The sequence below is a fragment of the Salmo salar genome, chromosome 14 (genome assembly GCF_965601325.2).
Source record: "Salmo salar chromosome 14, fSalSal1, whole genome shotgun sequence".
Classification (NCBI taxonomy): domain Eukaryota; kingdom Metazoa; phylum Chordata; class Actinopteri; order Salmoniformes; family Salmonidae; genus Salmo; species Salmo salar.
In genome coordinates, this window is record NC_138304.1 from 41,560,878 (window position 1) to 41,630,545 (window position 69,668).

General features: G+C 45.6%; 6 protein-coding genes across 7 annotated transcripts; 1 reads left to right on the top strand and 5 right to left on the bottom strand.

Moving 5' to 3' along the window:
* Positions 1–3,462: 3,462 nt before the first annotated feature.
* Positions 3,463–28,585, bottom strand: LOC106569547 (uncharacterized). The gene is made up of 10 exons (XM_014141007.3): positions 28,450–28,585; positions 18,593–18,664; positions 13,287–13,432; positions 12,911–12,972; positions 12,646–12,808; positions 12,254–12,437; positions 11,727–11,870; positions 11,277–11,499; positions 8,491–8,707; positions 3,463–8,163 (listed from the first exon to the last, which is right to left on the bottom strand). Exons 2-10 carry the CDS (start codon positions 18,638–18,640, stop codon positions 5,835–5,837), a joined length of 3,516 nt encoding a protein of 1,171 aa, XP_013996482.3. The 5' UTR covers positions 18,641–18,664; positions 28,450–28,585; the 3' UTR covers positions 3,463–5,834.
* A 7,328-nt stretch (positions 28,586–35,913) lies between these two features.
* LOC106569548 (midnolin-B) lies at positions 35,914–44,268 on the top strand. 2 transcript variants are annotated; one of them, XM_014141009.3, is made up of 6 exons: positions 35,914–36,488; positions 36,901–36,991; positions 37,390–37,452; positions 38,316–38,699; positions 39,181–39,607; positions 43,220–44,268. In XM_014141009.3, the coding sequence occupies exons 1-6, from the start codon at positions 36,265–36,267 to the stop codon at positions 43,498–43,500; spliced, it is 1,470 nt and encodes a 489-aa protein (XP_013996484.2). In that variant the 5' UTR covers positions 35,914–36,264; the 3' UTR covers positions 43,501–44,268. The 2 variants fall into 2 exon arrangements, with proteins under 2 accessions (XP_013996484.2, XP_013996483.2); XM_014141008.3 differs by having other exon boundaries at positions 35,916–36,488; positions 43,217–44,268.
* Positions 44,269–45,024: 756 nt separating this feature from the next.
* On the bottom strand, positions 45,025–49,431 carry LOC106569549 (uncharacterized). Its single transcript, XM_082961394.1, has 8 exons — positions 49,412–49,431; positions 46,502–49,370; positions 46,307–46,425; positions 46,121–46,224; positions 45,874–46,051; positions 45,586–45,789; positions 45,416–45,507; positions 45,025–45,332 (listed from the first exon to the last, which is right to left on the bottom strand). Exons 1-8 carry the CDS (start codon positions 49,429–49,431, stop codon positions 45,280–45,282), a joined length of 3,639 nt encoding a protein of 1,212 aa, XP_082817520.1. The 3' UTR covers positions 45,025–45,279.
* On the bottom strand, positions 49,420–50,997 carry LOC106569562 (uncharacterized). Its single transcript, XM_045693670.2, has 3 exons — positions 50,404–50,997; positions 50,202–50,320; positions 49,420–50,125 (listed from the first exon to the last, which is right to left on the bottom strand). The coding sequence occupies exons 1-3, from the start codon at positions 50,977–50,979 to the stop codon at positions 49,510–49,512; spliced, it is 1,311 nt and encodes a 436-aa protein (XP_045549626.2). The 5' UTR covers positions 50,980–50,997; the 3' UTR covers positions 49,420–49,509.
* A 10,596-nt stretch (positions 50,998–61,593) lies between these two features.
* LOC145860351 (zona pellucida sperm-binding protein 3) lies at positions 61,594–64,252 on the bottom strand. Its single transcript, XM_082960981.1, has 7 exons — positions 63,192–64,252; positions 62,997–63,115; positions 62,811–62,914; positions 62,564–62,741; positions 62,276–62,479; positions 62,106–62,197; positions 61,594–62,022 (listed from the first exon to the last, which is right to left on the bottom strand). The coding sequence occupies exons 1-7, from the start codon at positions 63,531–63,533 to the stop codon at positions 61,970–61,972; spliced, it is 1,092 nt and encodes a 363-aa protein (XP_082817107.1). The 5' UTR covers positions 63,534–64,252; the 3' UTR covers positions 61,594–61,969.
* Positions 63,565–67,190, bottom strand: LOC145860415 (uncharacterized). The gene is made up of 4 exons (XM_082961395.1): positions 66,445–67,190; positions 66,253–66,371; positions 63,617–66,174; positions 63,565–63,572 (listed from the first exon to the last, which is right to left on the bottom strand). Exons 1-4 carry the CDS (start codon positions 67,021–67,023, stop codon positions 63,565–63,567), a joined length of 3,264 nt encoding a protein of 1,087 aa, XP_082817521.1. The 5' UTR covers positions 67,024–67,190.
* Between the last annotated feature and the right edge of the window lie 2,478 nt (positions 67,191–69,668).

Here is a 69,668-nt window from a genome sequence, read left to right on the forward strand (position 1 = left end):
TTAGGGTCATGAAATAGCCCTTCCAGTGGGGTTAGGGGTTATTGGGTGCTGAGAAGTCAGTCACTCAGCGTATGCAGGGTCAAACCAATGTACTGGAAGCATTTAACATTTAGCCTTTTGATCAGTCAGTCAATGATCCTAATTGCAACTCCGATTTCATAGTCATATGGGAGCTACATCCCCCAGGTCTCCCCCTCCCAGTCCCCTGCTCTCTCTCCTCTTTCCCTGTCCTCGTTCTCTCCCCCAGCCTTCTGTCGCTCTGTCTGTCCTCTTTGTCTCGCCTCACCTTCTATCGCTCTGTCTGTCCTCTTTCTCTCCTCTCACCCTCTATCACTCTGTCTGTCCTCTTTCTCTCCCCTCGCCCTCTGTCGCTCTGTCTGTCCTCTTTCTCTCCTCTCGCCCTGTGTCGCTCTGTCTGTCCTCTTTCTCTCCTCTCGCCCTGTGTCGCTCTGTCTGTCCTCTTTCTCTCCTCTCACCCTGTGTCGCTCTGTCTGTCCTCTTTCTCTCCTCTCGCCCTGTGTCGCTCTGTCTGTCCTCTTTCTCTCCTCTCACCCTCTATCACTCTGTCTGTCCTCTTTCTCTCCTCTCACCCTCTGTCGCTCTGTCTGTCCTCTTTCTCTCCTCTCACCCTCTGTCGCTCTGTCTGTCCTCTTTCTCTCCTCTCACCCTGTGTCGCTCTGTCTGTCCTCTTTCTCTCCTCTCACCCTCTGTCGCTCTGTCTGTCCTCTTTCTCTCCTCTCACCCTCTATCACTCTGTCTGTCCTCTTTCTCTCCCCTCGCCCTCTGTCGCTCTGTCTGTCCTCTTTCTCTCCTCTCACCCTGTGTCGCTCTGTCTGTCCTCTTTCTCTCCTCTCACCCTGTGTCGCTCTGTCTGTCCTCTTTCTCTCCTCTCACCCTGTGTCGCTCTGTCTGTCCTCTTTCTCTCCCCTCGCCCTGTGTCGCTCTGTCTGTCCTCTTTCTCTCCTCTCACCCTCGATCGCTCTGTCTGTTCTCTCTACACCATGAGTGTGAAGGTTTATCTGACAGACAGAATATCATGTGTAAGTCAGGCTGGTGATAACTGTCTGTTGGATGAAGGAGACTTACCATCAGCCTGACTGACACCATACACTAAGGCTACATTTACACAGGCAGATCAATTCTGATATTTTTGACCAATCACATCAGACCTTTTCACATGAGATCTTTTTCAGAGCTGATTTGATTGGTAAAAAAAATATATTATTGAAAAAAAGATCAGAATTGGGCTGCCTGTGTAAACGTAGCCTTAGAGTATTGTGTCAATCAGGCTTATGGTAAGTGCCCTTCATCCAGCAGACAGCTGCATGCGACACGTCCCTGTTCCCTCAGCTCAGGCCTCCAGGGGGAAATGGATTTCCCTTCTATAATCAATATACAGACACAACATGAGAGGATGGAAGGTTGAAGTCATGGAATTGGAATGAGTTGTAGTTATAATTTCTGGTTTCTAGTGCTGATATGGGGTCTGGGAAATTGGAGAGGGAGGACAAAAGAGGAAGAGCATAGACAACCATTTGTTTTCTAGAAATAGCAGAACTTTACACAAAATATGCCCATTTTCTAGGGGTTGTTTCATGAACTGTTTTTTTAAAGTTTAATATGATGCCATTGAAGATGCAATACAGGAGAGCACATAAAATGAGCAAATTTGAATAAATAGATAAATAACAATGATATATAAAAAAAATTGAGAATCAATATGAATATCAAACCAAACCTGAATCATATCTTGTCATCATGTGTTACTCAAGTAATCTGGGTGCTAATTTGTTTTGATTGCATAAATGGAGCAAACTACCAGACTAGAATCCAGTCAACTCTATGGACAGACACCCATTACCCATACTCAATGATAATCATGGTGACATTACCCATACTCAATGATAATCATGGTGACATTACCCATACTCAATGATAATCATGGTGACATTACCCATACTCAATGATAATCATGGTGACATTACCCATACTCAATGATAATCATGGTGACATTACCCATACTCAATGATAATCATTATGAGAAGGACATTTGAAGACGAGACGTTTTGGAATGAGGAAAATGACAAACATACCATATTATCTTCCCATCAAAGTGCATTTCCTAATATGAAAAACTGTACAGTATTCATTTTCACATTGTTTACACACATATCATGCTGTAAATTACACTATTATGGCAGAAAAAAGGATGTGAGCATGGAAGTCAAATCAAATTTTGTTGGTCACATACAGTGAGGGAAAAAAGTATTTGATCCCCTGCTGATTTTGTACATTTGCCCACTGACAAAGAAATGATCAGTCTATAATTATAATGGCAGGTTTATTTGAACAGTGAGAGACAGAATAACAACAACAAAAATCCAGAAAAACGCATGTCAAAAATGTTATAAAATGATTTGCATTTTAATGAGGGAAATAAGTATTTGACCCCTCTGCAAAACATGACTTAGTACTTGGTGGCAAAACCCTTGTTGGCAATCACAGAGGTCAGACGTTTCTTGTAGTTGGCCACCAGGTTTGCACACATCTCAGGAGGGATTTTGTCCCACTCCTCTTTGCAGATCTTCTCCAAGTCATTAAGGTTTCGAGGCTGACGTTTGGCAACTTGAACCTTCAGCTCCCTCCACAGATTTTCTATGGGATTAAGGTCTGGAGACTGGCTAGGCCACTCCAGGACCTTAATGTGCTTCTTCTTGAGCCACTCCTTTGTTGGCTTGGCCGTGTGTTTTGGGTCATTGTCATGCTGGAATACCTATCCACGACCCATTTTCAATGCCCTGGCTGAGGGAAGGAGGTTCTCACCCAAGATTTGACGGTACATGGCCCCGTCCATTGTCCCTTTGGTGCGGTGAAGTTGTCCTGTCCCCTTAGCAGAAAAACACACCCAAAGCATAAATGTTTCCACCTCCATGTTTGATGGTGGGGATGGTGTTCTTGGGGTCATAGGCAGCATTCCTCCTCCTCCAAACACGGCGATTTGAGTTGATGCCAAAGAGCTCTATTTTGGTCTCATCTGACCACAACACTTTCACCCAGTTGTCCTCTGAATCATTCAGATGTTCATTGGCAAACTTCAGAAGGGCATGTATATGTGCTTTCTTGAGCAGGGGGACCTTGCGGGCGCTGCAAGATTTCAGTCCTTCACGGCGTAGTGTGTTACCAATTGTTTTCTTGGTGACTATGGTCCCAGCTGCCTTGAGATCATTGACAAGATCCTCCCGTGTAGTTCTGGGCTGATTCCTCACCGTTCTCATGATCATTGCAACTCCACGAGGTGAGATCTTGCATGGAGCCCCAGGCCGAGGGAGATTGACAGTTCTTTTGTGTTTCTTCCATTTGTGAATAATCGCACCAAATGTTGTCACCTTCTCACCAAGCTGCTTGGCGATGGTCTTGTAGCCCATTCCAGCCTTGTGTAGGTCTACAATCTTGTCCCTGACATCCTTGGAGAGCTCTTTGGTCTTGGCCATGGTGGAGAGTTTGGAATCTGATTGATTGATTGCTTCTGTAGACAGGTGTCTTTTATACAGGTAACAAACTGAGATTAGGAGCACTCCCTTTAAGAGTGTGCTCCTAATCTCAGCTCGTTACCTGTATAAAAGACACCCGGGAGCCAGAAATCTTTCTGATTGAGAGGGGGTCAAATACTTATTTCCCTCATTAAAATGCAAATCAATTTATAACATTTGACATGTGTTTTCTGGATTTTTTTGTTGTTATTCTGTCTCTCACTGTTCAAATAAACCTACCATTAAAGTTATAGACTGATCATTTCTTTGTCAGGGGGTAAACGTACAAAATCAGCAGGGGATCAAATACTTTTTTCCCTCACTGTACACATATTTAGCAGATGTTATTGCAGGTGTAGTGAAATGCTTGTGTTCCTAGCTCCAACAGTGCAGTAGTATCTAACAATTCACAACAATACACACAAATCTAAAAGTAAAAGAATGAAATTAAGAAATATATAAATATTAGCTCGAGCAATGTTGGAGTGGCATTGACTAAAATACAGTAGAATAGAATACAGTATATACATATGAGATGAGTAAAGCAATATGTAAACGTTATTTAAACATTATTAAAGTGACTAGTGTTCCATTATTAAAGTGGCCAGTGATTTCAAGTCTATGTACATAGGGCAGCAGCCTCTAAGGTGCAGGGTTGCTTAACCGGGTGGAAGCCGGCTAGTGATGGTCATTTAACAGTCTGATGGCCTTGAGATAGAAGCTGTTTTTCAGTCTCTCGGTCCCTGCTTTGATGCACCTGTACTGACCTCGCCTTCTGGATGACAGCGAGGTGAACAGGCAGTGGCTCGGGTGGTTGATGTCCTTGATGATCTTTTTGGCCTTCCTGTGACATCGGGTGCTGTAGGTGTCCTGGAGGGCAGGTAGTTTCCCCTGGTGATGTGTTGGGCAGACCGCACCACCCTCTGGAGAGCCCTGTGGTTGTGGGCGGTGCAGTTGCTGTACCAGGCAGTGATACAGCCCGACAGGATGTCCTCAATTGTGCATCTGTAAAAGTTTGTGAGGATTTTAGGGGCCAAGCCAAATTTCTTCAGCCTCCTGAGGTTGAAGAGGCGCTGTTGCGCCTTCTTCACCACACTGTCTGTGTGGGTGGACCATTTCAGATTGTCAGTGATGTGTATACCGAGGAACTTGAAGCTTTCCACCTTCTCCACTGCCGTCCCGTCAATATGGATAGGGGCGTGTTTAAATACTAGCAACAATCTAGCTAGGAATTGGATATCTAATCTCCTAACAAGGATAGCTATCTAATCTCTCGTAAAACCGTATAATCTGTCACGAAGGGAAGGGCTGCATGGGACAAAGTTCTGGTCTTTGGGTTTTCATCACTGGTTATTTGGAGCGTCAGGATTGGGGTGAAGGCAGTGCTTAAAGGAAAATACCACCCAAAAATGATATTTTGGTATTTGTTTCATTCCATTGTTGATAAAGTCCAAACATGTTTTGCATGTCAGTAATCAAGTTTTCAAGATATATGTTTCAAAATGCATCATACCAGCTGTATATCTATATTTTGAAAGTTATATATCTTGAAAACTTGATTACTGACATGCAAAACAAGTTTGGACTTTATCAACAATGACATTACTGACATAGATATCCATTCGTGACAACTACTGTTGACCAATTTACGCAAGGTTTTAGTTCTGGGTTAACCGAGATCAATATCTATCTAAAGCAAGAATATACAGGTAACTATGGAAATCTAAGGTCGTAGATTTCTATCTTTCATAGTCTACCAGAAAAGATGCCACAGCACCTAGTTTCATGGTAAGTAGGGAATCACACTGGAAGAGAATAGAGAGTGCAGCCAATAGCCATATTGTCATATCATATGAGCTGGGTAAAGTATCAGTCAAGAAACTTGTATCAGAGCCTATAAGTCTAAACGGTATCCTTGGGACGTGCCAACTCTGACATCACCCAATTGAAGTTGAAATTTAAAACGGTTAAGGTTAAGTAAGGGTTAGGGTTATGGTTAGGGTAGGGGTTAAGGTCAATCAATCAAATGTATTTATAAAGCCCTTTTTATATCAGCCGATGTCACAAAGTGCTGTACAGAAACCCAGCCTAAAACCCCAAACAGCAAGCAATGCAGATGCCTATACAGGAAGGGATGTCAGTCATGAGGAAGTGTTCAAAGCCAGAGAAAAGGGTGGGTCACTTACATGTGGGAAGGTATTTTGTTTATTTAATGCTATATAGTAGAAATAGAACAAAGTCATCCATTGAATGAACTGAAGTGAGATGACATGAACATGACTGGAGGAGTGAAAAGTCAGCCGGCTACACAGGGCTGGAGGGCTCAGGGGAAGAGGAGAGGGAGATGGCTCCAACCACATACTCTGGTCCTCCCTGACCCTGCCCTGTCCTCCACAGCCCAGTGTAGAGCCTGTCCTCCAGGGTCACAGAAAGCTTATCAGACAGGCAAGGGGATGGAGCCTGAGCCTGGGGCTGAGGATGGGGATTTAAACCTGGGGATTCAGGGTCTTCAATGTGGAGAATAGGGGGATCTATGTGGGAGTCTTTCAGGGACTTAGGGAGAGCCACAGGAGGGTTCTGTGTGGGGACAGAGGAGTAACTCTCTGATAGAGTCAAAGCTTGGCTACTGTTGTTGTTGTAATTGTCTACCCTCGGGTCCATCCCACTGACCTCAGCCCTCAGTGTGTCAGATGACAGACTAGCTGCGTCCTGATTGGCTACAGTCTCATTCCCTGTGCCCTGATTGGTTGAATCCTTAACATCTGTGCTCTCATCCACCGCACCCTCACAGGCCGCACCCTCATTGGTTGCTCCCTCACTAGCCGCCCCCTCACTGGTCTCCTCGTCGGCTGCGCTGGCGATACGAGACAGCGTGCTGTGATAGCGTGTGTCTAGAGGGTATCCCGCACTGTCGCCCCTCCGTAAGGGTCTGAAACTCTGCCTCTCCAGAGAGGGAGAGTAGCGCACCCCAGCACCAGACCCCGGGTCGCTGTACTGCTTGTGGCGCTGCCACTGCTTGCGAAGGTGGATGCGCGAGCGGTGCCGGGAGCGCAGTGGCGACTCCTGCTGGTCGAAGCGGGGATCGTGACGCAGGAACTCGTTGAACAGTGCGTCCGTCTTCTCGTCTATGCTGTAGTCACGCCGACGGAGGCGTACGGGCCGTGGCGAGGGAATGGGTTGGGGTTGGGGCGACTGTAGCGGCGGTTGTTGCAGTTGTAGCGATTTTAGTGGTGATACCGATTGTGGTGGTTCTTTGAGAATAAGCGTCTTTCCTCCATTAGTGGACCTTGGGGACCTCTTTAAAGGTTTCTCTTCCCCCTCAGTACTCTTTCCCATCTCATCCTCCAGCTCCTCCTGGAACACCTTGGCCTCGAAGCTCTCACACACGGTGCCCTTCCTCCCAGAGCTGGTGAAGAACAGCCTTCTCTCCGACGCCGTCTTCCCTCGAGGGCCTACAGGGGCGCCGAACAGCCTCAGCTCCTCAGGGGCCCGCATCGGAGCCTCAATGGACGTGTACCCACTGTCCATCTGCAGGAGCTTCCGGCTGCCCGCCTCCCCTTCACCTCCTCCTCCTACCCCGGTTCCCCCTTCTCCTCCTCCTCCCCCCTCACTATCTCTCCTCTGGACCCCCCTGTGCCCAATCTTTCTTCCAGTGTCCCTGTATTCTGCCTCCCCCTCTGTCTCCCTCTGTCCTCTGTCTCCCCCCTCCCTTCCCGTGTCCCCATACTCCCATTCTTCCTCCAGTTCGTCGCCAAGGTCCTGGGAGAGGCAGGCAGCAAAGCCGGACCGGGCTGCAGCGCCTCCTAGTGAACACACGCTGTCGGCGTCGCTGCGTATGGACTCCCTGTCTGTGCTGCTCTGGTCAGAGGAGGCATACTGCTCCAGAGAGGCTCGCAGGCTCCAGATGTCTCTGTACAGAGAGGGCTGGGTCTCAGAGCTCTCCTGTCGACTGATACACACCCCAGACCCAAACCTTGATCGAGGCCCTGGATCTTCCCATAACCCTGGCCCTGCTCCAGCACTTAGCACCCCTTCTAACCCTGATCCAGAATCTGCCTTTATCCTCACCCCTGATGCCCCTAGCCCTGCCTCAACTTCTAATTCTGCCCCTGTTATTGCCCCCACCTCTAACGTTGACTCAAACCTGTCTCCTATCTCGACCTCTCTTTCTGTTCCCAGAACAGCCCCTACCCCTGTCTTGGCTCTTACCCCCATCCCTGCTTCTGTATTTGGAGTGGCCCCCAACCCATCCTTAGTCCTTGCCCTTATCCTTGCCTCAGCTCCTAGCTCTGCCTGGAAACTTTCTCCTCCCTCTTGGGCTTCGTCTGCACACAGACCTTCCATTATCTCTGATCCCATACCCACCCTTTGTTCTGTCCCTAAAATATCTGTCTCTTCCTCTTCATCTTCATCTGACTCTTCTCCTGGCCCAACCCATTCATTGACCTCCTCTCTTGCTTCTGTTCTTGTCACTGCCCCATCTTCTCTCCATAACCCTGTCCCTGTTCCCGTCGCTTCCTCCCCAGGCTCTTGCCCTCTCTCTTTGGTCTCAGGGGGCTCTGGTGGAGGGTGAGTTGCGTTTCTCTCTGTCCTGCTGCTGCTGGCAGTCTCTACCACCGCCTCCACCTCTAACCTGCAGAGAGACAGAGACAGAGAGAGAGACAGAGACAGAGACAGAGAGAGAGAGAGACAGAGCGAGAGACAGAGAGAGAGACAGAGAGAGACAGAGACAGAGACACAGACAGAGAAACAGAGACACATCAGGTAGATTCACCATCAAACAACACCCACATGTTTTATTTATCACCTGCCTGTCTCTTATCTTTCTTAACACACTGCACTTATCAAAAGTAGTTCAGTTACAGAATTGATCCTATGATGTATTCAGATTCAATGGGTACCCCTATAACCGATATGAGTATAATACTGTTTGTTAGAAGTAAGCGTCTGTGAATGGTACCTGCTGAGACAGGGTGAGGGTGGGCAGGTGGGGGACGATAGCGACCCTGCAGAGAGACGCTGGAGGCCGCTGCTCTGGCTGTGTGCGGGGGGGAGGGGCTGGATGATGTCACGGCGGAGAGGGGGAGAAGGGTGAGGAGGGGGTGAGTCCTCTTCAGTTGGGTCTGTGTTATCACTGGCTGCTCTCTGTCTCTGGAATGGACGTCTCTTAGGAGAGCCTGGGGGAAACACACACACACACACACACACACACACACACACACACACACACACACACACACACACACACACACACACACACACACACACACACACACACACACACACACACACACACACACACACACACACACACACACACACACACACACACACACACACACACACACACACAACTGATTCCAAAGCAGTTTAGAACTCAATTCAATCAGTAGCGCAGAAAATCAGCGTTATGGTGCCACTGACATTGTTTCCGCATTCGCGGAGACTGCATTCACGGTAAACGCTGCACACAGTGCATTCGGAAAGTATTCAGAACCCTTGACTTTTTCCACATTTTGTTACGTTACAACCTTATTCTAAAATGTATTAAATAAAACATTTTCCTCATCAATCTACACACAATACCCCATAGTGACAAAGCAAAAACAGGTTTTAAGAAATTCTTTATTTACATAAGTATTCAAACCCTTTGCAATGAGACTCAAAATTGATCTCATGTGCATCCTATTTCCATTGATCATCCTTGAGATATTTCTACAACTTGATTGTAGACAGAGTCCACCTGTGGTAAATTCAATTGATTGGACATGATTTGGAAAGGCACACACCTGTCTATATAAGGTCCCACAGTTGACAGTGCATGTCTGAGCAAAAACCAAGCCATGAGGTCGAAGGAATTGACCGTTGAGCTCCGAGACAGGATTGTGTCGAGGCACGAATCTGAGGAAGGGTACAAAAACATTTTTGCAGCATTGAAGGTCCCCAAGAACACAGTGGGCTCCATCATTTGTAAATGGAAGAAGTTTGGAACCACCAAGATTCTTCCTAGAGCTGTCCACCCGGCCAAACTGAGCAATAGGGGGAGAAGGGCCTTGGTCAGGGAGGTGACCAAGAACCTGATGGTCACTCTGACAGAGCTCCAGAGTTCCTCTGTGGAGATGGGAGAACCTTCCAGAAGGAGAACCATCTCTGCAGCACTCCACCAATCAGGCCTTTATGGTAAACTATTTAATACATTTTAGAATAAGGCTGTAACGTTACAAAATGTGGAAAAAGGCAAGGGGTCTGAATACTTTTTGAATGCACCGTATGTCGGCTCAATTGGAAATTACCTTTACATTTCACATTAGTCCAAAAAGTTTAACTTTTTAGGGACAGATGTTCCGCTAGCGGAACGCCTCACCAATATCCAATGGTAGAGCGTGGCGCCAAATACAAATACCTAAAAAATGCTATAACTTCAATTTCTCAAACATATGACTATTTTACACCATTTTAAAGACAAGACTCTCGTTAATCTAACCACATTGTCCGATTTCAAAAAGGCTTTACAGCGAAAGCAAAACATTAGATTATGTCAGGAGAGTACCCTGCCAAAAATAATCACAGCCATTTTCAAAGCAAGCATATATGTCACAAAAACCAGAACCACAGCTAAATGCAGCACTAACCTTTGATGATCTTCATCAGATGACACTCCTGGGACATTATGTTATACAATACATGCATGTTTTGTTCAATCAAGTTCATATTTATATCAAAAACCAGCTTTTTACATTAGCATGTGATGTTCAGAACTAGCATACCCACCGCAAACTTCCGGTGAATTTACTAAATTACTCATGATAAACGTTCACAAAAAACATAACAATTATTTTAAGAATTATAGATACAGACCTCCTTTATGCAATCGCGGTGTCAGATTTTAAAATAGCTTTTCGGCGAAAGCACATTTTGCAGTATTCTGAGTAGATAGCTCGGCCATCACAGGCTAGCTAATTTGACACCCACCAAGTTTGGTGCTCACTAAACTCAGAATTACTATTAGAAAAATTGGATTACCTTTGCTGTTCTTCATCAGAATGCACTCCCAGGACTTCTACTTCAACAACAAATGTTGTTTTGGTTCCAAATAATCCATAGTTATAGTCAAATAGCTCCGTTTTGTTCGTGCGTTCAGGTCACTATCCGAAGTTACCGTACTTCGAAGCATGTCAAACGCTGTTTAAAATCAATGTTTATGCTATTTTTCTCGTAAAATAGCGATACTATTCCAACCGGGCGACATTGTATTCATTCAAAGGCTGAAAGAAAAAGAAAAGAATTCACATGAACGCGCATCTCCAGTGTCACTGTTCACTGCCTGACCACTCAGGCAGTGAACAGGAGAGACGTCATTCAACTTTCTGGCGCCTTCTGAGAGCCAATGGACGCCTTAGAAAATGTCACGTTACAGCAGAGATGTTGTATTTTCGATAGAGATGCTACAGAAGGACAACAAATTGTCAGACAGGGCACTTCCTGTATGGAATCTTCTCAGGTTTTGGCCTGCCATATGAGTTCTGTTATACTCACAGACACCATTCAAACAGTTTTAGAAACTTTAGAGTGTTTTCTATCCAAATCTACTAATTATATGCATATTCTAGTTTCTGGGCAGGAGTAGTAACCAGATTAAATCGGGTATGTTTTTTATCCGGCCGTGAAAATACTGCCCCCTATCCCAAATAGGTTAACTTAATAAAACCAGACGCATGCCTCTAGCCTAGCTACATGACCTCTCACCTTTCGCGTCTAGACTGGCGGCACGATGGCTGCTGTCAAACTTCCACTTCCTGAAGTAAGGCCCGGCCCCCTCCAAGCTGGCATGCCGTCTCAGTTTGCAGAAGAAGTGCAGAACGGAACCCCGGTGGACGGGGGCCGGAGACGTTCCCCTCACTCCTCTCGTCCCTGTAATCTCCCTCTCTCCTTCTGTCCTAACCCATGGTCCATCCCCTACGGCCTCCGTCTGTCAAAGCAGAGTATAAGTAGAGATCGGTAGATAACGTAAATATAGAGATAATGGTCATATAGAGATAATGTACATATAGAGAGGGTCAAGGAAAGGGTTTTAAGGACAACCAAGTGGGGGCTCGAACCCCTGTCACCAAGGGGCATGCGGGGTTCCGAAATAGAGTGATAGCTCTTCATCAGAGTCTGTAGTGGTGTGTGTATAAAGTCATGTATAATACTCACGGTTCTGGAGCGGGGGGTTGGGGGGCACAGGATTGGTGGACTGTGGTTGAGTCTGGAGTCCAGTAGGATGTAGTGGTGGATGTCTCCAGGGAGGGCACTACCAGAGCTCTGGCCCAACCAGGCGGGCCCAGCCCTCTCAGAAGACTACACAACACACGAGGTTCAGTTAGGATGATCAGGGAAAAGCAATCGCAAGGTTGTATAGTAGGTTGAGTACAGAGGATCCTGGTGGGAGGAGCTATCGGAGGATGGGCTCATTGTCATGGTTGGAATGGAATCAATGGAACAGAGTCAAACACATTAAACATATGGACTCCGTTCTATCGATTCCCTTCTAGCCATTACAATGAGTCTTCCTATAGATCCTCCAACCATCCTACCAACCACCTCTGGTTGAGTAGTTGAGTCAGCTAGATATTTATCTATCTTCCCAGACACCTGAAGTTCTAATGCCCCTAACCAATAAATGCTATGTTTTTTTTGCCATGGAAAAGTAATCATGCTAAATGTAAAATGTGGATGTTTACCTGGTAGAGGGGGTACAGTGGGAGTTTGGGAGTGGGTGGTTCGTTGACGTTGAGGCTGCTGCTCTCTGTAGACTCACACTCCATGATGGTGAGGATCTTCAGGGTAGAGGGAGGGGGGGCCAGGGGGAGGTGGGTCAGACGGGCCTTCTTCAGGTGATGGAAGTCCCCTTCTGTGAGGGTGTATCTGAGTAGGAAGGAAATGGTATCTACATTTAATTCAGTCCCAAGTTTCCATTGAGATAAAGAGATTGTTTTTCAAGGAAGACCTTGCTTCAAAAGACTTAACATTGTATGGAGACGACTCTCCACTTCCACCACCAATCTGTACTTGTGTTGCAACATCAACCTGAGTGATAGACGGCAGCCATTTTGTAAATAACATTGTCCTGTACCTGCGTCCTTTGTCCTGAGTCTTGCTCTCCTTTTCGTAAAGAGCTGACTCATTGAAGGAGACACGGCGGCCAGTAGAGCAGGTGGACATGAACCTGTCTGTATCTTCATCATGGCAGCTAGACGGTGAGAGAGCATCTGACTCATCTAGCCTTATAGTGATGTCTGGAGAGAGGAGAGGAGAACATTTAAGGAGAAGGTGTCAGTTTCTATGGTTTTAATAAAAACATTGTGTCTAAACGGAAGTAGAATGTACATCCTCCTTACCTTGTGTGGGCTGTGAATCCTCCACATAGGTGGTATTAGTCTTCTCTGGATCATCACTGGCCCTGCATACAGAGGACAGAAAGAGGGAGAAAAGAGGGAGAAAGGGAGTGTTATTGGTACTGTCTCTTTGCCCTTTGCGGTCAAAAATAGAACTGTCTCCAGGCATCAAAGATTTAATGCTCATTTTGATTTCACTCTGAGCAGTAATCCATTTCTATCCTAATCACTTGAACACTGTGTCTCCTAATCTCTTTGTGCAGACGTGCCACAGTTTTGTTAATACATAATACGCTTTGGGTTAATCAGAGTTAGAGCCAGTGACATGACCTATAATGCTGTAGGTGTGGTTACTGTAGAGGTGAGAAGTGTGTGGTACCTGGAGTAGCGGCGGCTGCCCACAGAGCAACGGTGACAGAACAGCAACAGCACGGAGAGAAGGATCAGTGAACCTCCAGCGAACACACACAGCAGGACCAGCAGGATCACATAGTCCTCCACCCGTCCTGCCGACACTGGCACCTCCTGTATAGAGGGAAGGACCATAAGGGTCAGAGGCCTAGTACCATTTCCACTCTTCGTACCTTACCCTAGACACTACCCCTTTCAACCAATGGGAGTCGGTAAAAGTTTCCCAAATAGATCTTTGGTTAAGGGAACTTCTATCTGGAGAAACTGGGTGTGACTCTTCAGGTTTAATTTAGCCTAGCAGCTTACCCCCGTGGCTAACACTTTCAGTGTACACAGATCTGAAATGACTGGATAGGTGACAAAAATATGATAGAAAATCTATTGTATTTCAAACTTTGTATCCCATTAAAGGGTTTTGCCTTGCATTACTGTTGTGCGTCATAATGTATTGTATTGTCAATCAATGATTGAATAGATAGCCTGCAGTACAGTAATCTTTTGAAATGCATTATGTTTTCACACCATGTTTGTGTGAATGCGTGTGAATCTACTGTGCCAAGCCAACATCTCAGCTACATGACTAGTGCTGCTGGGAAAAATATCATTTTCCTTTTGAAGTCAAAGAAATATTTTTGTCCCATTACTGTGTCAGCTCTGCAGTGTAATGTTTAGTAAGGAGTTGCGTTGATACAGAAAGATGTAAGCCACACATGCACACATACAGTAATGTTGCGCAACTGCTCTTCTCTGTACTTTGTGATTAACGTGCTCTGTCTTCCCTAAGTGATCCTCAGGATTAGAATCGAAACGTCAATGAGACCTTTAATTCAATTTCCCTGCTCATCTGACTGAGGGGAAAATGAGGACTCTGCACGCTAAAAATGGAAATGGGTGGCGAAAAGGAGGGAAGATGTAGAGGAGAGGGGGAGAGAGGGGGAAAGGAGGAGAGGAGGAGAGAGGGGAGAGACGGGGGAGAGGAGGAGAGAGGGGAGAGACGGGGGAGAGGAGGAGAGAGGAGAGAGGGTGAGACAAGGAGAGGAGGAGAGAGAGAGAGAAGAGGAGAGAGGAGGGGCGACAGGGCGGCATCATCAGGAGGAGACAGTCAGACCGTGGTAAGCAGTGAGAAGCAGACTTTCTGCTGATGTTCTATTATGGACTGATTCTGATAATGGAGGGCCATTAAAAGCCAATGACGAAGCAGTTCTATATTGAATTTCATTTAACACACCCCTCTACTCTAATTACGCTATGATTAAAACAGAGAGGACAGTAAGGGATTGGCTGTGATATCAAATGTGCTCTGTCATGCTAAGATTGGTGATTGAGTGAAAGACAGAACACTCCATACTATGGATGGGGAAGCCCTCTAGATCACAAGAGTCTACAGTGATTCATAACCTTGACTGAGGGAACAACAAGGTCAACCTAGAAATTCCACACAGTATTACTGTTCCACACAGTATTACTGTATACTGAGTTAATAACTAATGCACCCCTGAGAGGGAGGGGGTGGGATAGAGAGAGAGCGAGATGGAGAGAGTGAGACGGAAGAGTGAGAGACAGACAGAGACGAAAGAATGTAGAGATAGGGGAAGGATCTGTGTCTGCAACTCTACATTTCCCTCAGAGGAGTTTGGAACCCTCAGAATGAGCTTCTGGGGAAAGTTCCAGAACACCACCCATCAATCAAACATTGTCAACCTGTTAACTCCAATCACACACACAATCCAGCAACTGAGCGGATATTTTCTACGAGGAATGACTGGGAGGGAGAGGGAGCCATGGTTTCCAATTGAATGCCCTTCTGAGAATGAAAACAGCTGGCGTCACATTAGCTGCTAGCATAACCAGGCCTCGGATCAAAGCATCGCTAGATTCGCTAATGAAACAAAAATAATTGTGTGCCTATTGTTTGACCTTGGAAAGTGTATTAGTGAATAACCTATCACACAGGGTTCATCCATTAGTATATAGGTTCAGCAGGAGGGGGACTCATGTAAAGACTGTGTGTAGGTCTAGACAGTGAGGTGGGGATGGAGTACAGTGTGTTACGGCGTAGTAACAGGGAAAGGGGAGTACCTAGTCAGTTGTACAACTGAAATGTGTCTTCTGCATTTGACCCAACCACTCCGAATCAAAGAGGTGCGTGGGGCTACCTTAAATCGACATCATCACACACACCTTCTCCACTGCCAGAGTGACTAGTGTAATAATGCAATCTGCTGTTTTTACAAACTCAGCTCAACAGTAAGAACAACACAATCAATCAGTGGGAGCAGCTAAATCCCTGGCCGGCTACCTGCAGACCATATTACTAACCCACTGAATCCCTGGCCGGCTACCTGCAGACCATATTACTAACCCACTGAAACCCTGTCCGGCTACCTGCAGACCATATTACTAACCCACTGAATCCCTGGCCGGCTACCTGCAGACCATATTACAAACCCACTGAAACCTTGGCTGGCTACCTGCAGACCATATTACTAGCCCACTGAAACCCTGGCCGGCTACCTGCAGACCATATTACTAACCCACTGAATCCCTGGCCGGCTACCTGCAGACCATATTACTAACCCACTGAAACCTTGGCCGGCTACCTGCAGACCATATTACTAGCCCACTGAAACCCTGGCCGGCTACCTGCTGTCATGACGTTGCCCTCTGGGTTTTCTATGCACCATCCCCCGACCTCTATACTTCTGACACAAGGCTGTGTGAAGGCGGTCGTAAAATTTCAAAGGAGAATGTCCTGCCTCATGGCCCCAGTATAAAGAGACAGAGTGTTTTCATGGAGAGAACAAAGGATTCTTCCACCTCACAGAATTGGAGAACCGAATGACATTTATGTTCTGGAGAAGGTATAAAAGATCGGTGAAGAATCCAGCTACGAACTGGTCCGCTTGGTACAATTTTGTGAGGCTCATTAGAGACAATATGGCCATATTACCATACTAAGGTTTATATACTAGCCTCAGCGATGAGACTTACATCTAATGGTTGTATAAAATGATTTAATAAGATTAAAGCTATTTGGAATATGTTGAGATGCTACAGTATGTACTGATGTTAATGTGAGAGAATTGTATTTCTGTACAAATCTTAACTCAGTCATCGGCACGCCCCCAGGGACACAGACAGGACAAGGCGTCATGTGACAGATTTTCTATGTTCAGTATAAAACCCCCACCCAGAATGTCTTTCTTCAGACCAGCTTACCTCAGAAGAGAGAGCCAAGGTTTGACCATGCATCCCTCTACTGAACTTTAACCATACCACGTGGTTAAACTTTTGGACTATCGATACCGACAGAATAATAACAAGTCTTTGATATTAGTTACTAGTCTGCAACTAGAAATTCGGTATCATTGAATACGAAGACCGACGAAACATCCATTCTATAACGACATTAATGAATGTCGCTTTGAAAGAACCATTCTAACCAAGAGAGAGAGAGAGAGGGAACTCTCCAACAGAACGACCTATCCAACAAGGATCCCGATGACACACTGAGCGTAAATATATATTGATTGCAATTGTTCCCGAATGAGTGAGCGTTCATGTGCAAAGGATTAGCATATCAATTGTTAATATTTATCAACTCTGTTGTGCCTTCTCCGCTGCCCCCAACCCCCTTGTTTGTTTAACAAGCCGCCATGCCGGTTTAGCCCACTAGGGCACATTACTCTACCATTTCTTTGTAACAATAACTACTGTTTGTATGCTTTCTGTGAATTACTTAGTTTAGTAAATAAATTATTTTAAGACAATTGATGTATGGATGACTTAGTGAAGACTGGGTTTGTGCAGATAACAACAATTTACAACATTTGGAATGAGACTGACGAGGTAAAGAATACACCATTTAAACCAGAAGATAAATCGGTCACATACTATAATATAATATAATATAATATATAATGTTATAATATAGGAAAGTTATATTAGGAAAAGTATAACCTAGTTAATTACAGTTACACGATTAATCAGTTAATCGCGTAATAATAATTACAGAGAGATATTTGATAAAAATAAGTCTTCGGTTTTAATGGTGCCCCAAAGACACGACACTGCAGACCATATTACTAACCCACTGAAACCCTGGCCGGCTACCTGCAGACCATATTACTAACCCACTGAAACCCTGGCCGGCTACCTGCAGACCATATTACTAACCCACTGAAACCCTGGCCGGCTACCTGCAGACCATATTACTAACCCACTGAAACCCTGGCCGGCTACCTGCAGACCATATTACTAACCCACTGAAACCCTGGCCGGCTACCTGCAGACCATATTACTAACCCACTGAAACCCTGGCCGGCTACCTGCAGACCATATTACTAACAAACTGAAACCCTGGCCGGTTACCTGCAGACCATATTACTAACCGAATGAACCCTGGCCGGCTACCTGCAGACCATATTACTAACCCACTGAAACCCTGGCCGGCTACCTGCAGACCATATTACTAACCCACTGAAACCCTGGCCGGCTACCTGCAGACCATATTACTAACCCACTGAAACCCTGGCCGGCTACCTGCAGACCATATTACTAACCCACTGAAACCCTGGCCGGCTACCTGCAGACCATATTACTAACCCACTGAAACCCTGGCCGGCTACCTGCAGACCATATTACTAACCCACTGAAACCCTGGCCGGCTACCTGCAGACCATATTACTAACAAACTGAAACCCTGGCCGGTTACCTGCAGACCATATTACTAACCCAATGAACCCTGGCCGGCTACCTGCAGACCATATTACTAACCCACTGAAACCCTGGCCGGCTACCTGCAGACCATATTACTAACACACTGAAACCCTGGCCGGTTACCTGCAGACCATATTACTAACCCACTGAAACCCTGGCCGGTTACCTGCAGACCATATTACTAACCCAATGAACCCTGGCCGGCTACCTGCAGACCATATTACTAACCCACTGAAACCCACTGGGCTAATCTGACATGACAGGCTGCAGCCAGCCACTGAACCCAATGTCTGCTTCTGGGTTACGGGCACAAAGACTGGGGGCTCAATGGAGAGAAAAAACAGGATGGATGGAGAGAGAGGATGGAGGGAAGAGACTGAATGGAGATTGTGGGGAGATAAAGAGAGAGGGAGAAGTGTGAGAAAAGAGGTAGGAGAAAGGATGAAGATAGCATGGAGAGAGATGGATGAAGAGAAGTTGGAGAGATGATAGATAAAGTAGGAGAGCACAAGATGGATGGAGAGAGGATAGGAGGTAGAGACGTGCAGTACTTACGGTGGAGTTCTCCGTCAGGCTTGTCAGTACAGGCGAGTCATTGCTCATGGTCCAGGTCAGAGAGAGTGAACCCTGAGGACGACAGACAGAAAAGGGGAGAGGAGAAGAGAGGGTAGGGGAGAGGAGAAGAGAGGGTAGGGGAGAGGAGAAGAGAACTTAGATACTCATAAACTATCCAGTCTAGTTCTTTCTTGCGTGCAGGCTGCACTGATACTGTCTGGAGCCTGATTTAACATGTGCTCCACTTATCTAAAGGACTTACAGTAAGTGCATTCATCTTAACATAGCTAGGTGAGAAAACCACATAGTTGTAGTAAGCACATCTTTCCTCAGTACAGAAGTTATCAGCAAAGTCAGGGCTAATAGGAATAGACAAGTGCAAGTATTTTTTTTATGGGGTGGGAGTAAGAATGAGATGTCTTATTTAAGATACTCTTTGAAGAGGTAGGGTTTCAGATGTTTTCAGAAGATGGGCATGGACTCCTCTGTCCTAGCTTCAGGGGGAAGCTCATTCCACCATTGGAGTGCCAGGACAGATATAAGCTTTGTCTGGGCTGAGTGTGAGCTGAACCTCCATAGGGGTGGGATGGCCAAGAGACCAGAGGTGGCAGAATGGAGTGCTCGGGTTGGGGTGTGGGATTTGAGCACAGTCTGAAGGTAGGCAGGGGCAGTTCCCCTTGCTGCTCTGTAGGTCTTACATGTTCACGATAATCTCCTAGAACAACAAAGTAAAGGGAAATACCTAGTCAGTTGTACAACTGAATGCCTTCAACTGAAATGTGTCTTCCACATTTAACCCAACTCCTCTGAATCAGAGAGTTCCAGGGGCTGCCTTAAATCGACATCCACAGCACCCAGGGAATTGCCTTGCTCAGGGGCAGAACAACAGGTTTGTACCCTGTCAGCTCGGGGATTCGATCCAGCAACCTTTCCGGTTACTGGCCCAATGCTCTAACCGCTAGGCTACCTGCCCCCCAAAGTACTAGTGTGTATTACATTTAAGTGGAATGCATTAGCAGTGAGACAGCACTGACCTCATATACAGTATACATTGTGTACCGTGTGTGCATGCGGGTGTGTGGGTGCGTGCGATGGCTAATCCCACGAATCTCATGTTCTTCTGATTGTATTACAATACAATAATCTGCTCTATACGCTACTCTCATCAGAGACTACCACATAATCTCTTTGGCATGAATGTGTGTGTGCAAAACTCTGATTCATGCTCAGAAAAACTTTGTCACATCCCCACACCATATGGGCACCTCATTTTACGCAAAACCTCATCCAACCTGCTCAGTCCTTTGGTAGAGCGAGGATCTTTCTACAACCACCAGCCCAGTTCAAATGTTTCAAACAGCAAAGTCATAAACCCAATTACTTGTAAATTGACGGGACATACAGTACCAGTCAAAAGTTTAGACACCTATTTATTCAAGGGTTTTTCTTTATTTGTACTATTTTCTACATTGTAGAATAATAGTGAAGACATCAAAACTATGAAATAACACATATGGAATCATGTAGTAACCAAAAGAGTGTTAAACAAATCAAAATAGATTCTTCAAAGTAGCCACCCTGCCTTGATGTATTCTGTCAACCAGCTTCACCTGGAATGCTTTTCCAAAAGTCTTGGATTTTTATTCTACAATGTATAAAATAGGAAAAATAAAGAAAAACCCTTAAATGAGTAGGTGTGTCCAAACTTTTGACTGGTACTGTACCAGCTCATGTTACCCTTAGAAACACATAAAACCCTCATTAGCCACATATGTAATGAGTTCCTGTGATGTCTTACACACATTTACCTTTCTTTAACCAAGCAAGTCAGTTAAGAACACTTTCTTATTTACAATGACAGGTGCAGATTTTTACCTTGTCAGCTCAGGGATAACCTTCCGGTTACTGGTCCAACGCTCTAAGCACTAGGCTACCTGCCACCCCATGCTGTCATGCTGTATTCATGGACACAGAATTGTGTGTGTGTGTGTGTGTGTGTGTGTGTGTGTGTGTGTGTGTGTGTGTGTGTGTGTGTGTGTGTGTGTGTGTGTGTGTGTGTGTGTGTGTGTGTGTGTGTGTGTGTGTTAGGGGGTTGTCTCTGCTGACTACTCCTGACCTGGAGGAACTGTGGAGTAGTGCTGAGAAGGTCATCATGAAAGTAAGATGCGCTCCATTGATTCAAACATACATACATACATACATACATACATACATACATACATACATACATACATACATACATACATACATATTATGAAATATAAATAATCTTGATGATATTATCATGGATTGAAAAGTGAATGGCATTTCTATGTTGACCTCAGGGCAGTGTTAATTTTGTCAACAAAAATAGTGACAAAAATATTAGTCAGACACCTATTTTTCAGTGGCAATTCGCGGCCCATTTATTCATTTAGATTGGTCCTTTGATCAATACTGAACATGAATAAAAGATCTGAAAAAATATCTCTGCCAAAATCGGACATTCAGTGCTGAAATGACAAGCACTATGATGGTTGTCTATTGTGTGGTTTCTGGTGTTTTTTGGTGGTTTCTAGCGCGCATGTGGCATGTTGATTATTTTGGCTCTAGCGTTTGAACGGCTTAAGCTACAAAATATTATGACCCCATTCCTGAAAGCTACGACTCTCAGGAACACATACATGCCTTCTGTTTCCCTCTCTGATGCTCACGAGGACTCGTTAGAAGGGAGGGTGACAAAAAAATTCACCTGATGACTGAGGGAAATGATTTCAAAGCATACTTCCTTCAGACTGGAATTTGGCATTACCTGATTTGACTTAAAAAAAATATATATATATTTCACCTTTATTTAACCAGGTAGGCAAGTTGAGAACAAGTTCTCATTTACAACTGCGGCCTGGCAAAGATAAAGCAAAGCAGTGTGACACAGATAACAACACAGAGTTACACATGGAGTAAACAAACAAGCCAATAACACAATAAACAAGTCAATGATACAGTAGAAAAAAAGAAAGTCTATATACAGTGTGTGCAAAAGGCATGAGGAGGTGGGCAATAAATAGGCCATAGGAGCAAGTAATTACAATTTAGCAGATTAACACTGGAGTTATAAATCAGCATGTGAAGATGTGCATGTAGAGATACTGGTGTGTAAAAAGAGCAGAAAAGTAAATAAAATAAAAACAGTAAGGGGATGAGGTAGGTAGATAGGGTGGGCAATGTACAGATGGACTATGTACAGCTGCAGGGATCGGTTAGCTGCTCAGATAGCTGATGTTTAAAGTTGGTGAGGGAAATAAAAGTCTCTAACTTCAGCGATTTTTGCTATTCATTCCAGTCACTGGCAGCAGAGAACTGGAATGAAAGGCGGCCAAATGAGGTGTTGGCTTTGGGGATGATCAGTGAGATATACCTGCTGGAACGTGTGCTACAGGTGAGTGTTGTTATCGTGACCAGTGAACTGAGATAAGGTGGAGCTTTACCAAGCATAGTCTTATAGATGACCTGGAGCCAGTGGGTCTGGCGACGAATATGTAGCGAGGGCTAGCCGACTAGAGCATACAGGTCGCAGTGGTGGGTGGTATAAGGTGATTTGGTAACAAAACGGATGGTACTGTGATAGACTGCATCCAGTTTGCTGAGTAGAGTATTGGAAGCTATTTTGTAGATGACATCGCCGAAGTCGAGGATCGGTAGGATAGTCAGTTTTACTAGAGTAAGTTTGGCGGTGTGAGTGAAGGAGGCTTTGTTGCGAAATAGAAAGCCGATTCTAGATTTGATTTTGGATTGGAGATGTTTAATATGAGTCTGGAAGAAGAGTTTACAGTCTAGCCAGACACCTAGGTATTTGTAGTGGTCCACATATTCTAGGTCGGAACCGTCCAGGGTGGTGATGCTAATCGGGCGGGCGGGTGCGGGCAGCGAACGGTTGAATAGCATGCATTTGGTTTTACTAGTGTTTAAGAGCAGTTGGAGGCCACGGAAGGAGTGTTGTATGGCATTGAAGCTCGTTTGGAGGTTAGTTGTCCAAGGAAGGGCCAGAAGTATACAGAATGGTGTCGTCTGCGTAGAGGTGGATCAGGGAATCCCCCGCAGCAAGAGCGACATCATTGATATATACAGAGAAAAGAGTCGGCCTGAGAATTGAACCCTGTGGTACCCCCATAGAGACTGCCAGAGGTCCGGACAACATGCCCTCCGATTTGACACACTGAACTCTGTCTGCAAAGTAGTTGGTGAACCAGGCGAGGCAGTCGTTAGAAAAACCAAGGCTATTGAGTCTGCCGATAAGAATACGGTGATTGACAGAGTCGAAAGCCTTGGCCAGGTCGATGAAGACGGCTGCACAGTACTGTCTTTTATCGATGGCGGTTATGATATCATTAGTACCTTGAGCGTGGCTGAGGTGCACCCGTGACCGGCTCGGAAACCGCATTGCACAGCGGAGAAGGTACGGTGGGATTCGAAATGGTCAGTGATCCGTTTATTAACTTGGCTTTCGAAGACTTTGGATAGGCAGGGCAGGATGGAAATAGGTCTGTAACAGTTTGGGTCTAGGGTGTCACCCCCTTTGAAGAGGGTGATGACCGCGGCAGCTTTCCAATCTTTAGGGATCTCGGACGATACGAAAGAGAGGTTGAACAGACTGGTAATAGGGGTTGCAACAATGGCGGCGGATAGTTTTAGAAAGAGAGGGTCCAGATTGTCTTACCCAGCTGATTTGTACGGATCCAGGTTTTGCAGCTCTTTCAGAACATCTGCTATCTGGATTTGGGTGAAGGAGAAGCTGGGGAGGCTTGGGCGAGTAGCTGCAGGGGGGGCGGAGCTGTTGGCCGGGGTTGGAGAAGCCAGGAGGAAGGCATGGCCATCCGTTGAGAAATGCTTATTGAAATTTCGATTATCATGGATTTATCGGTGGTGACCGTGTTACCTAGCCTGGTCTAAATAAGGTCTAAAAATTACAAATAATAGCGGTTCTGTATCACATTGGGTGAGGCAGGTTACCGGAAGGTATAATTGAGTTAAAATGGAAAGAGATTGAAAATCAAAATCAAAATATATATACAAAAAAGGACGAAAAATACAAAAGTACACGAGAGGACGAACAAAACACGTCTGCACTGCTACGCCATCTTGGGAATGATACAGTGAGCTCCAAAAGTTTTGGGACAGTGATTATTTTTGTTGTTGTTTTGGCTCTGTACTCCAGCACTTTAGATTTGAAATTATATAATGATTATGAGGTTAAATTGGCAGACTGTCAGCTTTAATTTGAGGGTATTTTCATCCATATTGGGTGAACCATTCCGAAATTACAACACTTTTTGTACCCGCAAAACACCAGTCTCAACATCGAAGAGGCGACTCCGGGATGCTGGCCTTCAGAGTTGCAAAGAAAAAGCCACATCTCAGATTGGCCAATAAAAAGAAAAGATTAAGATGGGAAAAAGAACACAGACACTGGACAGAGGAACTCTGCCTAGAAGGCCAGCATCCCGGAGTCGCCTCTTCACTGTTGACGTTGAGACTGGTGTTTTGTGGGCACTATTTAATGAAGCTGCCAGTTGAGGACTTGTGAGGCATCTGTTTCTCAAACTAGAAACTCTAATGTACTTGTCCTCTTGCTCAGTTGTGTACCTGGGCCTCCCACTCTTCTTTTTATTCTGGTTAGAGCTAGTTTGCGCTGTTCTGTGAAGGGAGTAGTACACAGTGTTGTACCAGATCTTCAGTTTCTTGGCAATTTCTCACATGGAATATCCTTCATTTCTCAGAACAAGAATAGACTGAAGAGTTTCAGAAGAAAGGTCTTTGTTTCTGGCTCTTTTGAGCCTGTAATTGAACCCACAAATGCTGATGCTCCAGATACTCAACTAGTCTAAAGAAGGACAGTTTTATTGCTTCTTTAAATCAGAACAACCGTTTTCAGCTGTGCTAACATAATTGAAAAAGGGTTTTCTAATGATCAATTAGCCTTTTAAAATGATAAACTTGGATTAGCTAACACAACGTGCCATTGGAACACAGGAGTGACGGTTGCTGATAATGGGCCTCTGTACGCCTATGTAGATATTGGATTAAAAATCAGACGTTTCCAGCTACAATAGACATTTACAACATTAACAATGTCGACACTGTATTTCTGATCAATTTTATGTTATTTTAATGGACAACAAATGTGCTTTTCTTTCAAAAACAAGGGCATTTCTAAGTGACCCCAAACGGTTGAACGGTAGTGTGTATATATATATATATATATATATATATATATATATATATATAGTTTAACCCAGAGAGAGATATATGCTGTTGGCATGCTACGACACCAACATGCATTTCTTTATGTCAGATGGCTACTGCGTCTACAGATACAGACGTACAGAAGGAGTGTAATTTGTACTTTTTCTACTTCAATATTTGGTATAAAGATAAGCAATATATTGTTAGATTATATGTGTAAATCTAGTGGGCCTAAAACAATCTTCTTCCAACTGTCGGAGTCAGTTGGAGCACCAGGGCACTTTCCCTTCAAATGATAGGCCTGCAGTAGCTGTAGCTTAATAATAGCCACACCATACCAAACCTTCACCAACGTTTCTAAACTTAATTAGGGTAATATCAAAAAGAAGTCAAGACATTGTTTTTGACTACCCTCCCCTGTGCCCCCTCAAAAAACCCACAACCCTCCCCATAGCAAAAAGAGAACTTTGACAACCCTCCACTATTTAGAACCACCCCTCCCCAGTACATTTTGACCTGTCCCTAAAATCTGACTAGTAAATGGACTGGACAAGAGTTTTTGGAGGGTTTGGCAGCAACACAACCTTGATGCAAATAAGGCACACACCATAATCTTCTGTTGGTAGAAGCTCCCGGTAGAAAAATAGGCAACGTTTGGAGCCACTTTACTTATCTTTCGATGGGGCCTGCTACTGTGATGAGCGAGCCACTTCCTCTCCCTCTCCCTCAATGTGCGCTCCGGGAGAGAGAAAAAAGGCTTCTGATTTTATAACATTTCAAAATCCAATCGCTAGAAACACAAACCTTAGAAGCAACTACATTTGTTCTCAGCTTTCTGTGGGTATATGTTTTATTTGTCATCTCTTAATATTGAGCTCATATAGCAACTATGCCTTTAAGATACAAAGCGCGAAATGAAGAATTGCGTATCTGCCGTTGTGAGTGATTTTGTTGTTGTTGTTGATTTTATTAGGATCTCCATTAGCCGACGCCAATAGTGACAGCTAGTCTTACTGGGGACAGACACAACGAAAAAGACATTACCAGACAAAATACTTTACAATTTACACAAATTAAAAACATTAACATGTAGTGTGTGTGTGTGTGTGTGTGTCTATCAGTTACATATACATGTCAGTACATACACACAACAAGTAGGTCACATGTCAGTACATACAACAAGTAGGTCACATGGGGGAGAGGCATTGTGCAGTGAGGTGTTGTTTTGTTCGTTTTTTGAAACAAGGTTTACTGTTCACTTGCACTATATAAGATTGAAGGGAGTTCCATGCAATCATGGCTCTGTATAATACTGTAAGTTTCCTTGAATTTGTTCTGGAATGGGGACTGTGAAAAGGCGGCATGTCTGGTGTGGTAAGTGTGTGTGTCAGTGCTGTGTGCAAGTTGACTATGCAAACAATTTGGAATTTCCAACACATGAATGTTTGTACTAAAAACAAGAAGTGATGCAGTCAGAGCGCATAGGGTAGCAGGCTACAACTGCAACACTTTTTAGGACATTCAATTGACTGTTTACGTGACTACTAGCAGTGAGTATTATGTTGAGTCTTACCGTTCTAGCTAATGTGTTTTGAGTTTTCACTTCCTCATGTGGTGAATTAGACCCAAAATAAATTAGCTTATGACAGTAATGCACATAAAGATGCAGGTAAATTCATCCCTACTGAACAACAAAATTCAGACAATATACAAATATAAAAACAATATCCTATAGTCAAGCCACAATTCATGACTATAACTGGATTAAGTTGCACTTGCACATAAAAATATATTGCATAAGAGCTTGGACATGCTAGATGAAACACTGGACATGATTTCTTGAATAGCCTACCTTCTCAGTAGCCTGTTACATTTTTTTACATTTTAGTCATTTTAGCAGACGCCCTTATCCAGAGCGACTTACAGTAGTGAATGCATACATTTCATTTCATACATTATTTTTCTGTGCTGGCCCCCCGTGGGAATCGAACCCACAACCCTGGTGTTGCAAACACCATGCTCTACCAACTGAGCTACAGGGAAGGCTACACAGTCTACAGCACTGTGAAGTATTTTAGAAGGTCATTACACATGTTTTCTATTGCATGATAGCGAGGGGAAAACAAATGGTGCGACCAAATCATGGGCTGGTGCCACCAACTGAAAAAGTTAGTGGCACTAGTGCCAACAGGAGGAAATGTTCGTCTGGAGACCCGTCAAGGGGTGTGATTTTTAATCTGCTGCTGAGTAATGTGCCCTTCTGCCCATTTGGCTGTTGGGAAGAGAATCATGAGATAGGATGTTATGCTATGTTTGTGCACATGGAAGTCAGTGATTTATGTTTACTATAGGTTAATGAGGCAATACAAATATGATGTAACTCAAATGTGACTAAAATGAAAGGGCATTTAGTTGACTAAAATGGCCCACTGTTTTCGTCATTTTGACAATAACTAAACTAAATTATTATTCAAATGACAAAAATGTGACTAAGACATAATTATATTTTAATAAAAATGACTAAGACTAGACTAAATCTAAAAAAATGGTGCCAAGATGAACACTTCCTCAGGGCAAAGTGATCTAGTGAGTGCAGCTTTCTCCTCCCTTATCCCCCTCTGGGGGAATCATACCATTGTATGACTATAGATTGTCCCTGAAATAATCAGGGATGTGCCTGTACTTGAGGAAACAGCAGAAGTCTAGTACACTTGCTGTGAGTGAAGCCTGCCACATCAGAGATGAGGGCTGATGTGTCACAGCAGGTGAAAGTTAAATGATGTGATCCAGATCCTTGGACTAAGCCTAATTAAAGGCTTTGTCTAACTTTTTAATTATGACCGAAATAACGTAATGTTCCTCACTATAATATCCATATAATATCATGCTTTCTGGGCATCAGAAATATGGGCACGGAAACAAAAAGAAAGTCAGTGGATATTCTAGCACATTCTTTTCAACATATGAAACATTTGAAATAACGTCACATCATGTCTCGTCATGCATTGAAGTAACCCCCCAGTTTCTTTCCCCTTTGATGATAACCGAAGCGCGCTCTATCCTCGGGTTGGTGCTGAGACAGTGCTCATCTCAGCATCCTTTCTTCGGAGAAACCGCTGATCAAGGAAGTCGTTGCACATTTATGCACCATCTTATTTTTGACACACATCTTACAGTAAACAGCCAAGCGGTGTGAATTATTACCAAAATATAATATCGAATATATTTGACCATCATCGGCAATTATTGTTGCCTTTTATGTAAATAAAGTGCTTATTGTACTGCATAGGCTATGGCAAACTTCACAATCAGACGTGTGCTCTCCTCACATCGCTGTATCATTTTCATCGCAATGGTGTGGCGAGATTTATCAGCAATATGTGTGGTAAATTGTATTCTACAGTATGGATCGCTATTCCTATCCACATCACATCCCCTACTACCCCAACTAGCCTACTAGATATATAGGGCAGTGCTGGAATGACTACATGTAAACTGTATCAGAGTAGGTTACAATCTGTAGTGTGCACTATCCCTCCATTCTACTAGAATATATAATTACATCATAAATCAAAGGCAACAGATGGATTGGCTGTATGGATTAAAGCGAAAGCCCACTATGGAGACACACTCACCTTATTCTGGGTTACTTCATGTGGTCCATTTGACGCTGTCCATCACACGCAAATAGCGTCAGCCTTCTCCGCATAGTTTAATTTGGGCGTTAAATGCCGATCTTAGTTATGAATGAAACCGGACGCGATAAGACACACCCACAGCTCGATCCTGAAAACACCACGTGACGAAGACGGCGAAGATGTGAGATGGAATAGACACTGGTGGTCCGTGCAAGTTTACGCTAGGCGCGTGGGAATAATTTCTTCCATTAATATTTTGCATAATTCATAATAGCCCTCGCACAAAGATGTGAAACAAAGATTTTGATATTATTGTTTTATTGATATCATTGCTCTCACAGATCAGCAAGCACAGTCAGTGAGCTTTGCAGGTGAAATATTTTTGATAGTTACTTTCATTACCTGTCTTGATGACTCATGACACACATATAACGGAGGTAATTAACGCCCATGATAATATCATATCCATAATAGAAAGTTCATGAACCAATTGAAATGCAAATATTCACCTCTTGCAGTTTCGTATTATACCCACATGGTGGTATTGTTGCACCATAGCACAATTGTGGACCGGCCAACAACACTCGAATTGAGGTCCAGTTTACTTGCTATAAAAAAAATAAGATGGGTTATTTGCTTACACAGGACATTGCTATGTCTTGACCTCACAACAATTTCAGTATGAATGTGAACTGTAATTAACAAAAAATGAACATTTTCAGATGAATTTGAGATACTTCAACATCTGTGTTGACTAGTCAAGGGCCAGACTGGTTCCTGATAGGGTTGGTGCTATCTGGCACCCTTGGGACGTCCACACCCCGTTGAAATGTAAATGTAAATGCTTACTGTAATGGTTAAGGTTAGAATTTACGGTAGGGAGCTTCAGATGAATGTTTTGTCATGGATTGACAATTTTACTTAGGCTAAATGGAAATTATGTTTCCAAGAGACTAGGCCAAGGTTTATTCAGATTGCTCAGTGCTGACAGCATTTTCTTTAATACATTTTTCTTGTTTTATCTATTTTCTTTTTGTATTTCATTTCACTCTTTTGTTCACCCCTTTTTCATGGTATCCAATTGGTAGTTACAGTCTTGTCTCCCGTGCTCCCATACGGACTCGAGAGAGGTGAAGGTCGAGAGCCATGCGTCCTCTGATAAACACAACCCAACCAAGCCGCTTCTTGACACATTTCATTTACACAATGCCCACTTAACCCAGAAGCCAGCCACACCAATGTGTCGGGGGAAACACCATACACCTGGCGACTGTGTCAGTGTGCACTGCGCCCGGCCCGCCACAGGAGACGCTAATGCGCAACGGGACAAGGACATCCCTGCCTGCCAAAACCTCCCCTAACCCGGACGACGCTGGGCCAATTGTCCGCCGCCCCATGGGTCTCCCGGTCGTGGCCGGCTGCGACAGAGCCTGGACTCGAACCCAGAATCTCTAGTGGCACAGCTAGCACTGTGATGCAGTGTCTTAGACCACTGAGACAGAGCCTGGACTCCAACCCAGAATCTCTAGTGGCACAGCTAGCACTGTAATGCAGTGCCTTAGACCACTGAGACAGAGCCTGGACTCCAACCCAGGATCTCTAGTGGCACAGCTAGCACTGTGATGCAGTGTCTTAGACCACTGAGACAGAGCCTGGACTCCAACCCAGAATCTCTAGTGGCACAGCTAGCACTGTGATGCAGTGTCTTAGACCACTGAGACAGAGCCTGGACTCCAACCCAGAATCTCTAGTGGCACAGCTAGCACTGTGATGCAGTGTCTTAGACCACTGAGACAGAGCCTGGACTCCAACCCAGAATCTCTAGTGGCACAGCTAGCACTGTGATGCAGTGTCTTAGACCACTGAGACAGAGTCTGGACTCCAACCCAGAATCTCTAGTGGCACAGCTAGCACTTCGATGCAGTGCCTTAGAAGTGCTAGCTGTGGTCTAAGCTGTGGTCTAAGTGCCTTAGACCACTGCGCCACTCGGGAGGCCCAAAGACACCACTTTCTTAAGAAAGCCAAAGGATGTGTCTCTCCAAAACCTTTACCTGAACAACGGTAACATATACTGAACAAAAATATAAACGCAACATGTAAAGTGTTGGTCCCATGTTTCATTGGCTGAAATAAAAGATCCCAGAAATTTTCCATAAGCACAAAAACCTACATTTTTTAAAAATGTTGTACACACATTTGTTTACATCACTGTTAGTGAGCATTTCTACTTCGCAAAGATAATCCATGCACTTAACAGGTCTGGCATATCAAGAAGCTGATTAGAGAGCATGATCATTGTACAGGTGCACCTAGTGCTGGGGACAATAAAAACAACTCTAAAATGTGCAGTTTTGTCACACAACACAATGCCACAGATGACTCAAGTTTTGAGGGAGCGTGCAATTGGCATGCTGACTGCAGGAATGTCCACCAGAGCTATTGCCAGATAATTGAACTTTCATTTCTCTACCAAAAGCCGCCTCCAGTGTAACCACGCCAGCCCAGGACCTCCACATCCGGCTTCTTCACCTGCGGGATCATCTGAGACCAGCCAGCCAGACAGCTGATGAAACTGAGGAGTATTTCTGTATGTAATAAAGCCCTTTTGTGGAAGAAAACGCATTCTGATTGGCTGTGCCTGGCTCCCCAGTGGGTGGACCTGGGTCCCAAGTGTGTAGGCCTATGCCCTCCCAGGCCCACCCATGTCTGCGCCCCCATCCAGTCATGTGAACTCCATAGACTAGGGCCTAATTAATTAATTTTAAGTGACTGATTTCCTTATATGAACTGTAACTCAGTAAATTTGTTGAAATTGTTGCATGTTGCATTTATATTTTTGTTCAGGATTAAACACTGGAAGAATAAAAACATTCAATTTAGACTTTTTATGGAAATACATTTAAATATAGCAACAACTGTGAATCTCGATTCTGCAAATAGCAGATGTCTTCCAATAATAACCGTGGAATATTCACATGCCGCTCTGTCTCACTATAAATAGCTCATACTTTGTATTCAATCAAAGCTTCCTACGCTTCACACAGGCTGGATGAAAACACCCACAGTAGAACGGGTTTGCCTACACACTGGGTTTAAAGGGATAGTTCATCCACAAATCAATGATCATGAGAGTTTTTAGACCACTTCTGAGGCATAAAAATGTCTGAGGGATTGTTTGTAACTAGCTTTTGATGTCATGCAAAGACATTCTAAAACGACATCTAAATTACACATATTACACATGAACTGTTTCATGAGTGACTAAAACCAGGGCATTATGTGGAAATATGAAGCAGGAGAGATAAAGAAAGGGTAGAGGACTGTTTAGTAAGAGTATTGGGAAAGAACTTCCTCCCTCTGTCAGAATGGTGTCTTTGGGCACACGCAGTCACATCTCACTTCCTGTTGTTGATCAATCAGTAATGCATTCTGGGGAATTGGCGTCTGCCAGTCAGCAGAGTTTCCTGTGGATGTTTGACTGTCAAGTCATCATCAGTCAGAAGTCACACATTCAGATACTGTGCAATAATCACGTTTTGTGTGTGTATGTATGTGCGTGTGTGCGTGCGTGCGTGTGAGTGTGTGTGTGTGAGAGAGATCGCCTGTCTGGGTTGTATTTTTGGGCATGCCGTCTGTTTCACCAGTAGATCATGTGACTCAGAACAGATGGTTGACCCAAAAGCAATGTATAAAAATATACCCCCCCCCCGCCCCCAAAAAAACTAAGAAGAAAAAAAGGACTTTCATTCCAAAATAACTGGAACATCAATGTTATAACTCAACAAAGTACTGCCAAGCTTTTGAAACATTTGATATTTCGTTTTCAGATCTTGCATAGAAAGTATGCCTTCCTTCACTCATATACTTTTCTCAACATGGCTTAAGAATTGGAATTTCAGGAGTTTGCAGTGCATTCGGAAAGTATTCAGACCCCTTGACTGTTTCCACATTTTGTTATGTTACAGCCTTATTCTAAAATTGATTTTTTTTTTTTAAATATCCTCATCGATCTACATGCAATACCACTTAATGACAAAGTGAAAACAGGTTTTTAGACATTTTATGTATTAAATGTATTAAAATTGAAAAAACAGAATGACATTATTTACATAAGTATTCAGACCCTTTGCTATGAGACTCGAAAATTGAGCTCAGATGCATCTTCTTTCCATCTTGTTTCCTTCTTCCATCGGGGGAGAAGGGCATTGGTCAAGAAGGTGATCAAGAAACCGATGGTCACTCTGACAGAGCTTCAGTTCCTCTGTGGAGAATCTTCCAAAAGGACAACCATCTTTGCAGCACTCCACCAATCAGGCCATTATAGTAGAGTGGCCTGACGGAAGCCACTCCTCAATAAAAGGCACATGACAGCCCGGTTAGAGTTTTCCAAAAGGCACCGGAAGGACGCAGACCATGAGAAACAAGATTCTCTGGCCTACATGCCAAGCATCACACCTGGAGGAAACCCGACACCATCACTATGGTGAAGCATGGTGGTGGCAGCATCATGCTGTGGGGATGTTTCTCAGCAGCAGGGACTCATATATTAGTCAGGATCGAGAGAAAGCTGAACGAAGCAAAGTACAGACAGATCCTTGATGAAAACCTGCTCCAGAGCACTCAGGACCTCAGACTGGGGTGAAGGTTCACCTTCCAACAAGACAACGACCCTAAGCGCACAGCCAAGACAACGCAGGAGTGGCTTCGGGACAAGTCTCTGAATGTCCTTGAGTGGCCCAGCCAAAGCCCGGACTTGAACCTGATCGAACATCTCTGGAGAGACCTGAAAATAGCTTTGAAGTCTCGAGGCTGTAGTCGCTGCCAAAGGTGCTTCAACAAAGTACTGAGTAAAGGGTCTGAATACTTAGATAAATGTGATATTTCATTGTAAAAATTTTCATTAATTTGCAAACATTTCTAAAAACCTGTTTTTGCTTCGTCATTATTGGGTATTGTGTGTAGATTGATGAGGGAGGGGAAACAATGTAATCCATTTTAGAATAAGGCTGTAACGTAACAAAATGTGGAAAAAAGTCAAGGGGTCTGAATACTTTCCGAATGCACTGTATAAATGTTTAATGACTTACAGGACAGGATGAGTAGACAGAGACTTCTGGCTATAGACAAACAATACTATTGAATGGCAGGTTACTACTTCTCTTTCTAGGAATTGCAGAATATACTAAAGAAAACAATCATTTAGCCTACATAAATGTCTATGTTAGAAATACTGTCTGTCTGACCACCCACATATTACAAACAAAATTCCTTGAAAAGTCAGCTCAGCATTCTGGAATTCCGAGGAGAGAGGTGTAACATTCCAGACTGGTGAGACGTTGGGAAAACTGTGCCGGGAGAGGCCACGAAGAGGGTAAGCCAGGAAAGGCCACGGAGGAGGGAGGAGGAATGTGAGGACGTAGGGTAAATTTGGAGAGGAGGAATTTGTAGTGCGTTCCATGTCTTCTGACGTCAACACAGCATCCCTGCTGACATGCTCCAGGGAACAGGACATCCTGCGGGTCAGGGTTCATCCCAACAGTCTAAACTGGCTTCCTCTCCTCGTCTCCTCGTCTTCTTTACTTCATCTGCACTGATCTGGAAACATTGGGTAGATGAAAGCAATACAGTGTAAGGGGGGAAATGTGTTGTTGGGGTCTACTTTCATTTATCCTGGGTTGTTAGATCAGTACAGATGCAGGGAATGAGAGGAGGAGAGGAAGCCACTTTGGAGTATTGGGATTGTTCTTGTTGGTGTCTTGCTGGAATCATGCTGGATTCCATGGAGGACATGGATTCCTGCACGAGGCTGGACATAGAACCTCCAAAAATGGAACCTATTATCAGCTACTTATCTGGCTCAGGTTTTATCTCAACAGGGCTTTTTATTCAACCTTCAATGAAGAATACCCCAAACCACTGAAATGTATGTCAGTTATGCATCTATGAATTGTATTTTCTGTATTGTGTATTGCGTTGTGAAGCTTTAGGTAAGTTTTCCAATTTATTACAAATGTTCATAAAAACTTGAACTTGAACTGCAAATGCGTCATGCTTTTCCCTTGTTGATGTCTCTCTTACACCTCTCTGCGGTATGAGGTCCAAAGCTCAAGAGAACTATTGGTCAGGTTCTATACAGAAAGAGGTGTAGCAATGGCCGTTACAGGACAATAAAATCCTGAATAAGATCCAAGTTACACACAGGGAGGGAGGTTGCGATTCATGCTGAGATCGAGACTGTGGTGAGTGGGGTTATTCTCTCTGCAACAACATCCAACAATAACACCCTCTCGCTTCTGCTCTCTCTCAAACACTGGGATTTCCATTTCAGCATTTCAGAGATTGAGAGAGAGGTGGGGGAAAAAGGGAGAGAGAATAAAAGAGAGAGACAAAGAGAGAACAAAAGAGAGAGAGAGCGAGAGAGAGAGAGAGAGAGGGAGAGAAAGAGAACAAGAGAGCGAGAGAGAGAGAGAGGGGGGGAGGGAAACAAAAAAAGACAAAGACAAAAAAAGAGAGACTCAGACAGAGAGCGTCGTCCCTATCCCCAAATATCGCTCTTGTTATTAGGAAGAGGGCAGAAGAAAGAGGATGACAGATGCTGAAAAGGAAGGGATAGAATGAGTGGGCGGAGGAAGGATAGTTGCACTTGCAGAGAACAGAGGATGGAGTGAGCGAGTGCATGAGTGGGTGGATGGAGGCAGGCAGGTGGGCCGGGAAAGGTCTGACGCAGCCTGGATGAAGCGGGGGCGGAGGGAGGCGGTGCTATATTTAGCACCCGATGGGAGAGGTTCTGGCTGCTTTTCTCTGCCTGTCTACGTCACAGATTCTACGCTGGCCCTCTGGGCGTTATGTGACAGGTGACGGCACGCTGTTCTTTATCAATGAGGAGACTGGACTAGAATACTAAGCAGAGGGGCAGATAAAGACCTGATGCTGTGGACTGTACAGGATACAATAACTTACAATAACGATTTGAATATACTGTCAAATGAAATAGAACAGAAAATAATAGAATAGAATAGGGTCACTGATTATTGAATCATTTACTTATTCAATTCCTGATATGTGAAATGTTTGGAAATGCACATTCTATTATAGTCATAATGTGAATAGACAAAGCAGAAAGGAAATATCCTACACTCACATTCACAGCATTCTAAATGATCCCATTCTCAAATCAAATCAGTGTGCCAGCACTGAGCTTATAACTTCTTTTGTCAATATAAATGATAGTTTGTATCTGTCAAAACATATATATTTTTTTAAAGGCAACATTGTTGCTTTTCTGATTACATCACCACCTTTATGAATGGCACAGTGCTTGGCGGTAGGCTACAAGAACGAGGGCGGGTCCTGTCTACACGTGGGTAGCAAGTAGAGCTGATAGGACCATGCGGTCCAACACTAGGCACTCACAATTGATTGGCTAGTGAGGACAGTGGGAGGATTTAACAGTCATCAAATAGAGACGCTTTTACGCATTGTACAGTTCAATGTCTCGGTTTGAGTCTGAGGAAGACAGGGTAGCCAAGAAGAGGCACTATAGGGCAGTCTATTGTGATTATCTATCTTCAGTTATCACTCAGTTACATATTTGGAACACACAGTTAAACTCATAGGCTACTGTACTTGGCTCCATTGATCAATAAAGACAAAGAACATCTAATTATTTATATTTCGGCTTCTGGAAAACGGCAGAAGAGTATCGGAGTTGTGTGGGTCAGTTCCAAATAGCCTACATTTAGACAAGAGGACACTAGCTACTCTTTGATACTCCGACCCAAATAAAGTGCCAAATAAAGCGCAGCCCAGCGAATGGACCATCATCAACCCGACACACGTAGCTTCATTCCCCGTGCGGCTCCAGTCTGCGCGTCGGTACCTACTGAACCATTCATGCGCTTGTCCATCAGCTCGACCACAGGCAGCCGCTTCGAGCTCTCTGTCCATCGGGGAGAGACGGTGGAGGTGCTGAGGAGACGACTTTCCCAAAAGCTCAGAGTACCGAAAGAAAGATTCGTCTTGCTGCATAAGGAAACGTGAGTAGCCTAACCCCACTGTGCACATATGTCAATTCAACGTCTATTCCACGTTGGTTCAACGTAATTTAATTGAAAGGACGTGGAAACGACGTTGATTCAGTACATTGGGTATGATTTCAAGGGGACCAAATAACAATTCTGATGTAGACTTTTGTATTACATATTGGATTCAATATCATGTAATGGATTTTATTTCTGGTTCTGCATGAGCCTTCTGCATGAGCCTTCTGCATGAGCCTATTGTCAAACAGGCCTAACTCATAAATGAAATGCATTTATGTGCAGGTGTTCTTGGTAAAATATCCTTTTAATCTCTCATGTGTGAATAAAAGGCCAAGAATGATTTAATACAAACTCTTAAATGTTTCTATATACGTAGTAATGATCATGTCTTCTTATCTACCCACAGAAGGTTGAGTACAGGGAAACTCCATGACCTGGGCATAGTTGATGGGAGTAAGCTGACACTGGTCCCAACTATTGAATCAGGCTTGTTATCAGTAAGTCATATATTGTACAGTCCACAAATGGTTAACGAAGTTAACACCCGGTATTGAGTAAAGGAAACATGTCTGTAATGTTAAGTATAGTGTATAAAGCTTCAGCCAAGAGGTCTGGACCTTTATAGCACAGGTGATATTACTACGGGTGCTCTGGCAGTTCTCCCTGAACCACTTTTACAACAGAACCATGTGTCCAAAAACCACCAGATTTGCTGGGGATGTACTTACCAGCTTCTGTGTGGCCCTATTTATAGGTCCTTCTGTCGGCATTGATCTATCATATGTGGTCTTAATCAATACAGTTATTCCATGTTGTTAGCAGTTAGAATATCTCTCTCTCTCTCTGTGTGTATATATACATAATATGCCTATTTTTGTTTTCTTTGCTTCCTTAGTCCCAACCATCCAGAAGAGAGCAGACCATCATGCAGGCTTTGGAGAGTTTAACTGAAACTCAGGTTGGTCTCTGATCTTTCGCTGGACTTCTGTATCATAAGATGGATGTAACACTGTTGTCTCAGTGTGCTAGGATTGAAGGCCTATGTAAAGAAATTAGCAGTTTTCTTTCTGTCTTCGTTCATACCAGCTCAGTACAGCTGGGTTGTTTCATGAAACAGCAAGGTTGTGCATTTGTGGTTGTGTGTCTGCATATGTATGTGTGTGTGGTTGAGATGGGAAGGAGTGACTCAACTTGACAAAGAACAGTTTTCTAAGAAATGGCTAGGTAGTTCTCATTATGGTCTGACTGCCCCCGCCCCTGACTGCACCTCACACACACATGTACACACACACACACACGCACACGCACACACACACACACGTGCGCACGCAGTGACCTAGCCTCCACCACAAGATGAAAATATCACCACTATATAGATTATATTGGTTATATTTACACCAAATATCAGAAGCCATTTTGTACCCGAATGCAAACCCTCACATCAGATATTACAATGGAGAGGTGAGCAGTTCAACGAGACTGTCTGTTGTGTCGTGACTGCCGTCTTTAGGCCTGATAGCCTCTTTGTTACTGAAGTGTTCTGCTTCGTGACTGGGCTGGGCTAAATAGAGACACCAGACTGATAATAACAAAACAAATCTAAATTGTAATGCCTCTGTGTCCACAGAAAGCAGTTAGCTCTCAGTAAATAGCTCTGAATGTCTGGGGCCATGATACTAGTGAGAGAGTACCAATATGACTTGTCTGTTTAAGCTTATTACATCTTGGATCATTAAGGACCCTTGTAATGGAGAGAGGCAGCAAACGAATAAGTGCTGTAAATATATTAATCAAGTTATTGCTCCTTTTCTGTATCTGCAGGTCAGTGACTTCCTGTCTGGCCGTTCACCCCTGACCCTTGCCCTCAGGGTCGGTGATCACATGATGTTTGTCCAGCTGCAACTGGCCCCCCAGAGTGCCGCTGGGCAGCAGCAGAGTCACCTCATCACCCAGCGAGCAGGCAGAGCTGGGGTTGAACAGGTGCATGCTGCGAAGTGTGGGTCCACTAGGTTCCCTTACCCCAGCCCAGCCCACCTCTCCTCCAACACCCCAGCCTCCCCTGCCCCTCTCTCCCCTCATACCCCCTCCTCAACCTCTCACATCACCTACCTCTCTCCATCACCTAGTGCCCCCCTCCGCTCCACCAACCCCACCTGCTCCAGCCCTGGACCCCAGAGCCCAACCCCTGCCACCACCTACCCAGAGGTGGGACTAACAGATTATTCATATTATTATAATGTGACTATTATGTGTGTATTATCACATGCTAATGTTAGTTAAATACTTCAAAGCCTGATCCTGATAGTAAGGCAAGGAATAACTTTTCAATCTAATGTAGTTGCAGATTTATTGTAATATTATTATATGACAGGTAGGCTACTGCTATTATCATTATACATGCTCTATTTTGACTAGAGAGGGAGTATCTTATATACAATATATATATTATTATATAATTTTGGGGCGGCAGGTAGCCTAGTGGTTAGAGCGTGGGCTAGTAACCGAAAGGTTGATAGATCGAATCCTCGAGCCGACAAGGTAAAAATCTGTCTTTCTGCCCCTGAACAAGGCAGTTAACCCACTGTTCCTAGGCCGTCATTGTAAATAAGAATTTGTTCTTAACTGACTTGCCTAGTTAAATAAAGGTTAAATAAAAAATACAACGCTTTCGCTCTCTTTATCACAGGGTGACTGCAGTGTGGCTGGTACTCCCACCTCTAATAAAACAGCTGCCGGGGAACCAGGTGCTGTCATAGAGAGCTTTGTGAGCCATGCACCAGGAGTCTTCTCAGGGACCTTTTCAGGCACTCTGCCCCCAGCTGGGCAGGACAGCACCAGTACCGGTGTCAGGTCATCCAGACGAGGCATCAACACCATCGTCCAGATCCTCAACGACCTTCTCAGTGCCACTCGCCACTACCAGGGGGCTCCACTGTCCCTCTCCCAGCTCCTCTGCCGCCCTCCCAGCACCCCAACCAGCAGCACTCCGAGTACCCCAACCTCGCCCTTCCTGCCGCCCTCACCTCTCACCCCTGACCTTGTCAGCACTGCTACCTCAGGACCACTTACAGACCACATCAGCCAGGAACAAAGTCACTCATGTAAACCTACTGGTGAGTTGAGGCCCCACAGAATAACCAAAACGTGTCAATGCTGTGTGTAGCTGATTATAGGCAAAACAAAGTACAACATTATGCTGAGACAAAGGATGTTTAGGTTTTGTTATACCATGCTGTCTTTATTCAACTCCTTTTCTTCATAACTCAACTAAAGAACCAAATGAATGAGATAGAGATTCTCTTTATTGAAAACGTATGTGCATTAAATTAATGTTTAGCATTCAAGTATTCCTCGTCAGTGGTCTGTCACCTAGTTCTCGCTCCTGCATTCCGGAACCCTAGCGTCATGTTTGGAAACCAGTCCAGCCTTCTCAAGCTAGTCCCACAATAGTTGAGTTCTGGTTCTGCTTAGTGTCCAAGTTTAGAAAGTAGCAGCTGTACAGCAGAGAACACTGGTTGTGAGGGTATTGTTGGAAAGGAGGAAGTGGTTTCTGCGCCCCCTATTAATGAACTAGGGTTGTTTATATCCGTTCCCTGACGGCCTACGCATTCATTTGTTCCCCAGTCTGCAATGAATAAGAAAAGTGTGTGTGTGTGTGTGGTTAAGTGTTTTTTGGGGGCAGAGCGAGCATGTAGCTACATGGCCCACAGTGGTCAGTTAGTAACAGGAATGCCCTCACCGTCACACACACATAGTAACAGGACCTTAACCTTTTAACCTGAGGGTGTGAACTATTGTATCTTACTAGCACCTTTTCGCCCTAGCGCCGGAAACATACTAATGAACACATAATCATTGGCGACAGTGGCAGCTCTGGGTCACGTTGTCAGGGAAACGGCACTGCTCCATTCTTGGAATTAGAATTCATTACATTTTGTTCATGGTCCCAAAAACAATGCTAGGCTGATTATATGATTATGGTGCAATGTACTGTACACTATATATACAAAAGTATGTGGACACCCCTTCAAATTAGTGGATTTGGCTATTTCAGCTACACCGTTGCTGACAGGTGTGTAAAAGCGAGCACACAGCCATGCAATCTCCATAGACAAACATTGGCAGTAGAATGACCTTACTGAAGAGCTCAGTGACTTTCAACGTGGCACTGTCATAGGATGCCAACTTTCCAACAAGTCAGTTTGTCACATTTTTGCGCTGCTAGAGCTGCCCAGGTCAACTGTAAGTGATGTTATTGTGAAGTGGAAATGTCTAGGAGCAACAACGGCTCAGATGCGAAATGGTAGGCCACGCAGCTCACAGAACAGGACCGCCGAGTGCTAAGGCACATGGTGCGTAAAAATGATCTGTCCTCGGTTGCAACACTCACTAACCATTTCCAAACTGGCTCTGGAAGCAACGTCGGCACAAGAACTGTTATTCGAGAGCTTCATGAAATGGGTTTCCATGGCCAAGCAGCCACACACAGCCAAAGATCACCATGCGCAATGCCAAGCGTCGGATAGAGTGGTATAAAGCTCTCTGGAGTGATGAATCACGCTTCACCATCTGGCAGTCCGACGGACAAATCTGGGTTTAGCGGATGCCAGTAGAAACGCTACCTGCCCGAATGCATAGTGCCAACTGTAACATTTGGTGGAGGAGTAATAGTGGTCTGGGGCTGTTTTTCATGGTTCAGTCTAGGCCACATAGTTCCAGTGAAGGGAAACCTACAGCATACGACATTCTAGACGATTCTGTGCTTCCTTCTTTGTTGCATCAGTTTGGGGAAGGCCCTTTCCTGTTTCAGCATGACAATGCCCCCGTGCACAAAGTGAGGTCAATACAGAAATGATTTGTCGAGACCGGTGTGGAAGAACTTGACTGACCTGCACAGAGCCCTGACCTCAACCCCATCGAATACCTTTGGGATGAATTGGAACGCCGACTGCGAGCCAGACCTAATCACCCAACATCAGTCCCTGACCTTACTAATGCTCTTGTGGCTGAATGGAAGCAAGTCCCCGTAGCAATTTTCAAACATCTAGTGGAAAGGCTTCCCAGAGGAGTGGGGGCTATTATATCAGCAAAAGGGGGACCAACTCCATATTAATCCCCATGATTTTGGAATGAGATGTTCGACCAGCAGGTGTCCACATACATTTGGTCATGTGGTGTATATGTAAACTCAGCAAAAAAAGAAACGTCCCTTTTCAGGACCCTGTCTTCCAAAGATAATTCGTAAAAATCTAAATGACTTCACAGATCTTCATTGTAAAGGGTCTAAACACTGTTTCCCATGCGTGTTCAATGAACCATAAACAATTAATGAACATGCACCTGTGGAATGGTCGTTAAGACACCAACAGCTTACAGACGGTAGGCAATTAAGATCACAGTTATGAAAACTTAGGACACTAAAGAGGCCTTTCTACTGACTCTGAAAAACACCAAAGAAAGATGCCCAGGGTCCCTGCTCATCTGCGTGAACATGCCTTAGGCATGCTGCAAGGAGGCATGAGGACTGCAGATATGGCCAAGGCAATAAATTGCAATGTCCGTACAGTGAGATGCCTAAGACAGCCCTACAGGGAGACAGGATGGACAGCTGATTGTCCTCGCAGTTGCAGATCATGTGTAACAACACCTGCACAGGATCGGTACATCCGAACATCACACTTGCGGGACAGGTACAGGATGGCAACAACAACTGCCCGAGTTACACCAGGAACACACAATCCCTCCATCAGTGATCAGACTGTCCACAATAGGCTGAGAGAGGCTGGACTGAGGGCTTGCAGGCCTGTTGTAAGGCAGGTCCTCACCAGACATCACTGGCAACAATGTCGCATATGGGCACAAATCCACCATCGCTGGACCAGACAGGACTGGCAAAAAATGCTCTTCACTGTCGAGTCGCGGTTTTCTCTCACCGGGGGTGATGGTCAGATTCACGTTTATCGTCGAAGGAATGAGCGTTACACCGAGGCCTGTACTCTGGAACGGGATCGAATTGGAGGTGGAGGGTCCGTCATGGTCTGGGGCGGTGTGTCACAGCATCATCGAACTGAGCTTGTTGTCATTGCAGGCAATCTCAACGCTGTGCGTTACAGGGAAGACATCCTCCTCCCTCATGTGGTACCCTTCCTGCAGGCTCATCCTGACATGACCCTGGCATGACAATGCCACCAGCCATACTGCTCATTCTGTGCGTGATTTCCTGCAAGACAGGAATGTCAGTGTTCTGCCATGGCCAGTGAAGAGCCCAGATCTCAATCCCATTGAGCACATCTGGGACCTGTTGGATCGGAGAGTGAGGGCTAGGGCCATTCCCCCCCAGAAATGTCTGGGAACTTGCAGGTGCCTTGGTGGAAGAGTGGGGTAACATCTCACAGCAAGAACTGGCAAATCTGGTGCAGTCCATGAGGAGGAGATGCACTGTACTTAATGCAGCTGGTGGCCACACCAGATGCTGACTGTTACTTTTGATTTTGTCCCCCCCCTTTGTTCAGGGACACATTATTCAATTTCTGTTAGTCACATTTTACTGGGTGACTTTAAATTTTACTTGAGTCATTTTTCTATTAAGGTATCTTTACTTTTACTTCAGTATGACATTTGGGTACTTTTTCCTCCACTGCTCATGACTCTTCCCGTCTTCTTCCTTCCACCTCCTGTTTTCTCTTCCCTCTCATTCTCCCTCCCTCCTCTTCCTCTCTCAGCAGACCTGTGTTCCAGTCAATCTGAGGAAGAGAACCAGTCGTTGCGTTGTAAACTGGAGCGCCTTCAGATGTTGATGCACCAGAGACGCCTGCGCAGGCGGGCTCGCAGGGGCACACGCACCTCACACCCCTACCCTCCTCACCACCGTCAACCCTGGTCGCCCGGCCGAGACAACGCCAGCCGCCATAGCAACGGCAGCCTGTCCAGCAGCGAGGGCTCTTCCCTGGACGACCTGGAGTTGCAATGGAAACCGGAGCTACCCTCCGATCTTGTGATGGCATAAAGAGAGAGCATTAGATTAAAATAAGTTTGGACCTGTCATTGGCTGTCCTTTGAATGGCTGAGTAGGAGAAATAAGTTGCCCATTTTGGGACTCACTTGGTCACACTGCACAAGGACTCTTCAAAAAGACAACTGTCCTTTCTTGAAACTGGACATTCAAACAGAACTTAAATAGTATATTGTATATAATTTAGGTAAATAGTTTACCTAGTTTATACTCCCTTGACTGAGCTTTCTGCAGATCATATGACACTTCAGTCATGTGTCTTTTTCCAGAGTCTGTCGGAACCAGACTGTTTTCAGAGGGTCTTAGCTTTGTCTACTAATAATCATCACTGTACCTACCATTTTAAACTTGACTCATCTTCAGTTGCTGTCGTCCGTATTGTCAGAACAATGTAGCATTATGGAGGTTGTCAAATAGATATGTTTCTGCACATTTGTTTTGACAGCTTTTTTGCAAGGTTTTGCGGAATTATACTTTCGTCTTTGTATACAGTATGTTCTGATGCATTAAGCAGCATGCAGGTAAAGGATAAAAAGTTCTGATTTGGCCTTCGTAGATAAGTAGACTGTTTCAAAGCTTGAAGCAATACTTGTTTCCTGCTATGCAGACTTTTCTAGGAAATATTTCTTAAGTCAGTAATATGCCTCTTTTTCCCCCGTTACTTACACTCCTAACATCCATTTGACAATACTCCAACCCTAGACCTCAATGCCTGTATTTAGTGCTGGGTGGGTTCAGTTCAATTAAACATTTGCTACGTTGCGTGACAGTTATTACTGCAGGACACTACTCTATAACTTGAACAGACAGGTGTTTGCTCCATTTCATGGGTGTGACTGGAGCGTTCTGCAACCTCTCCCAGTTTAGTTGTTCAGAACACTAATTGAATGTTGCAGTACATTTGTTTTGTACTGAATGCACGCCCTGGGGTGTTGAAATGGAAAAACGGTTTCTATTGACAAATTCAGGTAAGTCCCACACCGTTTGCTTCCTAGTGAAGAGCTAGGATCAGGTCCCCCCTGGGCATGTCTTCAGATCCAAGACAACTTATCCTAAAAGTTAGTGACAAATTGAGGGTGTGAGTCTAAACAGTTGCCAAACATTCTGCAACAAGTCCCTCCCATTTAACGGTGTGTAAGGTGTTGCTTGGTCACTACCAGCACAACTGACATGTGCTGCAATACTTGCAATTTCTTAGACAAGTGTCAATTCTGCCATTTTAAATTAAAGCAATAACAGAAGACTTGTAGAACCATCTTACAAATACAGGAAGTCAGAAAAGTATGGGCTCCGGCAGTTCGTGTTCCTACAGTCGGTGCTGGTGACATGAGTTCGACACTAAGCTGCCCTCTTCCAGCCCCAAATCAGCCATCATGTCTCTTGTTTACGCCAAGCTTCAGTTATAGCTGCGAGGACTGTTTAGACATTAATGCCTCCTGCCTAAACGGACATATTGGACTTGCCCTCACAAACGCCACGCAAGTCAAGCGCACATGAATCCAAACACTAAAATGTTTATTTTCAAATAAATCAAGTAGTCAGTTGACAGGGCCCAGGGGAACAATTCAGTACAGTAGCAATGTTAGGAACCTGAGAAATGTAGCTCATTACAAAGTTCTGTGAATAAAGAGTGATAAGCTACACACATTTACCCATTTGATAAAATTACTGAATTTTACATTCCAAATAAATCCAGTCAGATGTGAACATTGTAATGTAATAGGTTTATACTCCCCCAAAAACTGTTTTAAAAAAGGCAACATTCTTGTAATATTACTCTTGGACCATGATAGGGCCCATGGTAGCTTCACCTTCCTTCTGCACATCTGAGGAGAGTAGAGAACAGTGATAGGATTAAACAAGATATATTTTTTAAACTGATAAAGCTCTGGCTTTGATGAACACTTACCTGAATCACTGTCCAGATCTCTAGCCTTGCTTACAGCACAGCTGGAGTCACAGCAGCCACAAACCTGGTCATCCCCACCTGCAGCCTTCCAGCTACAGATAAATATGAAGGTTAGTTTATATAGCAGCATGTCATAAACATAATATACCCACAACTCAGCTTATACATACCCATCTGTGAAAGAGCAGGCCTTGTTCTCAGCATCAATGGGGGAAGAGGCTGCAGTTGCTTTCAGATGACATGTTATGTAGAGCTGTTGGGAATCATTCTGTGGTTGGAACCTGAAGGACTCCAGCTGAAACTGGATCTTGTCATCCTGGGATCTGGACAGGAACTGGGAGCTGGAGCCGGTCAACTTGGCATCAACCAGACACCTGAGGAGACCAAGGGTCAACGTTAGGCTTCAGGGGTTACATTTAAGGTAATATAAGAGGACTCAAACTGACAACTAAACTCACCCATGGTCCTCAATGAAAGAATATCTAGGGACAGTGTGGACATCAGGCGCCAAGGTGGCGACACAGCGGTCCACAAAGACACGGAGGGGAACGTGATGGTACGGCATGACCGAGGCTTCCATGTTGATGCTGTCACCAAGATAGTAATGGTTGGAGGGCCTCTCAAACTGCCAGTCAGCTGGAAAGACGAGTGGCATGTCAGTGGGGGTTTACACAAAGGAAGAGGCTTCCAGTTAGGTTTACCTACCAGTCATTAACCTCAGGGAGAAGAAGAGGAGTTCCTCTGCCACCATGTTGGAAGTGTAGGGGATCCAGGTCGGCTTCAGGGCATTGCTGCTGACATCGTGATTCCTAGAAACAAACATGGAATACGGCATTACTCAAACCTCAGAATGATATGGGTTGTCAAAGTGAAGAACACAACAATAGTTACCTCAAGTAGTGGCACTCAATATCAACCATAGCTGCACTGGTCCTCACTATAGAAGTGTTAGCAAGAGGTTTTGGCTCATAGACAAGAGTGAAGGTGTAGATCAGCACATCCTCAGTCATCTAGGAACAGGATCACAAATGATGTAGTACAAGAATAATGATTCAGTCAGGAAGTTAAACAACAAATGTGACATACCGTCAGCTCACTGCCACAGCCATGCAGCTCTGATTCAAAGGTGAGCACATGAGCTTCAGCATCCTCCTCAGTGGCAGCACAACCTCCTAGAGTGATATGCTCTGGCTGGATGAGCCGGCCAATCCCCAGCAGGTCCTGGTTCACCTGCACACGGACCACACTCTCCCCACACCGAGCCGACACACTGTTGGCCGCCACCTGCTTCAGCCGCTCAGACACAGTAGGCTTGTGCTCAGGCTTTTCAACTTTAGGATAGCTCCAAGTCAAAGGGTTCTCAGAGGTCTGCTTGGACTGGGAGCTCTCAGGGTCTTCATCCTGGCTAGGTTTCTGGCCCAAAGGCATGCCAACAGGTTCCTGGCCCACAGACTCTCCTCTAGGTTGCTGGACCACAGGCTCTTGGCCCACATGCTGGCTCGGTTCCTGACCCAAAGGCACGCTAGGTTCCTGGCCCACAGGCTGCTCTCCAACAGGTTCCTGGCCCACAGGCTGCTCGCCAACAGGCTCTTGGCCCATAGGATGGCTAGGTTCCTGGCCCACAGGCTGCTCTCCAACAGGTTCCTGGCCCACAGGCTGCTCTCCAACAGGTTCTTGGTCCACATCCTCACTATGTTCCTTGCCCACAGGCTGCTCTCCAGGATCTTGGCCCACAGGATAACTAGGTTCTTGGCCCACATCCTCGCTTGGTTCCTTGCCCACAGAATGCTCACTAGGTTGCTGGCCCACAGAATGCTCGTCGCCTGGGTCCTGGCCCACAGGCTGCTCAACAGGCTGCTGGCCAGGTTCATTACCCAAAATCTCACTAGGTTCCTGGCCCACAGGCTGCTCGCTGGGTTCCTGGCCCACAGGCTGCTCGCTGGGTTCCTGGCCCACAGGCTGCTCGCTGGGCTCCTGGCCCACAGGCTGCTCGCTGGGCTCCTGGCCAGGTTCATTACCCAAAATCTCACTAGGTTCCTGGCCCACAGGCTGCTCTCCAACAGGTTCCTGGCCCACAGGCTCACTAGGTTCTTGGCCCACAGGCTCGCTTGGGTCCTGGCCCACAGGCTGCTCGCTAGGTTGCTGGACCACAGGCTCGCCAACAGGCTGCTGGCCAGGTTCATTACCCAAAATCTCACTAGGTTCCTGGCCCACAGACTGCTCGCCAACAGGTTCCTGGCCCACAGGCTGCTCGCCAACAGGTTCCTGGCCCACAGGCTCGCCAACAGGCTGCTGGCCAGGTTCATTACCCAAAATCTCACTAGGTTCCTGGCCCACAGACTGCTCGCCAACAGGTGCCTGGCCCACAGGCTGCTCGCTAGGTTCCTGGCCCACAGGCTCGCCAACAGGCTGCTGGCCAGGTTCATTACCCAAAATCTCACTAGGTTCCTGGCCCACAGGCTGCTCACTGGGTTCCTGGCCCACAGGCTGCTCGCTGGGTTCCTGGCCCACAGGCTGCTCGCTGGGTTCATTACCCAAAATCTCACTAGGTTCCTGGCCCACAGGCTCACTAGGTTCTTGGCCCACAGGCTCGCTTGGGTCCTGGCCCACAGGCTCGCTTGGGTCCTGGCCCACAGGCTGCTCGCTGGGTTGCTGGACCACAGGCTCGCCAACAGGCTGCTGGCCAGGTTCATTACCCAAAATCTCACTAGGTTCCTGGCCCACAGACTGCTCGCCAACAGGTGCCTGGCCCACAGGCTGCTCGCTAGGTTCCTGGCCCACAGGCTCGCCAACAGGCTGCTGGCCAGGTTCATTACCCAAAATCTCACTAGGTTCCTGGCCCACAGGCTGCTCTCCAACAGGTTCTTGGTCCACATCCTCACTATGTTCCTTGCCCACAGGCTGCTCTCCAGGAGCTTGGCGCACAGGCTGCTCGCTGGGTTCCTGGCCAGGTTCATTACCCAAAATCTCACTAGGTTCCTGGCCCACAGGCTGCTCTCCAACAGGTTCCTGGCCCACAGGCTCACTAGGTTCTTGGCCCACAGGCTCGCTTGGGTCCTGGCCCACAGGCTGCTCGCTAGGTTGCTGGACCACAGGCTCTTGGCCCACAGCATGGCTAGGTTCCTGGCCCACAGACTGCTCGCCAACAGGTTCCTGGCCCACAGGCTGCTCGCCAACAGGTTCCTGGCCCACAGGCTCGCCAACAGGCTGCTGGCCAGGTTCATTACCCAAAATCTCACTAGGTTCCTGGCCCACAGACTGCTCGCCAACAGGTGCCTGGCCCACAGGCTGCTCGCTAGGTTCCTGGCCCACAGGCTCGCCAACAGGCTGCTGGCCAGGTTCATTACCCAAAATCTCACTAGGTTCCTGGCCCACAGGCTGCTCGCTGGGTTCCTGGCCCACAGGCTGCTCGCTGGGTTCCTGGCCCACAGGCTGCTCGCTGGGTTCATTACCCAAAATCTCACTAGGTTCCTGGCCCACAGGCTCACTAGGTTCTTGGCCCACAGGCTCGCTTGGGTCCTGGCCCACAGGCTCGCTTGGGTCCTGGCCCACAGGCTGCTCGCTGGGTTGCTGGACCACAGGCTCGCCAACAGGCTGCTGGCCAGGTTCATTACCCAAAATCTCACTAGGTTCCTGGCCCACAGACTGCTCGCCAACAGGTGCCTGGCCCACAGGCTGCTCGCTAGGTTCCTGGCCCACAGGCTCGCCAACAGGCTGCTGGCCAGGTTCATTACCCAAAATCTCACTAGGTTCCTGGCCCACAGGCTGCTCTCCAACAGGTTCTTGGTCCACATCCTCACTATGTTCCTTGCCCACAGGCTGCTCTCCAGGAGCTTGGCGCACAGGCTGCTCGCTGGGTTCCTGGCCAGGTTCATTACCCAAAATCTCACTAGGTTCCTGGCCCACAGGCTCTCCAACAGGTTCCTGGCCAACAGGCTCTTCGCCCACATTCTCGCTTGGGTCCTGGCCCACAGGCTGCTCGCTAGGTTGCTGGACCACAGGCTCTTGGCCCACATGCTGGCTAGGTTCCTGACCCAAAGGCACGCTAGGTTCCTGGTCCACAGGCTGCTCGCTAGTTTCCCGGTCCACAGGCTCTAGGCCCACAGGCTGCTCTCCGCTAGGTCCTGGCCCACAGGCTGCTCTCCGCTAGGTTCCTGGCCCACAGGCTGCTCTCCGCTAGGTTCCTGGCCCACAGGCTGCTCGCCAACCAGATCCTGGCCCACAGGCTGCTCGCTGGGGTCCTGGCCAGGTTCATTACCCAAAATCTCGCTGGGGTCCTGGCCAGGTTCATTACCCAAAATCTCACTAGGTTCCTGGCCCACAGGCTGCTCTCCTACAGGTTGCTGGCCCACAGGCTCGCCAACAGGCTGCTGGCCCACAGGCTCGCCAACAGGCTGCTGGCCCACAGGCTCGCCAACAGGCTGCTGGCCCACAGGCTCGCCAACAGGCTGCTGGCCCACAGGCTCGCCAACAGGCTGCTGGCCAGCTTCATTACCCACAGGCTCTCCGCTAGCTTCCCGGCCCACAGGCTCTCCGCTAGCTTCCCGGCCCACAGGCTCTCCGCTAGCTTCCCGGCCAAAAGGCTGCTCTCCCACATGCTCGCTAGGTTCCCGGCCCACATGCTTTATAACAACCTGGCTAGGTTCTTGGCCCATAGGCTGGCTAGGTTCTACAGAATACTTCAGGGCATTGCTGCTCACGTCATGATTCCTACAAACACGGAATATACCATTACTCAAACCTCAGAATTATAGGTGTTGTCAGTGAAGAATGCAACAATAGTTACCTCAAGTAGTGGCACTCAATATCAACCATAGCTTTACTGGTCTTCAATATAGAAGTGTTAGCAAGAGGTTTTGGCTCATAGACAAGAGTGAAGGTGTAGATCAGCACATCCTCAGTCATCTAGGAACAGGATCACAAATCATGTATCAGATAAGAATAATGATTGACATTCTTCAGGAAGTTAAACAACAAATGTGACATACCGTCAGCTCACTGCCACAGCCATGCAGGTCTGATTCAAAGGTGAGCACAAGAGCTTCAGCATCCTCAGTGGCAGCACAGCCTCCTAGAGTGATACGCTCTGGCTGGATGAGCCGGCCAATCCCCAGCAGGTCCTGGTTCACCTGCACACGGACCACCCTCTCCCCACACCAAGCCACCACACCGTTGGCTGCCACCTGCTTTAGCTGCTCAAACACTGTAGAATTACGCTCACGCTTCTCAATCATAGGATAGATTGAAGTCAGAGGGTTCTCAAATGTCTGCTTGGACTGGAAGTTCTCAGGGTCTTCATCCTGGCTAGGTTCCTGTCCCACGGGCTCGACGCCGGGCTCCTGCCCCACAGGCTCGACAACAGGCTCGCTAGGTTCTTGTCCAACAGGGTCCTCTCCCGCAGGCTCTTCTTGCACTGGCTTCTGAGAGTCAAACTGCGCTGAAACTTCATCGTCATGCAGAAATCCCAATCTCGGATGAAACCATCTGGAGTCCCAAGTATCACTAACAACACAGCCAAAAGCCACGACCAACAGCAGCACTGCAGACACTTGCCTGAACCCCATCACTCCAAATAGACATGAGTTATTCTTGTCAATTCTTCCACAGAGTCTGTCAAACCATTTTGTAGCCACGATGTCTGACAAAGGCCCCACCCCATTCAGCAATCAGCTTGATTATTGTCCAGACCTGATTAATTAAACAGGTGCTGAAGAATGTGAAGTTGATTGTCATTTAAGTTCCATTGGTTGCCTTTGTGCAGACAAAATCACATACACCTGGAGCTTTATTGAGGAGGGCTCAACTTTAGAGAGTGTTCATAGAAATGTGTTATGTAGGACAGACATGCTTTTCTATAGTCTATGTTACTCCCAGATCCTGTTGTTAAGCTATCCTTGGTGGAGAAAATGAAAGATTTGTCAGAAGTCAGTGATATAGGGAAACTAGTTGGCAATTACTTTGGTAGAAGTTTTTATGCATTTTTACCGCTTTTCACAGATGGATCCAAGGACCCAGAAAGTGGGCGCACAGCTAGCAGGTGTTTACGTTCCTGAATTTGATGTGCAGATATGTAGAAGAATAAAAGATGAACTGTCAGTATAATCATTTGAACTGTTGGCGATAGTAGTTTCCCTCCAGTGGGTTGAGGACGTACAACCTGTCAGAATTATAGTACGCTCAGATTCCCTCTCTGTATTGAAATGTTTATCATCTGGCTAATCTAATAGGAGTGACCTACTATTGGAGGTATTAATGTCATTATGGAGAAGTGAGAGACAGGGCGTGTTGAATGAATGAATGAATTAAATTGTATTTCGTATCAAACCGCCAATTGCCAACCCATCCCTTATGCTTATGGGATTAATTGACACAAACAAACATTACAATAATTCACTATGGTAATTAAATTATCATTCTTCTTCCGGTGTTCTCTGCATTGTGCATCGTTTAAAGAGTGAAAAAGAAAAGTCAGGTCAAAATCAGTACATAATGGTAAATAAGGTTATCCAAACAATAATTACATCCCTAGAGCAGTACAATAATATACCTACACACTGTATACAGTTGAAGTCGGAAGTTTACATACACTTAGGTTGGAGTCATTAAAACTCGTTTTTCAACCACTCCACAAATTTCTTGTTAACAAACTATAGTTTTAGAAAGTCGGTTAGGACATCTACTTTGTGCATTACACAAGTCATTTTTCCAACAATTGTTTAAAGACAGATTATTTCACTTACAATTCGAAACAAAAAGTCAGGTCAAAATCAGTACATAATGGTAAATAAGGTTATCCAAACAATAATTACATCCCTAGAGCAGTACAATAATATACATACACACTGTGTATATACACATACATACATACAAAACATATATAGATAAATAAATATAGAAGAAAATAAGAAACAGAAGTCATTTGAACCCAGTCTGGCACAAAGAGAATATTCATATGGCAGACAAGCCCATATACAATCTATATACATACATGCCATTTACCACATAGAAGCTAAATATTTTTTACAATTTAATTATAGGTAGCCTTTCTTTTATTCCAGGCTTTATAAAAGAAAAAGGGCAAGTAGTGAGGTTCTACTGGGTCCCAGCCTATTTGCTTGTGGAAGGGAATTCAATTGTAAACCAGTTCGCAAGAAGAGCTTAAAAACAAGATGTTATTTAAATTAATGTTCCACGGGGTGAGTTGAGGCCAATGTAAGATCAGAGACATTTTGATAGATGTGTGGCAGTAGAGATGGGAATCTGATCCCATGGGCCGGCATTTATATGCTCTCCAAAGAAAGGTTGGTAGACCAATATTCAAAGGTCAGATTAGGAAGGAAGAGGTGATGTAACAGTAGTGTCCCGTCCTCTCAGGTCGTTGGCCTGGGGTAGGATCAGATAGGGTTCAAGTAGTGGATTAAGGTGATGGGTTTTAATGAGTGTAGGGTTAGTTGGTAGCGTAATAAAAAATATGTATCTGTGTGTCACCCTCAAAATTGTCTGAATTAATCTGATGAATCAAGAAATCTGTAATTTGGATGGTATAGCCAAGGATGTCTTTGTCACACAATTTTACATCCAGCTAAGGATTTTGGTGCAGTATTTCTCAAGTACAAAAATGTGCCTGAAAACTAGTAGTGCACTGCAGACAAATCCTAGTCAGCTGCTGCAGTGCAGGACTGATTTCTGAGAACATGTCTACAACTTCATCAGCAAGCTGTCAAACTAGCGGAAATAAAGCACAAACTACATACAGTTTATCAGTGCCCAAAATCACTAGCTAGCTAAGTTCCATCCCTGTGTTTGTCAATGAAGCTTGCTAACAGCAAGCAGGCACATTGCACAAATTAAAAATTAAAAATCTAATTGTATGTGTCATATGCTTCATAGACAACTAACAGTGAAACTCTTACTTACGGGTCCATTACCAGCAATGAAGAGTTAAAGATAAAATAAAAAATGATATAGTGACACAAGGAATAAATACACAGTGAATAACAAATAAAAATAATGAGTAAAAATAACATGGCTACCTACAGGGAGTACCAGTACCGAGTCGATGTGCAGGGGTACAAGGTAATTGAGGTAGCTATGTGCTGAACATAGAGCTATAGTAACTAGGCAACAGTATAAATAAGACAGTAGCAGCAGTGTGTGTGTGGCGTCAGTATGCATCTGTGTGCATGCTATGTGTGTTTGGGCGTGTTTGTGTGTTGTGGTGTTAGTGAAAGTATGTGTGAGTGTGTGCGCATAGAGCAGGGTTGCCCAACTGGCGGCCCGTGGGCCGAATTTGGCCCGCGGATGGTCATATTTGCCCTCCCAAGTTTCCTGAGCAAAACATGAAAGACTATAAAAACACCAGGAAATCAGCACCAAGTGATTTTAATTTAAGAACGCTGTTCCCAAATATTCCCACGCATAGTAGAGAGACACGTGACCGGTTTGAAATGTAAGGTTTGAAATGATTATGTTTTAGTCAAACATATCTGTTTGGGCTTCTTGAGGTCAATTTGCAGTCTACAAATGATTTTGTAATTATGTTCTGGCCCCCCGACCATGCACTCAACAAAACAATTGGCCCGCGGCTGAATCTAGTTGATGATCCCTGGCATGGAGTCAGTGCAAATGGGTTAGTACAAAAAAGGGTCAATGCAGGTACAGTAGTATGTGTATCCATTTGATTAGCTATTTAGCAGTCTTTTTAAGAAGTCTTACGGCTTGGAGGTAGAAGCTGTTAGGGGTCCTGTTGGTTCCAGACTTGGTGCACTGGTACCGCATGTCATGCGGAAACCGAGAACGCAGTCTGTGGCTTGGGTGGCTGGAGTCTGACAATGTTTTGGACTTTGACACTGCCTAGTATGCTAGAATTTAGATCTTTGGGAATGAGGCTCTGTGGCTTGTTTACGTGCTGCTGTGCGTTTTGTTGAAGATCTTACTTTGCTACCTGACTACCTCACGGTTTTTACTTTTTCATTACCGTATATTTTTAGTTTTTTCCTCACTCAACTTTTTTCATTCAACTTTTTCACCCCGGAGGTTTTATCTGGACATGGTTCGTCAGGACTTCAACCAGCCGAAGCTAAGTAACGTTAACATGACGCCTTCTAATTGCAGTCGTTGTACTTATAATATACAGGAGAACGATCGCCTTACGGCAAGAATAGCTGTGCTGCAAGCCCAGCTTCAGACGCAATCATTAGGCAAGGGTCATTTCAGTGTAGGAAAGGATGAAACAGCGTCTGTGCCACCAGTAAGTACAGATAGTAACGTTAGTATAAACCCCCTCGCACGGTCCCCGCAGCCGGACAAGTTTCTCATGGCTTCTGGAGAGAAATGCTGTAGGAATGCTCAACCGGTGTCGCTTATTCAGCCGACAGAAACTTTCAACCGGTTCTCCCCATTAACCTGTTATGGATAGGGGGCAGTATTTTCACGGCCGGATAAAAAACGTACCCGATTTAATCTGATTATTACTCCTGCCCAGAAACTAGAATATGCATATAATTATTAGCTTTGGATAGAAAACACTCCAAAGTTTCTAAAACTGTTTGAATGGTGTCTGTGAGTATAACAGAACTCATTTGGCAGGCCAAAACCTGAGAAGATTCTGTACAGGAAGTACCCTGTCTGACCATTTCTTGGCCTTCTTGATTATCTCTATCCAAAACAGGGGATCTCTGCTGTTACGTGACACTTCCTACGGCTCCCATGGGCTCTCAGAAGGCGGCAAAAAGCTGAATCGTGGCTTTGCAGGCCCTGGCTGAAAAACAATAGCGCGTTTGGATAGTGGTCGGACAGAGTACTATGAGACTGAGGCGCGTGCACGAGTCGACTCCATGTTTACTTTCTCTCTCTTTGAACGAAAACAACCACTCCCGGTCGGAATATTATCGCTTTTTTTACGAGAAAAATTGCATAAAAATTGATTTTAAACAGCGGTTGACATGATTCGAAGTACGGTAATGGAATATTTAGAATTTTTTTGTCACGAAACGCGTCGTGCGCGTAACCCTTCGTCACCCTTGGATAGTGTCTTGAACGCACAAACAAAACGCCGCTATTTGGATATAACTATGGATTATTTTGAACCAAACCAACATTTGTTATTGAAGTAGCAGTCCTGGGAGTGCATTCTGACGAAGAACACCAAAGGTAATCAAACTTTTCTAATAGTAAATCGGAGTTTGGTGAGGGTCAAACTTTGTGGGTGTCGAAATAGCTAGCCGTGATGGCTGGGCTATCTACTCAGAATATTGCAAAATGTGCTTTCACCGAAAAGCTATTTTAAAATCGGACATAGCGAGTGCATAAAGGAGTTTTGTATCTATAATTCTTAAAATAATTGTTATGTTTTTTGTGAACGTTTATCGTGAGTAATTTAGTAAATTCACCGGAAGTGTTCGGTGGGAATGCTAGTTCTGAACGTCACATGCTAATGTAAAAAGCTGTTTTTTGATATAAATATGAACTTGATTGAACAAAACATGCATGTATTGTATAACATAATGTCCTAGGTGTGTCATCTGATGAAGATCATCAAAGGTTAGTGCTGCATTTAGCTGTGGTTTTGTTTTTTGTGACATTATATGCTAGCTTGAAAAATGGGTGTCTGATTATTTCTGGCTGGGTACTCTGCTGACATAATCTAATGTTTTGCTTTCGCTGTAAAGCCTTTTTGAAATCGGACAGTGTGGTTAGATAAAGGAGAGTCTTGTCTTTAAAATGGTGTAAAATAGTCATATGTTTGAAAAATGGGAAGTTTTGGGTTTTTTGAGGAATTTGTAATTCGCGCCACGCCTATCATTGGATATTGGAGCAGGTGTTCCACTAGCAGAACGTCTAGATGTAAGAGGTTAACATTCACATGGAAAAGTCCACAGACCCACTCCAAAAGGCTTTCGGAGCCATCATCGACTCAGTGGGTTTTGTCCAACATGTCTCTGGACCTACTCACTGCCACAGTCATACTCTGGACCTAGTTTTGTCCCATGGAATAAATGTTGTGGATCTTAATGTTTTTCCTCATAATCCTGGATTATCGGACCACCATTTTATTGCGTTTGCAATTGCAACAAATAATCTGCTCGAACCCCAACCAAGGAGCATTAAAAGTCGTGCTATAAATTCTCAGACAACCCAAAGATTCCTTGATGCACTTCCAGACTCCCTCTGCCTACCCAAGGATGTCAGAGGACAAAAATCAGTTAACCACCTAACCGAGGAACTCAATTTAAACTTGCGCAATACCCTAGATGCAGTTGCACCCCTAAAAACTAAAAACATCTGTCATAAGAAACTAGCTCCCTGGTATACAGAAAATACACTAGCTCTGAAGCAAGCTTCCAGAAAATTGGAACGGAAATGGCGCCACACCAAACTGGAAGTCTTCCGACTAGCTTGGAAAGACAGTACCATGCAGTATCGAAGAGCCCTCACTGCTACTTGGTCATCCTATTTTTCCAACTTAATTGAGGAAAATAAGAACAATCCAAAATTTCTTTTTGATACTGTCGCAAAGCTAACTAAAAAGCAGCATTCGCAAATGGAGGATGGCTTTCACTTCAGCAGTAATACATTTATGAACTTCTTTGAGGAAAAGATCATGATCATTAGAAAGCAAATTACGGACTCCTCTTTAAATTTGCGTATTCCTCCAAAGCTCCATTGTCCTGAGTCTGCACAACTCTGCCAGGACCTAGGATCAAGGGAGATACTAAAGTGTTTTAGTACTATATCTCTTGACACAATGATGAAAATAATCATGGCCTCTAAACCCTCAAGCTGCATACTGGACCCTATTCCAACTAAACTACTGAAAGAGCTGCTTCCTGTGCTTGGCCCCCCATGTTGAACATAATAAATGGCTCTCTATCCACCGGATGTGTACCAAGCTCACTAAAAGTGGCAGTAATAAAGCCTCTCTTGAAAAAGCCGAATCTTGACCCAGAAATTATAAAAACTATCGGCCTATATCGAATCTTCCATTCCTCTCAAAAAAAATTGAAAAAGCTGTTGCGCAGCAACTCACTGCCTTCCTGAAGACAAACAATGTATACGAAACGCTTCAGTCTGGTTTTAGACCCCATCATAGCACTGAGATTGCACTTGTGAAGGTGGTAAATGACCTTTTAATGACGTCAGACCGAGGCTCTGCATCTGTCCTCGTGCTCCTAGATCTTAGTGCTGCTTTTGATACCATCAATCACCACATTCTTTTGGAGAGATTGGAAACCCAAATTGGTCTACATGGACAAGTTCTGGCCTGGTTTAGATCTTATCTGTCGGAAAGATATCAGTTTGTCTCTGTGAATGGTTTGTCCTCTGACAAATCAATTGTAAATTTCGGTGTTCCTCAAGGTTCCGTTTTAGGACCACTATTGTTTTCACTATATATTTTACCTCTTGGGGATGTCATTCGAAAACATAATGTTAAATTTTACTGCTATGCGGACGACACACAGCTGTACATTTCAATGAAACATGGTGAAGCCCCAAAATTGCCCTCGCTAGAAGCCTGTGTTTCAGACATAAAGAAGTGGATGGCTGCAAACTTTCTACTTTTAAACTCGGACAAAACAGGGATGCTTGTTCTAGGTCCCAAGGAACAAAGAGATCTTCTGTTGAATCTGACAATTAATCTGGATGGTTGTACAGTCGTCTCAAATAAAACTGTGAAGGACCTCGGCGTTACTCTGGACCCTGATCTCTCTTTTGAAGAACATATCAAGACTGTTTCAAGGACAGCTTTTTTCCATCTACGTAACATTGCAAAAATCAGAAACTTTCTGTCCAAAAATGATGCAGAAAAATTAATCCATGCTTTTGTTTCTTCTAGGCTGGACTACTGCAATGCTCTACTTTCCGGCTACCCGGATAAAGCACTAAACAAACTTCAGTTAGTGCTAAATACGGCTGCTAGAATCCTGACTAGAACCCAAAAAATTTGATCATATTACTCCAGTGCTAGCCTCCCTACACTGGCTTCCTGTTAAGGCAAGGGCTGATTTCAAGGTTTTACTGCTAACCTACAAAGCATTACATGGGCTTGCTCCTACCTATCTTTCCGATTTGGTCCTGCCGTACATACCTACACGTACGCTACGGTCACAAGACGCAGGCGTCCTAATTGTCCCTAGAATTTCTAAGCAAACGGCTGGAGGTAGGGCTTTCTCCTATAGAGCTCCATTTTATGGAATGGTCTGCCTACCCATGTGAGAGACGCAGACTCAGTCTCAACCTTTAAGTCTTTACTGAAGACTTATCTCTTCAGTAGGTCCTATGATTAAGTATAGTCTGGCCCAGGAGTGTGAAGGTGAACGGAAAGGCTGGAGCAACGAACCGCCCTTGCTGTCTCTGCCTTGCCGGTTCCCCTCTCTCCACTGGGATTCTCTGCCTCTAACCCTATTACAGGGGCTGAGTCACTGGCTTACTGGTGTTCTTCCATGCCGTCCATGGGAGGGGTGCGTCACTTGAGTGGGTTGAGTCACTGACGTGGTCTTCCTGTCTGGGTTGGCGCCCCCACCCCCTTGGGTTGTGCCGTGGCGGAGATCTTTGTGGGCTATACTCGGCCTTGTCTTAGGACAGTAAGTTGGTGGTTGGAGACATCCCTCTAGTGGTGTGGGGGCTGTGCTCTGGCAAAGTGGGTGGGGTTATATCCTGCCTGTTTGGCCCTGTCCGGGGGTATCATCGGATGGGGCCACAGTGTCTTCTGATCCCTCCTGTCTCAGCCTCCAGTATTTATGCTGCAGTAGTTTATGTGTCGGGGGGCTAGGGTCAGTCTGTTACATCTGGAGTATTTCTCGTCTTATCCGGTGTCCTGTGTGAATTTAAATATGCTCTCTCTAATTCTCTCTTTCTCTCTTTCTCTCGAAGGACCTGAGCCCTAGGACCATGCCTCAGGACTACCTGGCATGATGACTCCTTGCTGTCCCTAGTCCACCTGGCCGTGCTGCTGCTCCAGTTTCAACTGTTCTGCCTGCGGCTATGGAACCCTGACCTGTTCACCGGACGTGCTTGTTGCACCCTCGACAACTACTATGATTATTATTATTTGACCATGCTGGTCATTTATGAACATTTTAACATCTTGACCATGTTCTGTTATAATATCCACCCGGCACAGCCAGAAGAGGACTGGCCACCCCTCATAGCCTGGTTCCTCTCTAGGTTTCTTCCTAGGTTTTTGGCCTTTCTAGGGAGTTTTTCCTAGGGAGTTTTTCCTAGCCACCGTGCTTCTTTCACATGCATTGCTTGCTGTTTGGGGTTTTAGGCTGGGTTTCTGTACAGCACTTTGAGATATCAGCTGATGTACGAAGGGCTATATAAATAAATTTGATTTGATTTAGTATAGAGCTCCTGGATGGCAGGGAGTGATGTACTAGGCCATACGCATTACCCTCTGTAGCGCCTTGCGGTCGGATGCCAAGCAGTTGCCATACCAAGCGGTGAAGCAGCCAGTCCAGATGCTCTCGATGGTGCAGCTGTAGAACTTTGAGTATCTGAGGGCCTATGCCAAATCTTGGGGTAAGAGGCATTGCCGTGCGCTCTTCACAACCGTGTTGTGTTTGGACCACCTCCACTACAGCCCTGTCAATGGGAATGGGGGCATGTCTCGGCCTTCCATTTCCTGTCGTCCACAATCAGATCCATTGTTTTACTGACGTTGAGGGAGAGGTTGTTGTCCTGGCACCACACTGCTAGGCTGTGTCATCATTGGTGATCAGGCCTACCACCATTGGCAAACTTAATGGTGTTGGAGTCGCGCAAGAGGGGCCCCCGTGTTGACGGTCAGTGTAGCAGATGTGTTGTTGCCTACCCTCACCACCTGGGGGCAGCCTGTCAAGAAGTCCAGGATCCAGTTGCAGAGGGAGGTGTTCAGTCCCAGAGCAGGCAGGCCACGTTAGCTAAATAAACGTATCAAGTCACTGGCTAGTGGCAAAGTGTTTCAGTGCCATTTTGTGCTTACAACTTTATTACCAGAGATGGAAAAAGTAATACATTGTCATACTTGAGTGAAAGTACAAAGTAAAAGCTACACATCAAATTCCTCATCTTCAGCAAAACAGATGGCACAATTTCATGTATTCCGTTTGACAGCCATGGGCACACTCCAACATAATTTATAAAGGAAGCATTTGTTAAGTGGGTCCACCAGATCAGAGGCAGTAGGGAAGAGAAGGGACCTTCTCTTGGTAAGTGTGAATTGAATCTTTTTCCTTTACTGCTAAGCATTCAAATTCTAAATAGTACTTTTGGGTGTCAGGGAAACTGTATGGAGTAAAACGTACATCATTTTCTTTAGGAATGTAGTCAAAAATATAAATACTTCAAACCACAGATACAAAAATAAAAAATAAAGAATAAAGTACTTCAAACCACTGCCAGAGATAATATATGATGAGATGGTCTTGTCTCCACCTTAACAATGGGGATCATTGCTAACAAATTTAGAACTGGGAGCGGTCAAGCTTCACCTATTCCTCTTTTTGGATACATACCCTTATTTGAACTTGCTTTGAATATTCAATGAGGGGTGTTGTCGTCAACCTCCTGAATTCTAAGGCGAAGGTAATTCAAATTGAGAAGTGAAAACCAACTCCAACTTCTTGCAAAGGTAAGTCGGTCATTCACTTAAAGTCAGGTGTGTAAATTATACACATTTTTCTTCAGATGAAGTTGCCATTTGGTTCTTGGTAACCGACTCGGTTATCTTGCTTATTTTCCCCAATGCACAATAATTTTCTACTAACAATACGGGTTCGGGGTGGGTCTTGGATGGTTAGGGGTGGCCTGGCCGAAACGTCACTTGTTCGGATCCCCGAGTCAGCTGGGTGGGGGAATCTGCCCTTGTTCCTGATTGCGCCTGTGGGTCGCTCTGGATGGGAGCATCTGTTAAATGACTAGAAAGTAATGTAAATGTTGAGCATTTCACTGCACTTTAAAATTCAGGTATGCCACATTTTTAGCTGGCTAACAGGAACAACCTTAGCTCAGAAAGTTCATCCAGCGGTTGATGACACTTGTTAACAGACCTCATGAAAATGCATTGGCCGTAGTACATTTTTACACTAGAATCAACATTTGACTAATATTGATGCAACACAGGCTGTTTCTCAGCACTACGCATCATGCCTCTTGTCCACTCCATGATCTTCTGTTACAGCTGCAATGGTTCCGAGGTCAGTTTAGACATTAATGCCTCCTGCCTAAACTGACATATTGGACTTTCCCTCACGCAAGTCGAGTGCACATGAATGCAAATCACTTTAAAAAAATTGTTATTTTCAAAACATCAAGTAGTCAATTGACAAATCACTCGTGGAAATTGATGGGGCCCAGGGGACAATTCAGTACAGTAGCAATGTTAGGAACCTGAGAAATGTAGCTCATGACAAAGTTCTGTGAATAAAGAGTGATCAGCTACACACATTTTCCTATTTGATAAAATTCCTAATTTTAAATTCCAAATAAATCCAGTTAGATGTGAACATTGTAATGTAATAGGTTTATTCTCCCCCTAAAAACTGTTTTAAAAAAGGCAACATTCTTGTAATATTACTCTTGGACCATGATAGGGCCCATGGTAGCTTCACCTTCCTTCTGCACATCTGAGGAGAGTAGAGAACAGTGATAGGATTAAACAAGATATATTTTTTAAACTGATAAAGCTCTGGCTTTGATGAACACTTACCTGAATCACTGTCCAGATGTCTAGCCTTGCTTACAGCACAGCTGGAGTCACAGCAGCCACAAACCTGGTCATCCCCACCTGCAGCTTTCCAGCTACAGATAAATATGAAGGTTAGTTTATATAGCAGCATGTCATAAACATAATATACCCACAACTCAGCTTATACATACCCATCTGTGAAAGAGCAGGCCTTGTTCTCAGCATCAATGGGGGAAGAGGCTGCAGTTGCTTTCAGATGACATGTTATGTAGAGCTGTTGGGAATCATTCTGTGGTTGGAACCTGAAGGACTCCAGCTGAAACTGGATCTTGTCATCCTGGGATCTGGACAGGAACTGGGAGCTGGAGCCGGTCAACTTGGCATCAACCAGACACCTGAGGAGACCAAGGGTCAACGTTAGGCTTCAGGGGTTACATTTAAGGTAATATAAGAGGACTCAAACTGACAACTAAACTCACCCATGGTCCTCAATGAAAGAATATCTAGGGACAGTGTGGACATCAGGCGCCAAGGTGGCGACACAGCGGTCCACAAAGACACGGAGGGGAACATGATGGTACGGCATGACCGAGGCTTCCATGTTGATGATGTCACCAAGATAGTAATGGTTGGAGGGCCTCTCAAACTGCCAGTCAGCTGGAAAGACGAGTGGCATGTCAGTGGGGGTTTACACAAAGGAAGAGGCTTCCAGTTAGGTTTACCTACCAGTCATTAACCTCAGGGAGAAGTAGAGGAGTTCCTCTGCCACCATGTTGGAAGTGTAGGGGATCCAGGTCGGCTTCAGGGCATTGCTGCTGACATCGTGATTCCTAGAAACAAACATGGAATACGGCATTACTCAAACCTCAGAATGATATGGGTTGTCAAAGTGAAGAACACAACAATAGTTACCTCAAGTAGTGGCACTCAATATCAACCATAGCTGCACTGGTCCTCACTATAGAAGTGTTAGCAAGAGGTTTTGGCTCATAGACAAGAGTGAAGGTGTAGATCAGCACATCCTCAGTCATCTAGGAACAGGATCACAAATGATGTAGTACAAGAATAATGATTCAGTCAGGAAGTTAAACAACAAATGTGACATACCGTCAGCTCACTGCCACAGCCATGCAGCTCTGATTCAAAGGTGAGCACACGAGCTTCAGCATCCTCCTCAGTGGCAGCACAACCTCCTAGAGTGATACACTCTGGCTGGATGAGCCGGCCAATCCCCAGCAGGTCCTGGTTCACCTGCACACGGACCACACTCTCCCCACACCGAGCCGACACACTGTTGGCCGCCACCTGCTTCAGCCGCTCAGACACAGTAGGCTTGTGCTCAGGCTTTTCAACTTTAGGATAGCTCCAAGTCAAAGGGTTCTCAGAGGTCTGCTTGGACTGGGAGCTCTCAGGGTCTTCATCCTGGCTAGGTTTCTGGCACAAAGGCATGCCAACAGGTTCCTGGCCCACAGACTCTCCTCTAGGTTGCTGGACCACAGGCTCTTGGCCCACATGCTGGCTAGGTTCCTGACCCAAAGGCACGCTAGGTTCCTGGCCCACAGGCTGCTCTCCAACAGGTTCCTGGCCCACAGGCTCTTGGCCCACAGGCTGGCTAGGTTCCTGGCCCACAGGCTGCTCGCCAACAGGGTCCTGGCCCACAGGCTCTTGGCCCACATGCTGGCTAGGTTCCTGGTCCACAGGCTGCTCGCTTAGTTCCTGACCCAAAGGCACGCTAGGTTCCTGGCCCACAGGCTGCTCTCCAACAGGTTCCTGGCCCACAGGCTCTTGGCCCACATGCTGGCTAGGTTCCTGGTCCACAGGCTGCTCGCTAGGTTCCTGGCCCACAGGCTGCTCGCTAGGTTCCTGGCCCACAGGCTCGCCAACAGGCTGCTGACCAGGTTCATTACCCAAAATCTCACTAGGTTCCTGGCCCACAGGCTGCTCTCCAACAGGTTCTTGGTCCACATCCTCACTAGGTTCCTGGCCCACAGGCTGCTCTCCAACAGGTTCTTGGTCCACATCCTCACTATGTTCCTGGCCCACAGGTTGCTCTCCAGGAGCTTGGCCCACAGGCTGCTCGCTGGGTTCCTGGCCCACAGGCTGCTCGCTGGGTTCCTGGCCCACAGGCTGCTCGCTGGGTTCCTGGCCCACAGGCTGCTCGCTGGGTTCCTGGCCCACAGGCTGCTCGCTGGGTTCCTGGCCCACAGGCTGCTCGCTGGGTTCCTGGCCCACAGGCTGCTCGCTGGGTTCCTGGCCCACAGGCTGCTCGCTGGGTTCCTGGCCCACAGGCTGCTCGCTGGGTTCCTGGCCCACAGGCTGCTCGCTGGGTTCCTGGCCCACAGGCTGCTCGCTGGGTTCCTGGCGCACAGGCTCGCCAACAGGCTGCTGGCCAGGTTCATTACCCAAAATCTCACTACGATCCTGGCCCACAGGCTCTCCAACAGGCTGCTGGCCCACAGGCTCTCCAACAGGCTGCTGGCTAGGTTGCTTGCCCACAGGCTCACTGGGTTCATGACCCGCAGGCTCTCCGCTAGGATCCTGGCCCACAGGCTGGCTAGGTTCCTGGCCCACAGGCTCTCCAAAATGCTCACTAGGTTCTTGGCCCACAGGCTCGTTAGGTTCCTGACCAAAAGACTGGCCAACAGGCTGCTTGCTAGCTTCCCGGCCCACAGGCTGCTCGCTAGGTTGCTGGACCACAGGCTGCTCTCCAACAGGTTGCTGGCCCACAGGCTGCTCTCCAACAGGTTGCTGGCCCACAGCCTCTTGGCCCACATGCTGGCTAGGATCCTGGCCCACAGGCTGCTCTCCAACAGGTTGCTCTCCAACAGGTTGCTGGCCCACAGGCTGCTCTCCAACAGGTTGCTGGCCCACAGGCTGCTCTCCAACAGGTTGCTGGCCCACAGGCTGCTCTCCAACAGGTTGCTGGCCCACAGGCTGCTCTCCAACAGGTTGCTGGCCCACAGGCTGCTCTCCAACAGGTTGCTGGCCCACAGGCTGCTCTCCAACAGGTTGCTGGCCCACAGGCTGCTCTCCAACAGGTTGCTGGCTAGGTTCCTGGCCCACAGGCTGGCTAGGTTCCTGGCCCACAGGCTGGCTAGGTTCCTGGCCCACAGGCTGGCTAGGTTCCTGGCCCACAGGCTCTCCAAAATGCTCACTAGGTTCTTGGCCCACAGGCTCGCTAGGTTCCTGACCAAAAGGCTGGCCAACAGGCTGCTTGCTAGCTTCCCGGCCCACAGGCTCTACGCTAGCTTCCCGGCCCACAGGCTCGCTAGTTTCTAGACCCAAAAGCCAGCCAACAAGCTCGCTAAGTTCCTGTCCAACAGTCTGTCCAACCGGATCCTGGCCCACAGGCTGCTCGCGGGGTTCCCGGCCCACAGGCTCTCCTGGCGCTTGACCGGCAGGCTCTCCGCGAGGTCCCTGTCGCACAGGCTGCTCACCAACAGGGTCGCTAGTATCTTGGCCCACATCCTCACTAGGATCCTGGCCCACAGGCTGCTCTCCGCTAGATCCATGTCCCTCAGGCTGCTCACCAACAGGGTCGCTAGGTGCCTGGCCCACAGGCTGCTCTCCAGTGTCAAGGCCCACAGGCTGCTCACCAACAGGGTCGCTAGGTTCCTGGCCCACAGGCTGCTCACCAACAGGGTCGCTAGCTTCCTGGCCCACAGGCTGCTCACCAACAGGGTCGCTAGCTTCCTGGCCCACAGGCTGCTCACCAACAGGGTCGCTAGCTTCCTGGCCCACAGGCTGCTCACCAACAGGGTCGCTAGCTTCCTGGCCCACAGGCTGCTCACCAACAGGGTCGCTAGCTTCCTGGCCCACAGGCTGCTCACCAACAGGGTCATGGCCCACAGGCTGCTCTCCAGCGTCATGGCCCACAGGCTGCTCTCCAGCGTCATGGCCCACAGGCTGCTCTCCAACAGGCTCGCTAGGTTCCTTTCCAACAGTCTCTCCAACCGGATCTTGGCCCACAGGCTCTACGTTAGGTTCCCAGCCCACAGGCTGCTCTCCCACATGCTCGCTAGGTTCCCGGCCCACATGCTGGCTAGGTTCTACAGAATACTTCAGGGCATTGCTGCTCACGTCATGATTCCTAGAAACACAGATTATACCATTACTCAAACCTCAGAATTATAGGTGTTGTCAAAGTGAAGAATGCAACAATAGTTACCTCAAGTAGTGGCACTCAATATCAACCATAGCTTTACTGGTCTTCACTAAAGAAGTGTTAGCAAGAGGTTTTGGCTCATAGACAAGAGTGAAGGTGTAGATCAGCACATCCTCAGTCATCTAGGAACAGGATAACAATTCATGTATCAGATAAGAATAATGATTGTCAGGAAGTTAAACAAATGTGACATACCGTCAGCTCACTGCCACAGCCATGCAGCTCTGATTCAAAGGTGAGCACATGAGCTTCAGCATCCTCCTCAGTGGCAGCACAGCCTCCTAGAGTGATACGCTCTGGCTGGATGAGCCGGCCAATCCCCAGCAGGTCCTGGTTCACCTGCACACGGACCACACTCTCCCCACACCAAGCCACCACACCGTTGGCTGCCACCTGCTTTAGCTGCTCAAACACTGTAGAATTACGCTCACGCTTCTCAATCATAGGATAGAGCCAAGTCAGAGGGTTCTCAACTGTCTGCTTGGACTGGAAGCTCTCAGGGTCTTCATCCTGGCTAGGTTCCTGTCCCACGGGCTCGACGCCGGGCTCCTGCCCCACAGGCTCGACAACAGGCTCCCTAGGTTCTTGTCCCACAGGGTCCTCTCCCACAGGCTCTTCTTGCACTGGCTTCTGAGAGTCAAACTGCGCTGAAACTTCATCGTCATGCAGAAACCCCAATCTCGGATGAAACCATCTGGAGTCCCAAGTATCACTAACAACACAGCCAAAAGCCACGACCAACAGCAGCACTGCATACACTTGCCTGAACCCCATCACTCCAAATGGACATGAGTTATTCTTGTCAATTCTTCCACAGAGTCTGTCAAACCATTTTGTAGCCACGATGTCTGACAAAGGCCCCACCCCATTCAGCAATCAGCTTGATTATTGTCCAGACCTGATTAATTAAACAGGTGCTGAAGAATGTGAAGTTGATTGTCATTTACGTTCCATTGGTTGCCTTTGTGCAGACAAAATCACGTACACCTGGAGCTTTATTGAGGAGGGCTCAACTTCAGAGAGTGTTCATAGAAATGTGTTATGTAGGACAGACATGCTTTTCTATAGTCTATGTTACTCCCAGATCCTGTTGTTAAGCTATCCTTGGTGGAGAAAATGAAAGATTTGTCAGAAGTCAGTGATATAGGGAAACTAGTTGGCAATTACTTTGGTAGAAGTTTTTATGCATTTTTACCGCTTTTCACAGATGGATCCAAGGACCCAGAAAGTGGGCGCACAGCTAGCAGGTGTTTACGTTCCTGAATTTGATGTGCAGATATGTAGAAGAATAAAAGATGAACTGTCAGTATAATCATTTGAACTGTTGGCGATAGTAGTTTCCCTCCAGTGGGTTGAGGACGTACAACCTGTCAGAATTATAGTACGCTCAGATTCCCTCTCTGTATTGAAATGTTTATCATCTGGCTAATCTAATAGGAGTGACCTACTATTGGAGGTATTAATGTCATTATGGAGAAGTGAGAGACAGGGCGTGTTGAATGAATGAATGAATTAAATTGTATTTCGTATCAAACCGCCAATTGCCAACCCATCCCTTATGCTTATGGGATTAATTGACACAAACAAACATTACAATAATTCACTATGGTAATTAAATTATCATTCTTCTTCCGGTGTTCTCTGCATTGTGCATCGTTTAAAGAGTGAAAAAGAAAAGTCAGGTCAAAATCAGTACATAATGGTAAATAAGGTTATCCAAACAATAATTACATCCCTAGAGCAGTACAATAATATACCTACACACTGTATACAGTTGAAGTCGGAAGTTTACATACACTTAGGTTGGAGTCATTAAAACTCGTTTTTCAACCACTCCACAAATTTCTTGTTAACAAACTATAGTTTTAGAAAGTCGGTTAGGACATCTACTTTGTGCATTACACAAGTCATTTTTCCAACAATTGTTTAAAGACAGATTATTTCACTTACAATTCGAAACAAAAAGTCAGGTCAAAATCAGTACATAATGGTAAATAAGGTTATCCAAACAATAATTACATCCCTAGAGCAGTACAATAATATACATACACACTGTGTATATACACATACATACATACAAAACATATATAGATAAATAAATATAGAAGAAAATAAGAAACAGAAGTCATTTGAACCCAGTCTGGCACAAAGAGAATATTCATATGGCAGACAAGCCCATATACAATCTATATACATACATGCCATTTACCACATAGAAGCTAAATATTTTTTACAATTTAATTATAGGTAGCCTTTCTTTTATTCCAGGCTTTATAAAAGAAAAAGGGCAAGTAGTGAGGTTCTACTGGGTCCCAGCCTATTTGCTTGTGGAAGGGAATTCAATTGTAAACCAGTTCGCAAGAAGAGCTTAAAAACAAGATGTTATTTAAATTAATGTTCCACGGGGTGAGTTGAGGCCAATGTAAGATCAGAGACATTTTGATAGATGTGTGGCAGTAGAGATGGGAATCTGATCCCATGGGCCGGCATTTATATGCTCTCCAAAGAAAGGTTGGTAGACCAATATTCAAAGGTCAGATTAGGAAGGAAGAGGTGATGTAACAGTAGTGTCCCGTCCTCTCAGGTCGTTGGCCTGGGGTAGGATCAGATAGGGTTCAAGTAGTGGATTAAGGTGATGGGTTTTAATGAGTGTAGGGTTAGTTGGTAGCGTAATAAAAAATATGTATCTGTGTGTCACCCTCAAAATTGTCTGAATTAATCTGATGAATCAAGAAATCTGTAATTTGGATGGTATAGCCAAGGATGTCTTTGTCACACAATTTTACATCCAGCTAAGGATTTTGGTGCAGTATTTCTCAAGTACAAAAATGTGCCTGAAAACTAGTAGTGCACTGCAGACAAATCCTAGTCAGCTGCTGCAGTGCAGGACTGATTTCTGAGAACATGTCTACAACTTCATCAGCAAGCTGTCAAACTAGCGGAAATAAAGCACAAACTACATACAGTTTATCAGTGCCCAAAATCACTAGCTAGCTAAGTTCCATCCCTGTGTTTGTCAATGAAGCTTGCTAACAGCAAGCAGGCACATTGCACAAATTAAAAATTAAAAATCTAATTGTATGTGTCATATGCTTCATAGACAACTAACAGTGAAACTCTTACTTACGGGTCCATTACCAGCAATGAAGAGTTAAAGATAAAATAAAAAATGATATAGTGACACAAGGAATAAATACACAGTGAATAACAAATAAAAATAATGAGTAAAAATAACATGGCTACCTACAGGGAGTACCAGTACCGAGTCGATGTGCAGGGGTACAAGGTAATTGAGGTAGCTATGTGCTGAACATAGAGCTATAGTAACTAGGCAACAGTATAAATAAGACAGTAGCAGCAGTGTGTGTGTGGCGTCAGTATGCATCTGTGTGCATGCTATGTGTGTTTGGGCGTGTTTG

What these genes read in the sequence shown, in the direction of transcription:
- LOC106569547 (XM_014141007.3), bottom strand. Translation starts at nt 18,640, where the DNA reads ATGAGCAATGACTCGCCTGTACTGACAAGCCTGACGGAGAACTCCACC. An exon ending in GGATTCACAGCCCACACAAG is followed by an intron (nt 12,809 to 12,910) that starts GTAAGGAGGATG and finishes TCCTCTCTCCAG; the next exon opens with ACATCACTATAAGGCTAGAT. An exon ending in CCCTCACCCTGTCTCAGCAG is followed by an intron (nt 8,164 to 8,490) that starts GTACCATTCACA and finishes GTCTCTCTGCAG; the next exon opens with GTTAGAGGTGGAGGCGGTGG.
- LOC106569548 (XM_014141008.3), top strand. Translation starts at nt 36,265, where the DNA reads ATGGACCATCATCAACCCGACACACGTAGCTTCATTCCCCGTGCGGCT. An exon ending in AGAGTTTAACTGAAACTCAG is followed by an intron (nt 37,453 to 38,315) that starts GTTGGTCTCTGA and finishes CTGTATCTGCAG; the next exon opens with GTCAGTGACTTCCTGTCTGG. An exon ending in TCACTCATGTAAACCTACTG is followed by an intron (nt 39,608 to 43,216) that starts GTGAGTTGAGGC and finishes TTCCTCTCTCAG; the next exon opens with CAGACCTGTGTTCCAGTCAA.
- LOC106569549 (XM_082961394.1), bottom strand. Translation starts at nt 49,431, where the DNA reads ATGTGGGCCAAGAGCCTGTG. An exon ending in GCTGTGGCAGTGAGCTGACG is followed by an intron (nt 46,426 to 46,501) that starts GTATGTCACATT and finishes TCCTGTTCCTAG; the next exon opens with ATGACTGAGGATGTGCTGAT. An exon ending in CTCCCTGAGGTTAATGACTG is followed by an intron (nt 46,052 to 46,120) that starts GTAGGTAAACCT and finishes TCGTCTTTCCAG; the next exon opens with CTGACTGGCAGTTTGAGAGG.
- LOC106569562 (XM_045693670.2), bottom strand. Translation starts at nt 50,979, where the DNA reads ATGGGGTTCAGGCAAGTGTCTGCAGTGCTGCTGTTGGTCGTGGCTTTT. An exon ending in GCTGTGGCAGTGAGCTGACG is followed by an intron (nt 50,321 to 50,403) that starts GTATGTCACATT and finishes TCCTGTTCCTAG; the next exon opens with ATGACTGAGGATGTGCTGAT. An exon ending in ATTGAGTGCCACTACTTGAG is followed by an intron (nt 50,126 to 50,201) that starts GTAACTATTGTT and finishes CCGTGTTTGTAG; the next exon opens with GAATCATGACGTGAGCAGCA.
- LOC145860351 (XM_082960981.1), bottom strand. Translation starts at nt 63,533, where the DNA reads ATGCCTTTGTGCCAGAAACCTAGCCAGGATGAAGACCCTGAGAGCTCC. An exon ending in GCTGTGGCAGTGAGCTGACG is followed by an intron (nt 63,116 to 63,191) that starts GTATGTCACATT and finishes TCCTGTTCCTAG; the next exon opens with ATGACTGAGGATGTGCTGAT. An exon ending in ATTGAGTGCCACTACTTGAG is followed by an intron (nt 62,915 to 62,996) that starts GTAACTATTGTT and finishes GTTTGTTTCTAG; the next exon opens with GAATCACGATGTCAGCAGCA.
- LOC145860415 (XM_082961395.1), bottom strand. Translation starts at nt 67,023, where the DNA reads ATGGGGTTCAGGCAAGTGTATGCAGTGCTGCTGTTGGTCGTGGCTTTT. An exon ending in GCTGTGGCAGTGAGCTGACG is followed by an intron (nt 66,372 to 66,444) that starts GTATGTCACATT and finishes TCCTGTTCCTAG; the next exon opens with ATGACTGAGGATGTGCTGAT. An exon ending in ATTGAGTGCCACTACTTGAG is followed by an intron (nt 66,175 to 66,252) that starts GTAACTATTGTT and finishes CTGTGTTTCTAG; the next exon opens with GAATCATGACGTGAGCAGCA.